Below are 60,681 nucleotides of genomic sequence, written 5' to 3' on the forward strand. Positions count from 1 at the left end.
GCCTGGTCTTTGGAGTGAGTTCCAGAGAAGCCTTGTCTCGAAAAACAAAAAACAAAACAAAAAAACCCCAAAAATAAAAAGGCAGGCCCAGAGTCCATGTCTCTGGGGCCAGCACTAGGGAGGCTGGGACAGTATTGCCAGTTCCAGGCCAGCTTTTGCTACACAGTAAGACCCTGCTTCAAAAGCAAATAAACAAAACCCCACTAAACTGTCCTCAAGTTAGAAGGCAGTGAGGGCATATGGGGGGAGGGAGAAGCTCTAGAGCAGGGCTCTCAGCAGTGAGGAAGAGGAACGCCAATGCATCTGGAAAGAGTTCATCGTGGTGTGAGACAGCAAATGGGTGCGGTCAGTGCCAGCAGCCCAGCACTCTGAAGCCCCACTTCCCAGCCCTGTACTGTGACCTTCTTCCTGTCATTATACTATATTAAAACATTTATTTATTAGGAGACAGGGTCTCTCTGTGTAGACCAGACTTGGCCTCTAACTTAGAGATCCACCTGCTTCTACCTCCTGCGTTCTGGGATTAAAGGTGTGCCCCACCACACCTGACTTTGGGTCTTTATGTGGGTGTGTGTATGTGCACATGGAAGCCACAGGAAGCCATCAGCTGTCCTGCTATATTACCGCTACCTTAGTCCCTCGAGATAGGACCTGTACTGAACTTGCACTACATAGCAGCTTGCAAGCGCCTATGAGGATCTTGTGTCTGTCCTCTCCCCTCAGTGGTGGGGTTAGACACAGCTCATGACTCAAGTTTGTATTCTTCCCCTCAGTGGTGGGGTTAGACACAGCTCATGACTCAAGTTTGTATTCTTCGGGGATCTGAATCCAAGTCCTCCTGTCTCCATCGTAAGCACTCCCTCACTGAGCCCCTCCCAGCTCCACATCTACACTGACTGGAATTTCCTTAAAAGCCCAGGACCACTCTGCTGGAATACTGGTTAGCCACTTGCTAGTCTACAATTGACAGAGGCCCTGTGTTCCTGCATCTGGAGATCTGAGGCAGGCAAAGGCTGAGGTTTATATTCAGGCTCTAGGAAGCAGGCTGGGTTTCTCCCTTCCAGAATTTCCCTCAGAACAGATGATCCTGAGCCAGCTTCCCTGTCAGTCTAGTTCAACAGCAGCCATTCCTCACCTGTGCTCCACAAAAGCATCCACTAGCTCCTGGCGCAAACAGCACAGCTTGTGTCGATGGGTTCGGGGGAAACCAGCTCGAGAGCACTCCTCAGGTAGCTCCTCACCAGGCACAGGAAGGAAGTTGAGGTCCGGTGGGAAGGTGCGCAGTAGGTCAAGGATGTAGTGGCGCCCATCATTGCCAATGATGCCCTTACACTCGACCGAGGAGCAGAGCTCCACCTCCTCGTCTCGGTCATTGAGCACTCGGTGACGAAGGATCTTGAGGGGCCGGCTGGTGCGCTCCAACAGCTCCAGATAGCGTGGGTGTGACACCACTGTCTTGCCAAAGTCAATGGAGCCATAGATGACACTCTGCTCCTGGTCCCGTTCCAGGATGCCAGGGATGATGGACTGAGCTGTGACCCGGTAGCCACGGTAATCCACTACCACTGTACCCAGTGTGTACAGTCCCTCTACATCCACGGCATTGTATGTGCGAACACCATTCAGGTCATTGGTGGGTGCCACGTAGGCTGCCACATCCCCACCAAAGTCTTTGTAGTGGTCCCGGACATCAAAGCCCAGGCTGAAGAAGATGTTGTTCCAGATGAACATCTGCATCTTGGTCTCCTCACTGGGGTTGATGGCCATCACATTGCCATCAATAACTGCCATGGCACCCCTTGTGGCTGCCGCTGTGAAATCACTGTGCACCTGGGAAGGCCAAGGTTGGGAGGGTGAGAGCACCAAGGTACATCCTATCCTGGCCCAGGTCACCTAGATGGTAAAGGCAGCCAGGCCCTGGACACCAGGGAACCCTAGCCTCAGTTTCTTCATATTTAGAAATGGGAACAGCACCATTTCTTAAAATCATTTTGAGACCTCAACAATTCTACTGAAAAACAACAACAAAAAAAAACCCAATCAGGAACAAAAGGGAGTATGCAAGGCCAAATGACATGGTTCAGCAGGTAAGGGTCCTTGCCACCAAGTCTGCCTGCATCACTTCAATCCCTGGACCTACCTACAGTAAAAGGAGAGACCTGTCTCCCACTGATTGCCCTGCCCGATACCCACTACACACGTGCACACACATTCTATCAGTGTGCTACTGCACCTGTGGCTCAGTAAGAACACCATGTGATCATGGCAGGACATGAAGATGGCCAAGAAAGATAGGTTACTCCCCATTCTATGGTCTCAAGAATCTCAATGAAGCCATAGCAAAGACCTTAGGTGATTTTCTGGGAGGCAGGAGGCTGACATACCCTGCAAGTCCATCGCCAGTGTTGCCAACAAAGGTAAGCTAGTGACAGCCTCTAGTTTTCTTTACCCATAAGCCCAGCTACAGGGAGGCTTAAGGCTGTAGTCACCTTGAATATGGCTCGTTCTCGGAGCAACCGCTCAGGCAGGTTCTTGCGGGGCAGCTCCCTTGTTGTCTGCAGCTCTTCATTCCAGTCCCGGGTCTGTGGAGGGACCAAGGAGGCAGAGGCAGGCTCAGCCTATGTCTGCTGACCTGCCCTGGGTTATCCCCTTCTTCCACTTCCCTGTGGATAGGCCCCTAGAGAACAGAGGGAGCCTACTGGGAGGTGCATAGGAGCCTGGCAGGAAGGGCGGGTCTGGGTAGCACCTGTCCAGGAATGTGCTCCTCGTAGCCCAGCCTCGAGGTGTAGGCGTCCTCCGCACGCACACAGTCCATGGCATGCTCTGCCTGGGGGGCTGTCCAGCTGTATACCTGGAACGGGGTGGCGATCCTCTCGAATGGGTGGCGCTGGACCCTGTGGCAGGCAGGGGAATGGAAAGGTGGAACACCCCTCCAAGCTTAGAGCCCAGTTGTGAGCTTCTCTTCTCTGAGGCCTGCACTGTTCTGGCATCTCCTACCCATGGATGCCAACCAGAAGTCAAATAGAGCAAATGGGCACCTCTCCCAGGGCTGTTGCCCCCTTGGACCAGGGACCCTCAGGCACTGGGACACCATTTCTTCAGGCAGAGGTGCTGGTGTGGGGTCCAGCCTGTGCCTGGAGGCAGGGCAGGGCATGGTGGCAGAGGTGCTACCTTTTCTTCTGCAGCACAGCAAAGTTCTTTTTGAAGGTTGGGCTGATCTGGTTGAGCAGCTCTACTAGGGAATGGCTGAGGAAGCGGGGGCTGGCAGGCTTGGGGTTGAAGTGGTAGGCCGTGGACCTGCAAGGAGAGGGTCACTAAGCAGGTGCCGTAAGTATTTGTCATTAGACTCAGAACACGGGGACATGCCCTATGGCATGTGGAAGACTAGCAAAGACTTACTGATTCAGGTAGAAGCCCCTCGTCGATGCAGTGATGCTGACTTGCCGGTCCTCAGCAGTGATCACAAACAGGTACATGAGGTCCCCATGCATCTTGCGGTTCCCAGGAGGTGGGTTCCAGCCACTCATGGTGAGTACTTTCAGACACTGCAGGGGCTGCAAAAATGGCCAAACATGAGGAGACAGGACTTTTGGGATCCTCCCACCAGGGTCTTACTTCCTTGATACTTCTAAAGTCTTACCTTCCAGTCACGGTTCTGGGGCTGCAGGGGACAGAGAGGCCGCTCCCGGCTCCCTGGCAGGATATACTCAGGTGGTGTGCAGTCGATGGGGTCCATCTCCAAGCCTTTCTTCCGCTTCCCACTGTCTGAGGAACCCAAGGCTTGGTGGTCAGCCAGGAACCAACAATTTCTGTTACTTAATGTGTCTCTGGCTTGTCTTAACTTCAGCAAACCCCCAGCCCCCAGCCCTTCAGGCCTTTGTCCCTCTGCACAAGTCCAAGTGCCAATTTTTCCCGCACCTCCTAAGTCACCATCAGTGAAGACACTCAGGAAGGACAAGGAGTTACAGTCAACTCCATTGAAGGCATCAGATGGGTCCAAGCTCTTGAGGAGGTCTCTGACATGACGCACGTGGATTCGGGCCTCACGCACCGTGTAAGGCTCTGCCAGAGGAGGAAAAAGCATTACTATAGCCCTATTGGAATAACCTGGCTTGCAATGAGATTTCCAGTGTTGTCATGGGGGTGAGAGGGTTGGTTGTTTGAGAGTAGAAGACAAGGTCTCTATAGTTCCTGCTACCTTAAGAGTTATAGAGCATAGACTGCCCTTCAATTCAGTGCTACGGCTGCCTCAGTCCCCAAGTTACTGACATCACAGGCAGAGATACATGTGCCTAGCTTTCTCTCCTTACAATGCTGGGGTAGTGGAAAGGTGTAGAATTAAGGTGAATCTACAGCTGCTGGGGTAGCTTAAAACTTCCATTTTTTTTTCCAGGATGGGGACAAAGTGACAAAGCTTAAGACTGGGTTATATGGCCCTGGCTAGCCTAGGTCAAACAGTGATCCTCAAGTCCCAGCCTCTAAGTGCCAATAGTAGACGTAGATCACCATGCCCGTTCAAGTTTTTACTTTTAATTTAAGTGTGGGAATATCTGTATGTTTCTGTGTTACTGTATACCATGTGGGGAGTGGAGTGCCCATGGAGGCCAGAAGAGTGCATCAGAACCTCTGAAACTAGACTTATGGTTGTTGTGAACTGCCTGATGTAGGTGCTGGGAACTGAATCCAGGTCCACTGGAAGAGGAAATGCCCTTAACTGCTGAGCCACACTCCCAAACCCTGAATTTTCCAATTAGGGTTCCCATTTTTAATTCTCCTGTCAGCCAGCTGTGGTGGAACCTCACGAGACTCCTAACCGCTGTGGTGGAGGAGCAAGAGCTCATCTAGGGGGCTGGTGAGATGGCTCAGTGGGTAAGAGCACCCGACTGCTCTTCCGAAGGTCCAGAGTTCAAATCCCAGCAACCACATGGTGGCTCACAACCATCCGCAACGAGATCTGGCACCCTCTTCTGGGGTGTCTGAAGACAGCTACAGTGTACTTACATATAATAAATAAATAAATCTTAAAAAAAAAAAAAAAAAAAAAAAAAAAGAGCTCATCTATATATTAAGCTGAAAACCAGTCTTATACTGTCACCAAAAAAATCCCAAAATTCCCAAAGATAGACACCTAAGCTGGGTTTCTGATTCATTCACACACACACACACTTGTTAGTGGGATCCTTGTTTGCAAAGAACATTCTACCACCTGCCTCTTGAAGCCTACTCAGGCCCCTGGAAAACCCATTCAAGCCTTAGGCTCTTTGTTCAGATACCTCCAGCCCTGTGGAGCCTCAACCTCGAGCTCCACAGGGATGGCCTAAAGATGGCATCATCCCAGAACCCCAGAGTCAACACTGCCCAGGTCTGTGTTTTGTGAATTTTAACCATTTCTACAAGGACAAGCTGGGGCTCCGACTGAGACTTGCCCAGACGTCACTCTTTATTTTCCCTTTTGGTTTTTTGAGGCAGGGTTTTATTCTGTAGCCCAGGTGAACCTCCAGTTCACAGCAATCCTCCCGCCTCAGCTGCCCAAATGCTGAGATGACAGGCATAAGCGCTGTGCTCTGTTTCTGTATCTGCTCTTAATGAGCTGCTCCAGGAGCTGCTTTCCTACAACTGTCTCCCTATCCCAGCGCAGAAGACCCGCAAACCCCTGACACTGACATCCTGGAAAAGTCCCTGCACTTGGAAGGCACAGGAAGGCGGGTCTCTGTAAGTTCAGTGCTACCCTGATCTAGAAAGAAAGTTCCAGGACAGCCAGGGCAACATAGAGACCTTGTCTCAAAACATAAAACAAAAAAAGCAAACAACAAAAAAGAGAGCTACACAACTTCTTCAGTTACGAAAGAGGCAACACTTATCTTTTCATAATTTGATAGGCTTATTTCAATCCTAGTTTGGAACTGGCTGGATTTTTAAAAATGGAGACACAAGTGTTTAAACTGTGGACCATAAAGTAGAAAGAAAGGGTGTGACAGCCTAAGTAGCCTAAGCAGCACCTTCATGTGCCCAGAGGGAGCACAGGGACAACAGGGACAGTGTCTGTTAGGCTATCTGGCCTAACTCTGGGGCCCTCCTCTGGCAGCCATCAGCTCAGTCTAGACCAACCTTCCACAACTCGGAGCCCCGAGCCCTCCTGCAGTCCCTCCACACTGCGTAGCTCTGAAAAGTGGTCCAGCATATTGCCATCCAAGTGTAGTGAGAAGCAGGTACGGTGACAAGTATCCTCACGGTCCATGAGCACCTGGTGGATCTCCTGCACCATCTCCTGGGGGGACACCTGCCAGGAAGAAAGGTCACTCTAGTAAGAAACTATATGGGTAGGTGCAAAAACATGCCTCCTTGCTACCAGGCCAAGTACCCGGGTTCTTAGAATAAATCCCCCAGTTTGCTACTTCTTAGGTTTTAAATTTTTCAATTCCAGCCCTATCCAGGAATACCATATTCATCTGCATCTGTGTTTATATACATACTTGTACTATATGAACTTACTAGACAGAACTTGGCCCAGGCCTAACTATGTATAGGAACCAAGAGAAATTCCTTAACTAGAGGATGGAAAAAGCAGGAGAAGCAACAATAAGGCCTCTAGAGCAAATGGCCCTGGTCCTGCCAGTGGCTGCTGGTGCTTGTCCTCTAGTCATAAGGCAATGACTTGAACTTAGCCTCATCTAGTGTGCTAGCCCAGACCCTGGGCAAAAACAGGACTTGGCTTCCTGCCCACAGGTCCAGCACATGCAAAGACAAGGCTTGACTTCTAAACCTCCTCCTCTCCAGCAGCAGACTCAAGCCTGGTCCCCAGCACACCTTCCTCCATCTTACCTGCAGGGAAAAGGGCTCGATGCCAGGGGCCAGGATCTTCACAGAAAAGCCTGTGTCCTGAATGACAATGACTTCCTGTCCAGTGGTCTCATCTCCAGGCTCACCCTCATCTAGCCCATTTTCCCTAGGTGGCTCAGATGTTCCTTCTTCCTTCTTCAAATTCTCCGAGCAGTCACCATTCAACAGCATGACCGAGGGGAGATCTGGGAAAGGTGAGAGTTGAGTCAGATGGGCCTAGCTGGGCAGGCAGGACTTCCTACCTCACACATCCAGTTGGGAGTAAAGAGACCAGTACCCCCACCACCCGGCATCCGTGTAAAGCACTGCCATCTCCTTTCCACATGCTGTGCCCTCCCTTTCTATGCCCTGTTCCTCACCACAGCAGTCAGGATTCCTCTCCAGGGCCACAACAGCACACACCCTTCTCCAGGGCCACAACGACATACACCAACCTTCTCCAGCAGCAAGGCCTCTGCCCATCTCTTTCTCTTCTATCCAATGACTCATTCTCTCCAGTGATCCTGAGCTATAGACCGACCTCAGCCCCTCCTACCTCATTTCTCAAATGGAGTTAAAACTCTCCATCTGTGAGCTCAGATGCCAGTGCTAGCCTGGTTTAAGCTTCTCAACCAAGTCGACCACCATCAACACATAACTTCCCCTTACATATCACCAAAGGCTCATTTTGTCAGAATAGAGTCTATTATCCTGGACAAATCAGTCCCTGTTCTCTCCCTGGTACTTTGTAGCTTACCCTAAATCCGCTACCAACTCCTAGGTGTTGGGGCTCTGCAGACATGGCCTTGGTAGTTTTCCAACATCAAAAGCATAATTTCTGAACCCTTCTGATAAAGCACTGATGACTCAAGTGTGGCCAGCATTGAGAACACCTAAAACCAGTCTCTACTCTACTAGCTACCTTCCTCTCACCTCTGTACTCTTGATTATGCACTCCCTCTACACACACACACACACACACACACACACACACACACACCTGTTGAACTATTCTAGAGCTTCTGCTGGATCATTCTATCAGCCACGATATACTGATCCACTGGGCAAACTCTAATTCTTTTTTGTTTTGTTTTGTTTTGTTTTTCAAGACATGGGTCTCTGTGTAGCCCTGGCTATCCTGGAGTCAATATGTAGACCAGGCTGGCCTTGAACTCACAAAGATTTGCCTGCCTGCACCTGGCCCTTCCAACTCATTAAGTTCCAGGTACATAAACTTTCCCCAGAGCCTTCCCAAATGACCTGGGCTGGCAGAAGTACCAGCCCCATCACCACCTCCAGGAGCAGCCACTCTGTACTGTGAATAGCTGTTCACATTAGCAGCTTGCTGTTCTACATTCTGCCTTACTCTAGCTCAATGAAAAGATATCAAATCAATTAATGCTAGTTTACATTCGAGCCCAATACTTGTGTGCACCTAACTTAGCATGCTGTGGGAAGAGAGAAGCAGGTGACAACCCTACTCCCCCACCCTAACACCAGTGCTAAGGGGAAAGAGATGTCCCCCCACCTTTAGGAAGCCAAGGACCTCCTCTCAGAAACCCTCCAGCTAAACATAGGTCTGCCTGGATATCCACTTGGCAAACAGAGAGCTTGGCCCTAGCACCTGTCAGCCAGAATGGCCCCCTTGGCTTGTAGCCCCACCACCCCAGCTATGAACAGGACTGTTCCAGACAGAACAGCCCAGCTCTAGATGTCAGCCCAGCCCATCCAGACCCCAGGGTCCCTTTCCTACCCTGCCATCAGGAATGGTAACAGGGTACAAGAGCCCAAAGGCCAAAATCAAGGGCCTCAAGGATGTAGACTGACTCAAAATAGATGGGCAACACCGGGGTCATGGAGAGAAGCTTAGCCCTTTTCCTGTACCCCTAAACTTAATAGTGGGTAAACAGGACCTTTAGGATTTCAGATATAGTACCAATTCATTAATTCCCCCCAAAAAGGGTAATTGAGGTTTAGAAAGATTTAAAGTGAACCCCAGGTTCATCAGCTCATGCCACTAGCTACTATGGGCCTCCAATAATGCTATCTGTACCACATCATACCATCTCCAAACCAGGATTACCATCCAAGAACCACAGGACCCACAAAATATCCCTTTCAGTGACCCAGCAGCCCCAGGCGGGGAGGCCTCAGCCCTTAAGAAATGAACAATAGCATAGCAGTGGGGTTATGCCTTTAATCCCAGCACTCAGAAGGCAGAAGAGGCAGGTGGATCCAAGTTTGAGGCCAGCCCGGATTAAAAGCAAGTTCCTGGACAACCAGAACTACGTGGAGAAAAGAAATGAACAACCCACCCCAAATGAACCCTGGTCTGGCTCTAAAGACAGAGCAGACAAGGGGAAGGCCATGCTAAAAGCAACCTAGGGTGCACATGGAAGAACCTTCCCTCACTGGATCCCTGGAGATGAATCTCCAGGTTGGCAATCTCCTCGAATGGAGGCAGAAGCTAGAAAGGCCCTCACTCAATACAGAAACCCAGTTTTAATCACTGAAAGTACACGGTAGGTAGGCAGTTAAACCTGAACCTTAATAGACAGTCCATGTTCCGCACGTTAGCAGTAGAGGACAAGGGAGTTAGAGAGGGAAGGCAAAGTGAACCCCAGCCTTTTTTCCTAAGCTCAGGAACCTGGACTCTGGTACAGTCAGATTTAAGACAATACTCCCCAGGGGCTTCCTCTCCTCCACGACAGCCAATCCTGGCTTTCTTCTTTCCTCCAAGGGGACCTGAAATTCTCTCCAGCACAGGATTTGTGACAAGTGATTTATCTGGTTAGTCACTGGGACCACACAGCCCCACAGCCCACCTGGTACAGTGAGTAGCTGCGTTCTTCTTGGCTCTGAAGTCTCAGGACTGCCATGGCAGTAAGGCAGCCAGCTCCCCTGACCAGGCCCAGGCCCATTTCTGCCTCTGTCCCTTGTTCCAGTCTCTGCTTCTATCCTTGTGGTAATGCAGCTGGTCGGCTCAGGGCTGGAGCTCCAGCTGGCTTCAGGTTTCAGTGGGGCCAGGCCTGCCGGGGCAGCCCCGGGAAGGGCACATTCCCCCTGCCTCTCATTCTGTTCAAGGTCGGGCAGAAGGACAACTGAGGGCCAGGCAGCCCCACTAGCTTCAGGACCTTGGAAAGAACTACTACTAGTACTTAGGCCCACCTCCCCACATACCTCAGAAACAGAACCACTGCTAGCAAAGCCATTAGGGGAACATAGGAACCCGGCACTTGGGGTACCTGAGCCCCTGTGGACAGAAGGCATAGGGGGCAGGCTGGCAGGAGCAGAGCTCAACAAGGGGGTCCTCTCCTCAGCTCCATCTACACCAGTGGTAGGCAGGACTGCTTCAGCCAGCTGCTGACAACAACTGGCACATACCCGGGCCCAGGCCATCAGATAGCCACCCCTGGTCCACCAGCTACCGACAGAGCACCCTGCTTTCCTCTTAGGTCAAAGGACTGGCTGGGGCCTCTGGCTCCTGTTGTCTCTTGCAGGTGACCTGGCAGCTGGCCTCTTCCTGAGAGTCACTGGTTCTAGTGAGAGGGGGATGGGCTCCCAATCTCCCAGAGGACAACTGCACCCAAGCCTCAGGACTTCAAGCTGCACCAAGAAGCTGGCAGACTACCTCTTCTCTTCCCAGCAGCCTGTGCGCCACCAGGAGAAAACCAAATGTCTCCCCTGGGGAAAAACAGAGCTGCCAGCAAGAGGCTGAAGGCCATCACACTGGAGAAGCAGCATGCCCAGCCTCGCCAGGGCGCATTCGCAGGGCCTCTGACTTGTTGCCAGGGCCCAGTGAGGATTGCTCTGGCATCCATACTAACCAGCATGGGGGTGGAAAGGGGGGCAAAGCTCTCACTCCAGGGCCCTCCATTCCCAGGGATAGCTAAGCAGACCCTTGGCTTCTCTTCAGCCCTAACAGGTTCTGAGTCTCACACTATGACCTGAGGCAAGAAGGGTCAGATCCAGACAGAGCTCCATCCCTTTTAACCCCCTCTTCAAACACACCCTAATCCTGGGAGGGGAGCAGGCAGCCTGGTAACAATGCTAAAGGAGTCTCACTCAAGTTAACGTTAAGCCAGTGCTCACTTCAGGCCATCTCCCCAGAAGGACCATATTCAAATCAACTATCCCATCTCATTCAAGGAAACTAAAGCTCCACACAGCTTATAAGTGAGCTGTCCAAGGTCACAGAAGCAAAAGGCTGTGAAGCTAAGTCTAGGAAAAGGGATGTGTGTCAGAGTTCCAAACCCAACCTCTGGGCGCTACTTTTAGAGTAAGGTCTATTGTCATTCTCCCCAAGAGACCAGGCTACTGCAGTGACCTCCCTTGGAAGCCTAAGGACTCAGTCCAGGTGGTGCATGAGGCCATAGATGACCCAAGTCTCTCCTCCCTTGCACTCAGATCCTAGAGGTCTTTGAAGACCTAGGTTTTAGGGAAGTGAAATAAAAAGGCAGTCCTCTGCAGAATGGGACTAACTGCCTAAATGGCACTTAGTACAGTGCTAAGCTCCGCCTACAGTCTCTAGGAGAGATCTGAGTGGAAAGACAACACTCAGCCTTCCCTAGGCCTAGCCAGAGATGGTCACAGGCAGGAGTTACAAAGGGGTCTGAGCAACCACACTTAGCCTCTGTATGCCACTCGTCTGACAGCATCTTCAGAGACTGTGCCAGGGCCAGGCCACACCCTAGCTAAGGATCAGCAGGTAGGGGTAGAACAGGAAGTCCAACTCCAAAAGATACACTGCCCCATCCTTGAATCCAGGGCTTCAAGACAAGAGGACAGAGGCAGAGAGACAGCTTATAGAAGATCCTGCTTGCCTCCTTCCTGTTTCCCCAGACCAGAAATAGGTCTTCAAGGTCCAAGTATCGTTCACTGTCTTCTCAGACACCACGCAAAAGAGCTTTAAGATCCTGCTGGAGAGCTTATAAGCCCCTAAATTCTCCCCTCGTCTGCCAAGTCCCCTTCAGTTTCCACGCCCAACTCAGGGAACCCTCCCCTGTACAGAAGGAACCTGACACACCACTGTGAACTTGAAAAACCTGCCTGTTCTCTTAACCCCTAAAAGTTACTTTATTCTTAAAGTAACTGTCCCTGGCCTGCCTTGATCGCCTCCTCAAAGGTACTGGAGAGCTCTAGAAAGAGGGGCTACACTTTGATACCCATGCAAAAACCTTACCATGGGATAGCAGATGGGTGGGGGAGGGCAGGGGGAGCAGGACAAACATGACACAGGCTCCATTTATGTCTCTCTTCTTTTGAACAGATCCAAGATGGCCGGATAGTCTGTTATCTATACCATTTTTCTGGGACACAGAAGCCAAGATCCTACCAAGTAGAAAGTCCTGTGTCCCGAAGATGAAGAACTATGCTCTGACCCCAACCCAGCACCCCCAGGCACACCCCCCCCCAAGAGTCCCTTAGCATATAGTTAAGGGAGCTTCATTCACCAAAAATCCTCCACTACCATTCCAGTTCCTAAATCCCCTGAATCACATACATAATAACCCAGCACGACCACCTCAGCTTCCTCTAGGCTGGGCTGGGGTAGACTTGGCATGCTAGCCGTAAACTGGAAATCCAAATGCTTCCCTGGACAATGAAATCACTATGACCTTGGAAAAGCTGCTTCATATCTCTTCAGATCTCTTTGATGGAGGGGAAACAGCCAGCTCTAACCTTCTCTTACCCAGCCTGCCCATGGAATCAGAGCCACGACATTTTTCAGCACTTCTTGTGCTTGGGTACAACTCAGACCTTGTCTTGGGCAAGGTAAGTCCACTGTGATGGATAACAGTCTAGCAAGTGCTAGGCCCATTAGGGCCATCCTTACTCCCGTGTTAGCCTTAGTCTGCTCACCGGAGCTGGGAAGAATAAGGAGATGAGCTGAGGAAAAGAGAGATAAAGAGGGTCTGCACTCACTGGCATCCTGGGTAGAAAGGACCAGGCAGGCTCTGAGGAAAAGTGAGGAGGCCCTAGGAAGGGGTTTCTAGTTTCAAGGCTGGAGCCTGAGACTTGGTGAAAATAACAGAAAGGGCACGGGCTAAGTACAAGAGAAGTAGGCCCCACCCCTAGACAAGCCTCCGCCACTCCCAAAGCCACCGCCACACAGCCCCCACGGGGGAGAGCTGGGCGCTCCACTCCACACTAATGACCTTTGCCTTAAAAAAACAGCAGCTCTAGTCTGACCCACTTTTCGCAATAAGGCAGGTTAATGATCAAGTTCAGGCACAAACACCTCCCCCTGACAAACAGCTAGGCTTTGCCCACACACAGGCAGGACCCCAAACCCCTGATCAAGGGGAGGCCAGTAACTAAAAGAATTGAGACCACAGTCTGATGACTTGGGGTTAAGCCCTTGTCTCTAAGAATGTACCAGAGACAACCCACCCCAATAACACACACACACACCCCAACTTGCGCTCTTCCCATAGTCCAAGTTTGGGCAGCTCCAAACTGAGCCTCACTCACAGTGCTGCAGCTCTGCCGCACAGGAACGTCTAGGACAAGAGAACCAGAAGGTGGCTGGGCCGCAAGTGTCACTGCCCCCAGCCCCAAGAGCTCCCCAAGCAGGGGCGCGGAGGGGGTGGGGCCGCCGATTCCATCGGTCTGCGGCGGCGGCGCACCCTGAAACCAAACCGCGTGTGCGCGCACGTGTCCCCGCGATCTTGCGCGAGTGTGTCCGCCGTGGCTGCCCTTCCACGGTCCCCACGTGCGAAGTCCAGGCCGAGGCCGGGGGTGCCACTGAAGGTGACCTTCAGGGCAGGGGCGGCCCAGTGCACCGCCCACACTGACGCGGAGGGAAGACGGTTGTTCCCACCGAGTCCCGAGCCCTCCGGCCGGACTCCGCCCGGGCTCTAGCCCAGCTGTCCCTGCCCCCGGCCCACTCACTCACCAGCCGCGTTCGGCCGCCCCTTGCCGCCGGCCTGCGAGCCGTGCTCCCGGGCGTTGTCGGCCGGGGCGGCCGCCGGCAACTCGTCCGTCTTGATGACCATGGCGGGAGCGGGCGTCCGGCTCGCCTGTCCGCGCCGCACGCCGCGCCACTAACCCAAGTGCCCTGCGCGCCGCGGCCGCTGCGGGAAGGACGGAGTCACCGGCCCACGTGGTGCGCGCTTTAGCCTTTGACCCCGCCGCCGCTCCCCTACCCCGCCCTCGCGCCCGGCCTGCCCACGGCAGACGACGAGGGACAAAACACCGAGCACTCCGTAGTCAGTCCACAGATACAGTGACTCTTTCAAAGCCTTAAAGGCAACGCGTCCGGGCTCAAAGGGGAGAGGCCTCGGCCCCCTGGTGAGGCGGGGCTTCCGGGAGACGTTTCCTAGGTTCGCCGCCCGTTGGGCGGGCGCCGTGACCTTGGGTGGAGACTTGTCTAGGACTGCCTTCGCTCCCTGTTCCCCTCCCCCAATGACCCTCTGCTTCTTATTGAGCATCTGCCAAAAGACCGCGTTGTTCTAAGGCAGCTTTTTATCACGACCCTCTGTATCCTCCTCACGGAGTGGGCTCTTTCCTACTGAAGGGAAGGGTCTAGAGTGTATTTGGATTATTGAGGAAGATCGCTTCTCCGCCTTTTGGCTAAGATCAAGTGTGGATTATTGAGGAAGGTGTGCAGGTTGCAAATAAGCATAAAGTGTCAGAAACAGACTGAAAACTTGGACTCAGCACCACGGCTCCTCCCCTATCTGTGTAACACACACACACACACACACACACACACACACTTCCAGGCCACTATCTTGGTTTACAGTGAAGGACAATGAGGGCCAAAGTCACAGAACAAGTTCAGATTTAGATCAATAAATAGGTCCTTACTATAGTTGTTATCTATTTTTCAGTTCTTTTGGTTGGGTGGGGAATAAGGAGTGAGGTCCATGATTGCTGGGGGAGAGGGGGGGTACTTTTCTTGTGTGTGCCCTACTGAGTATTAAATTCAGGATCTCTGGCATGGTAAAGATGTCTACTGCTGAGAGACACCCCTAGTCTCGGGTGATATTGAAACCAGGTCTATCCAGACAGTTATGTCCAGGCAGAGAGGAGACAGGGTAAGCCTTCCATGCACAGGTGGAAAAGCCCTTTGTGAAGCACTAAACACAGTCTTTACACTTGCTAGGATTTAATGGACACTGGCAATCTGAGGCTGAGATGGGAGCGGTCTACATACACCCTTGTATACATTGCAAAGGAAAGTTAAATCTGCTTTCCTTTTAGAGATCTAGTGTGACCACAAGGGCCTGCAATCCCAGTTCTTGATAGGTAAAGGCTGGAGGACCTGAATTTGGAGACCTGCTTGGGCTACATAGTAACGCACTGTCAGAATAGAATACATAGGAAGTTCAGTTTGCCCTAGAGCACATGTGATGATGAGAGCTGTAGCCAAGAGAAGAAGGAACCCTCCATTGAAGTGAGAGGGAGGAGAGAAATGTATGTGTCAGAAAGATCCTCTTGACTGTTATGTGAGGACAAAGGAGAACTGAGCAGGACTAAGGAGAATTGATTTCAGGCTATTGCACAAGGAAGTTGGAAAAATGACCAAGACCTTATTGCTGGGTGCACATAGAAATCAGGCAGCAGGAACCTGGCTCAGTGTTTCCATCTGTCACTCCAGCACTCAGAAGGCAAGGAGAGAATATAAAGGGTTTAAGGTTAGCTTGGGCTACCTGGCTAGACTCAGTCTCAAGAAAACACACAACAAACAGACAAACAAACAAACAAACAGACAAACAAACAAAAGGCAGGCAAGCAAGGTGTGTGTGGACCTGACTGGAAGTCAGTCCCTAGAAACCCTATCTGTCTCTTGTAGTGAACTTGAGCAAATCACTATCATCTTGCTGAATCTCAGGTGTTTTGCTGTGTGTAGATACATGTTTGTGTGTTCTTGTCTGTGTATAGCTCAGGTGTCTACCTCTTTGCTTCTCCAACTTATCTTTTTAGAAACCTTTACTACATTTTTATTTAGTGTGTGGTGTGTATGGGTGTGTGTGTGTGTGTGTGTGTGTGTGTGTGTGTGCATGTCCTTCACCTCACCTTATTTCTTAAAGTAAGGTCTCTCTCACTCTCACTGAACTTGGAGCTTAGCTAAGCTGGCTGGCTAACAAATCTGAGGAACAAATCTGAGGAATTCTCCAGTTTCCATCTTGGGTGCTGGAATTGTAGGGGACTATCCTTATGCCTGGCTTTGTACTTTACTAACTGAGCCCTGTGCTTTTGTTTTTACTTTTAATTATATGTATGTATATATGGCATGTACGCACATGTGTATATGAGTGAGTGAGTGAGTGAGTGAGTGTGTGTGTGTATGTGTGTGTGTGCAGTTGCTGACCTGGAAAGCTCCAAGCAATGTCCTGTGCAAGGCTGCAGAAGGAAGACCCTCAGGCAAGACTGTCTGAGTGCTCAGGGCACACCATGAGTGCTTCTGAGTGGAGGCTATTCTTTGGTTGCTTGTTTGAGAAGGGATCTTATTCTATAGTTTAGGCTGGCTTGGAATTCACTACATAAATTACAGGGATGCACCACCACAGCCAACTTTACTTAAAAATTTGCACAGATAATAAATTCACATAGTTCCAAATCCGACAAGTAAAAAGGACATAGAGTGTCAGGAATCCTGCTCAGCAGGTAGCCTGACCCCGCTGCCTGCTCCTGGACCAAGCAGCTAGCAGAGCAGCAGAAGTATGTAATCCCAGAGGCAGGAGGAACAGAAATTCAGCTACATAGTGCATTAGAGACTACTTGAGAACTTTTCTAAGAATAGATAAATAAGATAAGCAACCACACAGTCAGGCATGGTGGTGCACACCTGAAACCCCAGCACTTGAGAAGTAAAGGCAAGAGAATCAAGAGGGGAAAATTTTGTCTTCTTCTTTCTTTTCTTTTCTCTTCTTTCGTCTGTCTTCTTCCTTCCTCTTTTTCTTCCTTCCTTTCTTCCTTCCTTCCTTCCTTCCTTCCTTCCTTCCTTCCTTCCTTCCTTTCTTTCTTTCTTTCTTTCTTTCTTTCTTTCTTTCTTTCTTTCTTTCTTTCTTTTTTAAAGATTTATTTTAGTATGTGAGTGCCCTGCCGCTCTGCTCTCTTCAGACACACCAGAAGAGGGCATCGGGTCCCATTACAGATGGTTGTGAGCCACCTTATGGTTGCTGGGAATTGAACTCAGGACCTCTGGAAGAGCAGTCAGTGCCCTTAACCACCACTGAGCCATCTCTCCAGCCTCTCCTACCCTCCTTCCCTCCCTCCCTTGTTCACACCCATCCAAACAGCCCAACTTACTGGGTTTTTTGTTTGTTTGGTTGGTTGGTTTGGTTTGGGTTTTTTGTTTGTTTGTTTGTTTTGTTTTGTTTTGTTTTTTTTGAGACAGGGTTTCTCTGTGTAGTCCTGGTTGTCCTGGAACTCACTCTGTAGACCAGGCTGGCCTCGAACTCAGAAATCCGCCTGCCTCTGCCTCTCAAGTGCTGGGATTAAAGGGATGAGGCACTACCACCCCAACCAAGTTACCAATTCTTTTTTTTTTTTTTTTTTTTGGTTTTTCGAGACAGGGTTTCTCTGTATAGCTCTGGCTGTCCTGGAACTCACTTTGTGGACCAGGCTGGCCTCGAACTCAGAAATCCGCCTGCCTCTGCCTCCCGAGTGCTGGGATTAAAGGCGTGCGCCACCACGCCCGGCTGTTACCAATTCTTATACCTTACTAGAGATATAGCATATAAAGTATTTATGCATAAATGTGTATGTATATTTTCTTTTTTCTATATTCTATTCTCTTTCTTAATTTTAAGAGTTTGTTTTATATTATTTTATTATTTTTATTTGTTTGGGATTTTCGAGACAGGGTCTCTCTGTGTAGCCTTGGCTGTCCTGGAACTCACTCTGTAGACCAGACTGACTTTGAACTCAGAGATAGACCCACCTGCCTGTGTCTCTGGAGTGCTAGGATTAAAGGTGTGCTCCACCACCACCTGGCTACTTAGAGTATTTATTTACCTATTGCTTTTTATGTGTTTGGGTGTTTTGCCTGGGCTGGACTTATAAACAGTTTTGAACCACCATAGAGGACAAGAAACCCAGTCCTCTGCAAGACAGCCAGTGCAATCAGGCCTGGTGGCATATGCCTTTGCTCCCAGGACTAGGCAGACAGAGACAGATGGATCTCTGAAGACATCCAAAGCTACATACCAAGACCTTGTCTCAAAACAGGGGCAGCTAGTACCCTTAACTGCTGAACCATCTTTTCCACACCCCAACTGTTTTTTTTTTTTTTTAAAGATTTATTTATTATACTTAAGTACACTGTAGCTGTCTTCAGACACTCCAGAAGAGGGCGCCAGATCTCGTTACGGATGGTTGTGAGCCACCATGTGGTTGCTGGGATTAGAACTCTGGACCTTCGGAAGAGCAGTCGGGTGCTCTTATCCACTGAACCACCTCACCAGCCCCCCAACTGTTTTTTATTAGATAAACATATGTCATTATCTTTACTCTGATTTTTTTTATAAGATTTATTTAAGCCGGGCGTGGTGGCGCACGCCTTTAATCCCAGCACTCGGGAGGCAGAGGCAGGCGGATTTCTGAGTTCGAGGCCAGCCTGGTCTACAAAGTGAGTTCCAGGACAGCCAAGGCTACACAGAGAAACCCTGCCTCGAAAAACCAAAAAAAAAAAAAAAAAAAAAAAGATTTATTTATTTATTATATGTAAGTACACTGTAGCTGTCTTCAGACACTTCAGAAGAGGGAGTCAGATCTCGTTAAGGATGGTTGTGAGCTACCATGTGGTTACTGGGATTTGAACTCCAGACCTTCGGAAGAGCAGTTGGGTGCTCTTACCCACTGAGCCATCTTAACCAGCCCTGATTTTTTTTAAAAAACATACATTTATTTATTATTGTGGGGCACTAGATGTGGATGTTAGAGAACAAATTATAGGCGTGTGTTCTCTCCTTCACCATATGGATCTGGAAGGTCAAATTCAGATCATCAGGCTTGGTGGCAAACACTTTACCCACTGAGCCAGCTTGCCAACCCCACCCTGATTTTTTTTTTCATCTAGCAATAATATGAAGATTGCTACATATCAGTTTGCAAAGAGATTTCTTGACCCATTTTATGCTGAGTAATAGCCCAGTGTGGAGTTTATATTACAGTTCTTTTAACCAACCTCTGGGGGGGTACTTGGTTCATTCCCAGGACAATCTAGAATTTTGAAGAACTGTAACTATACAATAAAACTGTGGTTGGAAGCCCACATTCATAACACCAAGAGTCAGAACTCACCATATAGAAAGTTTGAGGCCAGCCTAGACTATCTCAAACTAGTAACAATAATAATAGTGATAACTTTGGGACCAAAGGCATAAGCTGAAACTGGCTTGGCCAAACTGGCCTGACTCCTGAGAGAGCAAAACAGGGGATTTCGTGTCTCTAACTATTTATTTTGTAATTTATTTATTTTATGTGTGTGGGTATTTTACCTGCATGTATGTCCTGTCTGTATAGCACATGCTTACAGGAGCCAGCGGAGATTAGAATTGCTGTCTGATTCTCTGGAACTGAAGTTACAGATGGTTGTGAGCCATCATGTTGGTGCTGGAAATCCCATCTAGGTCCTCTTAAAAAAAGGACTTTGAACTGTTTCTCTAGTCCTAAACCAGGGGGGGATTCCATAGCATACTTGTACAGACACACCCCACCTTGGAGACAGGATCTTGTGGTACAGCACAGGCTAGCCTCTGAGTATCCCCAGCATCTTCCCCGAGTCTGATGCAAGTTAGGTGCTCAACATGTTGTTGGCAGAGTGGATGGTCCAGGTGTAGGGAATGCCAAGCAGTTCTTCTGAGGCTCTACAAGACTCCCAGAGGGGAGTTCTGCTGTTGGCTCAGAGTGCCACCTTTGATCTCCACCACTGTTTATAATACCTGGCTTTCCTTGCGGCTATTTCCTCTGTGTGTTGTAGCGTTATTGACCTTTGGCCAGAGCTTTGGATCATTTTCATAATGCCTGATTGAGGCCCACCAGCCTGAGTCCACACAGACTGCCAACAGAAATTCCCATCCAAACCCCAGTGTTCAGGTGTGCACACCTGAGATCCTAGCACTTGGGAGGTGGAGGTAGGAGACCAGGTCAAGATAGACCAGCCTTGGCTACAAGAGACGCTGTTTCAGAAATAGAAGGAAAGAGGAGGAGAAAGAGGAAGAAGAGGAGGGAGAGGAGGAGGAACAGGAGGAAAGAAGAGGAAGAAGAGGAGAAGGGGAAGGAGGAGGAGGAAACAGTGGCAGCAGCCCTTCCCCTAGCCTTCTCATGGCCAGCGTCTGTAGGGCCTACTGGTCAGCAGCCTAGGATCCAGCACATGTCCTTGCTTGTCCTTTTCAGTCCTAATGTACCACTCCATTCTTTAGCTCGCCTTAGGGATGCCTGGGCTCCTCTGTTTCCCTGTTTTGGGGGCCCACACAAAGATGCTGTAGAAATACAGATGGAAGCACTCGGGAGGCAGAGGCAGGTGGATTTCTGAGTTTGAGGCCAGCCTGGTCTACAAAGTGAGTTCCAGGACAGCCAGGGCTATACAGAGAAACCCTATCTCGAAAAACAGAACAAAACAAAAAAACCAACCAACCAAACAAACAAACAAAAAAAAGAAATACATATGGAGGTTTATCTAGGCTACAGCCTGGCCCACATAATTAGTCTTCTCAAAGCCTCCTAATTATTGTTATGATGGATGCATCTACTCAGCTGGTCCCACCCACTTCCCCCCTTCTTTCCCAGTGGAGTTCCCCAGGCAGCTAGAGAGGTGAGGTTAGACCCCAGAGTCCCCGGACTGCAGGATAAGCCCCCTAACTCTGGTTCTGAACTTGGGGATCAAGAAGAAAAGATGAAGAACTGCCAGAAAACTGGGATGTTGTTAGGGAAAAGTCCTGGGCCTCAGTTTTCCCATCTGTAAAATGAGGTTACATTTTATAGAATGATATCTGAATATTATCTGATGTTGACTTTTCATATCTCTACCTCACACCAAAGCTCTGAACTGGATTTAACCAAGCAGTCCTGGCACGTGGTAGTACCAGGTGTCAACCCAAAGCCAGCCCCTTCTCCCCCTTACCTCTTTCTGATTTTCTCAAACTCTACCTGATGCCCAGTCTTGGGCAGATGTTTATCATGAGTTGAATCTTCTCTTCCTTAGACCACACCCTTCCAAGAGATTAGGTACCAGGAATAAACAGAGGCCTGGGCTTCACAGTGACACCCAGCCTAAAGACAAAACCAAAACAAATAGAAAACAAACAAATCCACCACCAAATAAATGCTAATGAAAAATTAATAAAAATAAAAACTTTAAATTAAAATGGCCTGGGACTACAGCTCAATAGTAGAGCACCTATGCCAGGCTCTAGATTCAATCCCCAGTTCCACAAAAGATAAAGAAGAGGAAAAGGAGAAAGAAACACAAATCAATGTTGATTACATAAAAGCAAATGTGAGCTGGGGATGGTGGGTTATACCTTTAATCCCAGCACTGGGGAGCTAGGGGCTGCCAGTTCTCTGTGAGTTCAACCTGGACTACATAGTGAGTTCTAGGGCTATGTAGAGAGGGAGAGGCCTTACTGTGTAAGGGAATTCAGAGACCTGTGAATCTGTGGATACAGACTTTGTTATCAGCTATCTTCCTCATTCTACCTTTAAAAAAATATTTGTATTATTTATCTTTATTCATGTGTGTGACTGTGTGTGTGTTTGCTGTGCTTGCAGAGGCCAGAAAAAAGGTGTCAGAGCCTCTGGAGCTGGAGTTACCAGAGACATGGGTGCTGGAACTCAAATTCAGGACCGCTAGAAGAGCAGTACTTGACTTGAACTGCTGAGTCATCTCTCTAGCTCCCCAACCCCCTTTTAAAGGCAGGACCTTGTGTATAGTAGAGGGCTTCAAACTCACTGTGCACTGAAAGACGAGCTTCAACTCGTGATCATCTGCTTTACCTCCTGGATACTAAGCCTATTGGCATGTACCACCATGTCCAGTTTACACAGTGCAAGGGCTTTAACTTGGGGCTTTGTGCTTGCTAGGCAAGCAACCGACAAGCTGAGCCATATCCCCAATCTACATGCTCATTTTTCTGGATACCTTACCCCTTGTGGTGGCAAATGACACACTATACCTCCAAGTTCACAGACTAACATTTTAGCTGCCCAGGGGTTTGCCAACAGTCCTATGTGCTTCACTGCTACAGCGTTAGTGCCTAAGATGGAGTGTTGGATATACAGTTTCAACAAAAGTCCCATGATTGACTCTTTGTCTTGGTGTGACTCCTGTGGCCATCTTCAACCCAGTGAATGCAACCTACCTTACTTTTGCCACATGATGGGATCAGCCCCTTTCCCTTCCCATTCCCCAGATAGACTGAAATGGCTCCAATTATGGGGGGGGGCGGGCAGGGGGTTGTACATAGAAACAAGGTTCTTTTCATGCTCAGGATGCAGAGCGGATTCTAGCTGTCCACAGTGCAGATGTACATTGACAATGTGCTGAACTCCTGAAGCTGTGCTCACAGAATGACTCCCATTAGCAGTCGATGGGAAAGGGCTTGTCTCTGGGATACTGGGCTCCTTGCAGCTCCATCAGATGGGGGACAGTGTAGTCAAACAGGCCAAAACCAGGCCTGGGATCCTTCCAACCTATTCCTCTCTAGCCTGCTCAGAAACCTCTCATCCAAGATTCCATTCATTCAATATCTGTTCAGGTTGGGGGGATGCACAGAGAGACTGGCAGGCCTTGGCAGCAGATCAGGTCACTTCAGCAAGCACCTTATGCCCCAAAGAGCATATGGTGTGTCTGGGAGTGGGGCTGGGGAGTGGTTGGGTCTCAGACATTTGGTTCACTCTTTACCTACTGATTTCCAAGCTACTCTCTTTCACATCTGTACCTCCTTACCCTACATCTGCTGCAACAGAGGCAACGGTACTCTCATCGTGAGAATGGACTCCATGTTTTCCAAACATTTTATTAAGAATAAGGCATATGACAGTCACCCCTAAAGCACAGGGCTCTATTTCTGTAGGCGAGTGAATACACTCTGAAAAGCATTGGATTAAAAAGCGCAGCCAACAGAGAATTTGGAGCAGGATCTGACTGCCCTGTATGTCTCCCACTCAAGGCTGGCACGTCAGTGTGAGAGGGTGCTCAGGAGACCCTGGCTCCCAAATGAGAAGACGCTTCACACCCTCTGGCCTCCTTCCCTTCCACCTCCATCCAGGATGACTCTATCCTGCTGCTTGTATAGGGATGGGCTTCCCCCTCTTGGCCCCAGAACTGGTCCCCCAGAGAACAGGTTGCCTTGGCGAGGATATAGTGATGAGGGTGCGGAAACTTGAGTTGCATTGCTCACTTGTCCCTGGGTGGCTTCTAGAATGTAGGACTCCACTGCAGTTCTTCCTTCCGGGTCTGTCTACACTTGCACTGTGGGACTCTCCCCTAAGAACCCTGAGTGTCCACATGAACCATCTCAGTCTCTCCCTGGGGATGTGTACAACAAAGAGAAATTAAACAGCCCTTTCCCTTCTTAGCCACTGAGTCATTCCTGGGCTGTGGCTGGGACTTTTCCTTCCAGTAGGTGGATTCCTATAGCCAATATCTAGGAAGGGAAGAGGTGGAAGTGAAGGGCAGGGCCTGCCCCAGGGCGAGAGCCTGAGGGAGTCCTCGCCTGTTGACCAATGAAGGGAATCTTTCATTATTTCCACAAGAGGGAAAGGGTATTCTGATAACACCAGAATCCTGTATCTGCCCAGGCCTTTCTGTCACTCTCTCACTTGTAGAAGAGTTGCATTATCCAACTCCCACCCCAGGATCTCCACTGGTATCCAGATGCCCTTAGACCCTTTCAACTGGAAGCTCCTCAAACACCTCACAAACAGATATCATTATCTCCGCTGTCAGCAGAGGAACCGGATTTGGGAGGTACGGACAGGGTCATCTGAGGAAAGGGAGGCAGAGTACTACAGTCTGATCCTGGGGATGGGGTTGGATAGAGCCAGCTGAACACCCTGGGTGCCCAGAAGAGAAAAGGAAGAGGGCTATTGCTATAGTTGAAGGGAAACTAGTTGGGGATAACTATGGCTTTTAGTGGGTGGATGGATGAGAAAAGAGCTCTCTCCCTAGAAAAGTCAACCTAACAAAGTCACCCTGTTCACCCCAAAAGTATGGTTTGCAAGAGATGTAGGTCTGTGCAGGTGACCCAAGAAGAAAGCTTTCCTTTCCCACTGTCCTTCAGGGACCTTCAGGGTCCTCACACAGGCAGGTTCCAGGTGGACAGGGCAGGGAGTGACAGGTGGGACAGGTATTGCCGCTAGGCTGAAGGGGTAGAGGATGGAGCCCTGGTAGGGACCCCAGGGGATCTGCTTCTGCCATCCAGCTCTCAAAAGCTAGACAGCTCAGCCCAGGCTTAGCTACTGCTCAATGGCCTCAGCTGCCCTTCAGGGGAGGGGTCTGTGTGCAGGATCAGGTTAGAGTGTGCTCACTGCCTTTTGCTTCCTGCCAAATTCCTGCTTCCTCTTACAAAGTGGAGGACATGAGTCAGGAGTTCTTTTTCTTCCCGGTGGCCATGACTGAAGCAGTCTGTCAGCTACAGAGACATACTGCTCACCTCAAGGCCTTGTGTGACAGGGCCAGGACCTGCTAAGGGCCCAGTGTCTGAGTGAAGAGAGGTAACTTCTCTCAGCAGCCCCAGGAAAGACCTCACAGGCACTTAGGACTCAAAGCAGGTCAAACCAAGAGTGGTGGAGTGGGATTCTGGGGCTCTGATATGGGGCCCAATCATGAGCTGGACAGAAGCTTCCTGCCTTTGGTAGTGAGGGGAATTGGGAAGGAGTCACCATTCTGTTTACCACTCCCAACAGCACAGGAGCACCCCATTATCAGCAGGTTCTACAGGCTTAGGGGCCTTTCCAGGGATGGGTACCACCAAGGACTAACCATTCTTTGCTCCCCAGAAAAATCAAGTTTCTATGAATAGCTGCCACTTCCAAGAAGCCGGGCTCTCCTTCCTGCCTCTGGGTGCAGCCAGCTGTTTGGAAAGCTGGGCAGGATTAGCACCTATAACAGGACTGGGAAGTCTCTAAAGTGGCCTCCAGAACGGAAGGGTAAGAGGCCCTTCTGCCCTTGCCAAGACAAATCTGAGCCCCAGCTTGCCTATCTCCAATCTCCTGCACCCCTGCATGACAAACCTGGGAAGAACCAATCATGTCTTCTTCCACGACTGGCTTCAAGGGTCTAGCCTTGCTGTTTTCTTTAAGTCAAATGCCACCAGGAACACAGCAGCTCTGAGAGGGCGTGACTTCTAAAATAGATTCTAAAGTGTTCCGTGCTCACCTTCAAGGACTTATCAGTGGGGTGGGGAGTAGCTACTTCCGAGTAAGCGAGCCAGCTCCTAAGCTTACCTCTCCCGAGCAAAAGGCTGGGCAGGGCTGGGGGGTGGGGGTGGGGTAGTGGGAGGTGGAGAAAGCAGGGAAGGGGAGCTTGAGGGCCTAGCGGTGCCAAGTGCCACCGTGTTCCTTCCAGTAGGCAGACTCAGACTTCTCCTGCCCTACGAGGGATTGTCAGCTTTCCAAGGACAGACAGGACTCCACTCCACCCCGCCCCCCCTCAGGGGAGGTGGGGGGAAACACATACAGATTAGGGTCATTACTGCCAGTCCACCACAAAAAAGGTGCATTGCTTTGGCGTTCCCTCTGCAAAGGAGCTCCCTCTCCGGAGAAGACAATTCATCCCTGGAAACACACAAGCGGGGGCGGCTCTAGTGAGTGGCCGAGCTGGGGTGGATCGGCCGGCTGGACTCCGCCCCATCCCTGATCCCGCCTGGCCCGGCCTGCTTTCCCTGTTGCCACCGCCTGTCCAGCGCCTACTCAGGATCCCCTGGGGCGCTGGGCGTGGCGACTGGGCTCTCACTGGGCCCAGGGTGCGGGTCGCCTTGGTACCGGGACTCCTGGTGTGGCACGGGGTGCGGGGCATCTTGGTCCCGCATCTCCTGGCGTAGCAGAGGGCGAGGGCCACGGGCGCCGGGCCGCGGCGGCCTCCGTGGGTAGAGAAAGAGCGCGGGGTCCGGCATGGGATCGGCGTCTTCCCAGGTCGCCCAGTCCCGGCTCGGACCCTTGGCGGCCGCCTCCGGAGGGCGGCGGGCCCGTTGTGCACGCCGGCGGGCCCGGGGCTCCGCGGCCGCGGCGCCAGAGCGGGGGCCCTGCAGTCTCTGGCGCGCGGCGTGCAGCTGGCAGGAGAGGTAGGCGGCCGCCTCGGTGTGCTTCTGCAGCTCGGTGCCCAGCACTGTGGCGCGATGGCTGCGGCGCCGCAGCTCCTCCAGAAAGCGGCGCTCCTCCGAGCGCAGGCTGCAGCGCAGCGCAGACACCAGCGCCTCCCGCTGTGCCACCTCCCGCCGCAGCTCCGCATTGGCCGCCGCCCGTGCCTCCAGCTGCGACTCTAGCGCGCGGCACTTGTCCTCCAGCTCTCGGGACGCCTCTTCTGTGGAGAAGGGAAAAAATAAGGCGATGGTGCCCTCAAAGGCGTGAAACATATCCCAGCTGGCCCAGAGGCCATTCCTGCTCTTCCGCCTCAAACATTCAGCCGCAGGGACTTTACCCATGCTCTACCCCCTGCGTTTACTTCTTCGGTTTAAATGCAAAACCCTTCCTGACTGATCGTTCATTAGTAAGCAAAGTGTTGGACCTTGATTCTCCATGCCCTGTGTTGAGCCCATGTTTTCATGAAGCATACGGCGCAGCGTAGTACATAATCATAAACAAATGTCAGGTCTACAGTGTGACATGTGTCAGAAAGACAAATTAATATTCTGATTCTAAGGGGGAAGGTGATGCCATCAGGGAAGGCTTCAGGGCAAGAGGGGCTTGAGAGCTAGGATGAACAGACCCTCCTCTGGAGAAGGGTACTCCTGGAGGGGGAGCGGCTTGTGCAAAAGTCTTGTGATCAGAAGACATGGTAACAGCAGGGGCTGAGTAGCAGAAGGTGTGTTCAGGAGGTAGTGGGTAGCGGTGCCCTTTCCTCCACAAAGCACATATGCCATTTTGTGAGTTTTTTTGCTGACCGGCCTAACCCAGAACCTCTGGAATTGGTCCTAGAAATGGCACTGCTGAGGCATCCCTAGGTGATCATGCAGAGTCAGAGCTGAGGACCCCTCCCCTTCTGGACTTTACTTCCCATCTATACCCTGGGATTTCAGAGGCAAAGGGGAATATGTTCCTTATACAGCAGTGGCTTGAGCTCTGGTGACCCCAAAAACCTTTCCAGAGGAAAGCTAGTAGTTGTGAAGGGGCCTTATTAAGTCATGTACCTCCTTGTGAGTGAGTGCCCCCTTCCTTCAAGCACAGAGACACCAAGAAGTGTCCCATGAGTGCTATATGAAGAAGCAGGCAGAATCCATTCAAGTCTAAGAGTTCCCATGTACCCTAGCTTATCTTCAGCTTCACGAAGCAATCTATAGGATTTACAACATCTTAGCTTAGGGATTCTTTAATCCCAGCACTTGGGAGACAGAGGCAGGGGGATTTCTGAGTTCCAGGCCAGCCTGGTCTACAGAGTAAGTTCCAGGACAGCCAGGGCTACACAGAGAAACCCTGTCTCGAAAAAAACAAACAAACAAAAAAAAACCAAACCCCCCCCCCAAAAAAAAAGAAAAGAAAAAGAAAAGAAAAGAAATTCCCAGCCTTCCTTGTTTTTCCCTCCCTCCCTCCCTCCCTTCTTTCCCTCCTCCCTCCTGAAACAATGACTTCACAATAAAGCACTGGCTGGCCTGGAACTTGCTATATAAACCAGGCTAGCCTGGAGCTCACCTAGATCCTCCTGTCTCTTCCGGTGACCTGCTGGGACTAAAGGCGTGCACCATCATGTCCAGGTTTCTGTTAATTCTTATGAATTCTTCTGGCACCCGCATAGTGGTTTATGATTGTAATATCAGCACTTGGGAGGCTGAGGCTGGAGAATGGCCATGGACTTGAAGCTAACCTGCTCTACACAGTAATTGCTAGGCCATTTGGGACTCCAGAGTGAGGCAGTATCTCAACACAAAACAGATGGTCCCAGGGTGTCATTGGATAGCCGAGGCTGGCCTTGAATTTGATATAGTATGATGAAGAAACTGGCTGAAGCCCCAGGCACCCCTCTGCCTCTCTTGAGCAATTTTACCAGAGTCCTTTGAAGACTGCTAAAACATGGAGGTAGCCGGAAGAGCCAGCTCCAGGCCTCCCAGCTGACTTTCCTCTTTCCTACATTAAATCTGGACCTAATCTTGTCACTCAGTACTGCTATAGCACCTCCTCATTTTTGTTTTGAGACAGAGTCTCCTATGTAGCCCCGGATGTATTGGAACTTGTTACGTAAACCAGGCTGGCCTCCAATTTACAGATCTGTCTGCCTCTGCCTCCTGAGTGCTGGGATTAAAGATGTGTACCACATGCCCGGCCCAAGTGAGACTTAAAATCTTTTAAAATTTCATTATGTCATTCATGTGTTTGTACGTGTGTGCAGTGTGTGTATATGTTTATGTCTGTTGTGTCACTGTGGAAGCCAGAGGTCAGTGTTGGGCAGCTTCCTTTTTGCTCTTGGAGGCAAAGGCAGGAGATTGCGGAGTTCAAGGTCATCCTTGACAACACAGTGAGTAGTCAAATGTGGTCCAGCAAGAGGGCTCAGCAGGTAAAGGTGCTTGCTGTCAAGTCTGATGACCTGAGTTTGATCCCTGGGACCCAACTGGTAGAAGCAGAGAGATGACTGACTCCCAGAAACTCTCAGGCTTCCATGTGTCCCATTCCATACTAATATATAAGACATTTTAAGAGTGCTTGGAAAAACTCAACCTTTTGTGCCTCCCGCCACAGCCCAGAGCTATTTTTTCTTACCTTGCTGGTGAGACTGGACCTCTCTCATCTCCAGGTCGTGGGTCAGCTCTAGGGAAGAGAGAATTGAGGAGTTTGTGTGTGCACAAGTAGGTGTGCATGTCAGAAAAAAAAAATCACAACTCCATTAATGAAGAACAGATCCATAGGCATCAACTACACCACCACCTACAACTACCTACAACAACTACCTTACATCCCAGCTAGGGAAAGAGCCCTGCTAAAGGCAGAGCCTAGGCCTGGGTTTCTAGGCCCAGGGATCTTTCCAGCAAAGGCTTTGTTTCTAGGATGGGGAACAGAGACCACCTCTGTGGACAGAAGAGCCTGTCTTGTTTTGGGGATGAGAGAGTATTTGCCTGTTTTTTTTTTTTTTTTTGGTTTTTCGAGACAGGGTTTCCCTGTGTAGCCCTGGCTGTCCTGGAACTCACTTTGTAGACCAGGCTGGCCTCGAACTCAGAAATCCGCCTGCCTCTGCCTCCCGAGTGCTGGGATTAAAGGCGTGCGCCACCACGCCCGGCACTTATTTGCCTGTTTTAAGGATAAGCCGCCAGTTTGGATGGTTGTGGAGGACTCTTGTAAACACAGGGTCATGACTCATGCAAGCTTAGTTGACTGATGAATGCCACAATGCCAAGAAATGCTCAGGAGACAACAGAAATAGGCAGAAGCTATCTACTGAACACATGTGACACTAATTTCATGGCCAGGATTGTACCTGTATTAATGCCTAAAGATCTCTGTAGTTTCCCAAACCCCATTTGACCACCAGGCAAGAAGGGCTTAAGGAGGACAGTGCCATCTAGTGGTGGACAATGTATCAGCCTTTGGTTTGGTGTTGCAGGGGAGGGGCTCCTCAGGGGCACCAAGCTAAGGAATGCCATCACCAAGGTCTCTGGCATAGGAACAAGTTCTTCCTGGGCACCCAAGAAGACCTTATTTTCCTTATACTTATTCTTCGGTGCTCCCAATGCCTCGTCTCTCAGAGCAACTGTGTGATCGCAATTTTCAGCCCCAACCCCCAGAGCTCAGAAAAATGAGGGATCAGGGGTTTACAGCTCAGTGACAGACAGATGCTTAGAACTCCTGCTGAAACTGGGTTCCAGTTTGGACATGACTGGATATAGTGTGCAGGGAAAAGGACAGCGGGGAGCCAGGAATCGAGAGGGCCTACTAGGAGCACTTGCATGTACCTTCAGGAATAAAGGTGTTTTTTGTTTTTTAAATAATTATTTATTTTATGTGATGAATACACTGTAGCTGTCTTCAGACACACCAGAAGAGGGTATCAGATCCCATTACAGATGGTTGTGAGCCACCATGTGATTGCTGGGAATTGAACTCAGGACCTCTGGAAGAGCAGTCAGTGCTCTTAACTGCTGAGCCATCTCTCCAGCCCCCCAGGGATAAAGTTTCGAGCCCGAAGAAAGTGGCACATCTCTGGGAGTAGTGCCCAGCATACCTACAGTCAGGCCTGTGCCCTTGGCCTACCCTTCTTCTCTCCTCAAAATGCTCTTAGGGACCAGAGTTTGCTAGAACTGTATTCTCTGGGGAGGCCACTTGTTGCTGGGACACAAGAGAGTACCTTAGCTATGGCCGGAGCCTGAACCTTCTCCCTGGGGCCACTGGGAGCCCTCTGATGCTTCTACCCTTAGGACTCTGAGGGACCAACTTGCCCTTCCTCCAAGGCCTAAGGGACCTTGGAGGAAGGCCTAAGGGACCTTGGCTTTGCCACTAACTTCTCTAGGGCGGTTTTCTTTCAACCATTAACCACAGGGCTTAAGATTAGGAGACAGAACCCCAAGTGGGACCCACTCCCCCATCTTTTTTTTTTTCTTTTTTTGAGATGTGTTATGGTTTGAATATGCTTCGCCCAGGGAGTGGCCTTGTTGGAGTAGGTGTGGCCATGTTGAGGTAGGTGTGTCACTGTGGGTGTGGGCTTTAAGACCCTCATCCTAGCTGCTTGGAGGTCAGTATTCTGCTAGCAGCCTTCAGATGAAGATGAAGAACTCTAGCTCCTCCTGTATCATGCCTGCCTGGATGCTGCCATGTTCCCACCTTGATGATAATGGACTTAACCTCAGAACCTGTAAAGTAGCCCAAATTAAATGTTGTCCTTTGTAAGACTTGCCTTGGTCATGGTGTGTTTTCACAGCAGTAAAACCCTAACTAAGACAAGATGGGATTTTTTTGTTTGTTTGTTTGTTTGTTTTGAGGCAGGGTTTCTCTGTGCAGCCCTGGTTGTCCTGGAACTCACTCTGTAGACCAGGCTGGCCTCGAACTCAGAAATCCTCCTGTCTCTGCCTCCCGAGTGCTGGGATTAAAGGCGTGCACCACCAACGCCCGGCTAAGATGGGATCTTATTGCATAGCCCTGGCTGTTCTGGAACTCAATGTCCAGTCCAACCTTAAACTCACAGAGATCATCCAGCCTCTGCCTTCTGAATGCTGAGAGGAAGGGTGTGAGCCACCACACTGGTTTCTCCCACCTTTCTCCATCCATCTTCTAATGTGAGTCCTTGTAGATTTTATGAGTATTCTATGAAAGCAGTTCATGGTAGGACCCTGGCCAGCAAGGATACTTCTCTGAACCTTAGTTTTCTCTTTTGGAAAATGGGAGCAAAACAGCATCTCTCTTACATGGGACTAGTGCCAGGATCCAATGAGAAGAAAATAATAGAGGATTTAGCCAGGGCTAGACCAGCAATTAAAGCACAGGGCACTTATCATTGTCCAGGCTGTCCCCACAGCCCATGGAACTTACTCCTACCTCCAAATCTCACGTTCTTTATCTTTTTTTGTTTTGTTGTTTGAGATAGGGTTTCTCTGGGTAGCCCTGGCTGTCTTGGAACTTGCTTTGTAAACCAGGTTTAAAGACTGCCTGCCTCTACCTCCCAAGTGCTGGCATTACAGGGATGCACCATCACCACCTGGCTCCATCTTCTTTATCTTTGTCTTCCGGGCAGCCTGGCCTCCTGGGTCCTCCTTCAGTCTCTGTCCCCAATTCCCCTGCTTTCCCTGCCCCTCCCTACTGGAAGGAGGGCCTGATTTGTTCATCTCAGCCCCCAGAGTGGCAGTTCCAGACAAGACCAGAGTTATTTTTATCTCCTTAATCAATAACCAGGAGGCTTGAGCCTAGACTCACTTGACAGTTGGGGGGACTGTAAGGCCCTCTGATCCCGCCTGTTATGTTGTCACGGGAATGATCCTGTGTCCTGAACGGAAGGAACAGGTTCTTAGAATCAGGGAAAGTTGAGAAGAAAAGAGAGGATCTGCAGTAAGATTTTTAGTCTGTTTTCCTCTGATATTGTCACTGTGATGAAAAAGCGGCCTGTAGGGCCATCCTGTCACTGGGTAGACAGATGGCCAGGAGCCTATCTTAGAATACGGCTACTGGATCTGCATGTGCAAAGAGGCTGAGGCCAGACTGCTTATGTTCTGTGTTAACATGAGACGCCAATGGGGTCCCTCAAGCTTTCTAGGCCTCTGGGCAAACGACAGGTTGAGCACAATCAGAAAGTGGCACAGTGCTGGTTTTAATCCTGGCTGTGACACTAACATGTATTGTATGATTTTTTTCCCCCTGGGTCTTGGTTTATCACTTTCATAATCAAAAATTGGGTCTTTTTTTTTTTTTAAGATTTATTTATTGATTATATGTAAGTACACTGTAGCTGTCTTCAGACACTCCAGAAGAGGGAGTCAGATCTCGTTACGGATGGTTGTGAGCCACCATGTGGTTGCTGGGATTTGAACTCCGGACCTTCGGAAGAGCAGTCGGGTGCTCTTACCCACTGAGCCATCTCACCAGCCCAAAAATTGGGTCTTTTAATCAGAGCGCTTGAGAGGCAGAGGCAGGTGGATTTTTTAGTTCGAGGCCAGCCTGGTCTACAGAGTGAGTTCCAGGACTGCCAGGACAACACAGAGAAACCCTGTCTCGAAAAAAACAAAACAAAACAAAAAAACAAAAGAAAAAAATCAACAAACACCCATAAGGCCTGCATTTGTAGACACATGAGCACTTGGGTCACAGTCGTGCCTCTGAAAGGCCTGGGTACTAGAAGCTATAGGCCCAAGCCTGGAATTTCCAGTCACTCTTTGCCTGCCTCTTCTCTGCTCACAGATGTAATCAGCGGGACCTTTTCCCCCAAGGTATTTCCCACTACTCCCCAGGACCTCTCTGCCACACATATCCAGACTCCCTCTAACACAATTCACCTCTGCTGCTGCTGAGCTGCTGCTGAAGAAGCACCCATCTGCTCCAAATCTTATTCACTGATTCTCCACTGACCAAGGGAACAAGCCAAACTCATGATGTACTTGTCAGGGTCTCCAGGATCTGGCTCTAGCCAGACTTCTCATAGTCTCTTCTAAGCAGAGCTTTATGCTACCTCCTGGTTTTGCTATGCTGGCCCATATATGGAATGGTTTCTTCACTTCTTTCTCCCATCACCTGTCAGGATGTCTGCATTCTACTCAACCTCCAAGGAGACAACAAGTTCCCTCCTGGCATGGAGGTGCTCAATTTCCATCATCCTGCTCAAACTGGATTAGCATCCTGGATTTTCAACAGCCCTCTTATTTTCTGAAGTATGCTTAGTTTATTATTTTATTTTATTTTTGATTTTTTGAGAAAGGGGTTCTCTGAGTAATAGTACTGACTGTCCTAGTACTCCCTTTGTAGACCAAGGTGGTCTAGAACTCACAGAGATCTGCCTGCCTCTGACTCCTGAGTGCTGGGATTAAAGGTGTGCGCTAGATATATGTTTATTTTATGTTTGTGATGCCTGGCATGGAATTCAGGGCCTTGTGAATATGCTAGGCAAGTGCTCCAACACTGAGCTATACTCTGCCCTATCTCACTAATATCCACTGGTCCATGTTTTTCCCAGCCTGGGATTCATGAAGGACGACGGGTGCTTAATGAACTCAAAAAGGACAGGCGTCCCCTAGAATTGGTTCTTGGAAGTCTAAGTCACTACCTCAGCCTTAAAATGTTTAGCTGTGATGAGCAGGAGAGGGTGAGGGACAGGGCTACATAGCCCAGGCTAGCCTAGAAATCAGTATGGAGCTGAGACCTAATTCTACTTCCCTGGTACTGGGGTTACAGTCAAGTACTACCACACTCAGCTCATCCCTAGAATTCACTCCACCCCAAGTCATTTTTTTAGTATTATTTATTTATTAACTTATTTAATGTATGTGAGTACACTGTTGCTGTCTTCAGACACACCAGAAGAGGGCATTGGATCCCATTACAGATGGTTCTGAGCCACCATGTGGCTGCTGGGAATTGAACTCAAGACCACTGGAAGAGGGGCTGGAGAGATGGCTCAGTGGTAAAGAGCACTGACTGCTCTTCCAGAGGTCCTGAGTTCAAATCCCAGCAACCACATGGTGACTCACAACCATCTGTAACAAGACCTGATTCCCTCCTCTGGTGTCTGAAGACAGCTACAGTGTACTTACATATAATAAATAAAATAAATCTTAAAAAAAAAAAAAAAGACCACTGGAAGAGCAGTCAGTGCTCTTAACCACTGAGCTGTCTCTCCAGCTCTCTACCCCAAGTCTTAATTCTCATCCAGAAAGAGACAAGACAGAACTGGTGTTAGGCTCACAGAGACTTAAGAAGAGCATCCCTAGCCGGGCGTGGTGGCGCATGCCTTTAATCCCAGCACTCGGGAGGCAGAGGCAGGCGGATTTCTGAGTTCGAGGCCAGCCTGGTCTACAAAGTGAGCTCCAGGACAGCCAGAGCTATAAAGAGAAACCCTGTCTCGAAAAACCAAAAAAAAAAAAAAAAAAAGAAGAGCATCCCACTAGCAAAACTGGTGAGGGTGATGGTGACCCCTCCTTACTCCAGCCACCCCGGGGGCCAGTGTTCACCTCACCTGAGCAGCGTTTCTGCAGCCTCAGGATCTCCAGGTGCAGGTCTCGAAGCAGGGCCATCTGCTCCTTTTTCAGGAAGCTGATGTGGCGTTGCACGCTCTGGATCTGATGCTCCAGGGACACGGTATCCATGGCAACCCAGGCCTGGGCCCCACCTGGGTGGAAGACAATGTGAAAGCACATCTTCAGAGGCTATTTGTCTTGCCCCACCTTCAGATCTTGTGGTGTCCTTCACACTAGGTCCTCTGGTCTCTAGGGAGAGGATTCCGCCACTCTCAGGTTTCTCTACTAGCTTTCTCGGACACTGTGAGTGAGCATGCCGGTCAGGGAGGTTGTTACTCCCATTTAACAGACTGAGAAGCAGAGGTGCGCAGAGGTGGCAGTGCTGGCTACATTTTCCTAACTCTTCTGCTTCTCAGACAGACAGACAAATGGAGCAGAAGTTGGCAAAGACAGGTAGATCACTTGGGGTCTAGCCTTCACTATCTAGATATGTCACGCAGGGCCAGCCTTCTCCATAGGTAAAATAAGGGAGCTGACCCTGATATCTGTTCCAGTTATGACGCCCACATGCATCTAAGTCCCGAGGCTCCTTCAATTCACAGGGAGACAGGGTCCTGATAGGCAGGCCAGGTCAGCCTTGAACTCTCCACGATCTCGTCATCGCTGCCTTTGGAGCGCTTCAGTTACAGGTATGCATTGCTGTGCCTCGCTAGAGAGGGGAGGGGGAGCTGAAGGGAGAACTGCTTACTGACCTGCCTCTGTGGGCTGAAAGCGGGAGGTGGAGTCAGTCTATAGAGAGGAACAGGGGCTAAGATCAGAAGCCTCAAACTGTGGATCCCCAAGGAAACCTGGGGACAAAGAAGCTTGCACTCAGATCCTACTCATGACCAGGCTTGTAGGCCCTGCCTCCCCGCTCCCTCCTGACTTATCTTCCCAGCGACTGTTCAGTGGGGCCCAGCATCCCAGAAAAGCAAAGGTGGAAGCAAGAACTCTGGGGCCCAGGACTAAGAGTCCATTTCTTGTCTGCCAGCCATTCCCTAAGCTGTGTATTTATTTCTGGGTAATCAAGCTTATATTATGAAACCCAGGCTGGCTCCAATGATCCTCGTGCCTCAGCTTCCTGAGCAGCTGAGACTACAAGGGCGTGGCCCTCCCCAAAGTTTTATGGTTGTTGTTTGTTTGTTTGTTTGTTTGTTTATTTTGCTGAGCTGAAGACTTCACAGGGTGCCATGTACCTGCTAGACAAACACTATTCTATGAAATTATATCACAAGTCTCTCCTCCTAAAGGGAGAGACAAGGTCTCACTATATAGTTCCGGCTGTCTCAGAACTCAACAAGCAGGCCTCGAACTCATAGAGATTCTTCCTGTCTCTGTCTTCCAAGTGCTAGGATTAAAGCATACATCACTATGCTGGGCTTTCCTTAAACTTCTGAAGGACCTCACTCCACGCACTCTGGGGATTTCCATGGATGGTGAGAGGGTGGGGGCAGTTAAATAGACATCTCTTCTGTGTGGAGTTTTCATTTGTAAGGTCACTCCAAGCAGGTCCTTCTGAGAACCTCAATTCCCTAGGCTCCTGTCTGGGCCTCTTCCCTGGCACCCCTGGCCCCACTAACCCAACATACCAGTCTTTTTATTTCAGCACAGGGTGGCCCTTTGGCCTATGGAGAACACGCGATGCTTACTGATCAAGTGTGTGTTCAAGAAATGACACATGATCCCGCTTTTGCCAATCACTTTCCCAGTCAGCCCTATAGACATTCAAACTACTAACACTGAGGTGATCAGGCCGTCTCCTGAGCTCAGAGGCGGGGCACACCTAGCTCTCCAGCCAAGTCTTCCTTTGTTTGCTTGTTTCTGAGACAGGGAACCCGGGATTTGGTTTTGATTTTTGAGATGGCGTCTTGTTATATGACACTGGGAGGTCTCAACTTTATAAGCTGATGTGATCCTACAGCCTCTCTCTCCCAGGTAGCTGGGAATACGGATGTCCGGTTTCTTCAATTCAAAGAAAATGCCCATGTTTACACTGGAAACAGGCCTGAGTTTGAATCCTGGCTCTTTTAGTTAACTTCTGTGTTGGTTCTGAGAATGGAAGCTAACCTCTGGGAGATAATATTTTCCTAATGTCAAATGGAGGTTGAAAGGACTGCAGAGATGGCTCAGTGGTTTAAAGCATCTGCAGTTCTTCCAGGGCACCTGGATTCCTTCACTTCCCAGCACCTACACGGCAGCTCAAGAGTACACAGACATACATGCAGGCAAAATAAAATCAAAATGCCTTAGTGAGTAAATGTACTAGCAGTCCTAGAATACCTGTGAGAATTAAAGGAGACAAGAAATGTGAAGTACTAGCTAGGTATGGTGGTGCATGACCACTGTAATCCTAGACTCAGGGAGGCAGAGGTAGGAGGGTCAGAAGTTCAAGGTCATCTTGGGCTACACAATGAGCTCATGGCTAGTTTAGACTACACAAGACAACACCTAACAAACAGACAAGCCAAAAGGATAAAGTGCTTAGTATAAAAATAACTCAGTATTATATTCTTTTGTTTTTCTTTCTCTGTCTATCTCTGTGTGAGTAGGCTGTCTTAACTTGGTCGACTATTTTATCCATCCATCCATCCATCCATCCATCCATCCATCTGTCTACTGTTGCTAAGCATTAGTCTGGGAAGAGGACATGGGGATAGACATAAAAAAGTTCCTGCAGCTGAGCAGTGGTGGTGCACACCTTCGATCCCAGCACTCAGAAGCAGAGGCAGTTGAATCTTAGTGAGTTTGAGGCCAGCCTGGTCTACAGAGTGAGTTCTAGGACAGCCAGGGCTACACAGAGAAACCCTGTCTCAAAACACCAGAACCCAAAAAAGATGGTAGGAGAAACCTCAACAAGACAAAACAGTAAGAAATAAGGTGGAAGGATTTTGCAGATATAATCACAGTTCCTACTCAACTGACTTCGAACTAATTACAATTATGGATATGACGTATCAGATAAGCCATTCAAATGAACTCAGAAAGGAAAACCTAGTTAAAAAACCACCAGACTCCTGTTCCTTAGAAACAGTGAGTTAATAACTTTATTTACTCTTTAAGAAATATCTTTTTCGGGCTGGTGAGATGGCTCAGCGGTTAAGAGCATTGACTGCTCTTCCAAAAAGGTCCTGAGTTCAAATCCCAGCAGCCACAACATGGTGGTTCACAAGCATCTGTAATGAGATCTGATGCCCTCTTCTGGGGTGTCTGAAGACAGCTACCGTGTATATATAATAATAATCTTTAAAAAGAAAGAAGTATCTTTTGCATTCATTCATTTTGTGTGTTTGTACAGGGGAGGCTGGGATAACTTATGGAAGCTGGTTCTCTCCTACCTCTCTGGGTTCTGGAATGGAGGTCATGCTGTCAGGCTTGGCAGCCATTACCCTAACCTGCTGGGCCATCTTGCCACTCTATCCCTTTTCGTCCTCTTTTTTTTTTTTTTTTTTTTTTTTTAAAGATTTATTTATTTTATTCAGATACTCCAGAAGAGGGCGCCAGATCTCATTACGGATGGTTGTGAGCCACCATGTGGTTGCTGGGATTTGAACTCTGGACCTTCGGAAGAGCAGTCGGGTGCTCTTACCCACTGAGCCATCTCACCAGCCCCTCGTCCTCTTTTTTGAGACAGGGTTTCTCTGTATAGCCCTGGCTGTCCTGGAACTCACTCTGTAGACTAGGATGGCCCCAAACTCAGAAATCCACCTGCCTCTGCCTCCCAAGTGCTGGGATTAAAGGCGTGCGCCTCTACCACTGGTCCATTGTTTTGTTTTGTTTTGTTTTGTTTTGTTTTGTTTTTTTGAGACAAGTCTCTTTTTATGTAGCCCTGGCTATCCTGGAACTTGCTATGTAGACCAGGTTGGACCTGAACTCACAGAGATCTACCTGCCACCCAAGTACTGAGATTAAAGGCCTGAAATACAAGTTTGGTTTTGTTTTTTTTTTAATTAAGTGTTTTTATATTTTATAATTTCATGCTTGAGTACTGTATTACATCATTTCCACCCCAACTGAAACAAACAAAAATTTACTGAGCTCATTTAGTATTGCTCTTATGTATATGTGTTTCGAGCGGATCACTTGGGACTGGATAATTTATCATGGGGTTCATCCCAAGAGAAGATTGATTCTCCCTCTCTTGGCAGCCATTGATTGCCTGTTGCTCTTCATCTAAGGATAGGTCCTTGACAATCAAAAAAACCCTATCACTCTGGCTGCCAGTGGCAGCACATGCCTACAACCACAACATTTAGGAGTCTAAGGTAGGGAGTTCTTGAGTTGATTTCAAGCCTGAGCCACACGATAAAATTATCCTAGAGCTATCACATTATCTCCCTAGTCCAAGTCACCAGCTTCCCTCTGGTACAATGCAGTACCTGGCTTCTTGCTTCTGCCCTGCCCCATTCTTTTTCACCAAGGAGCGAAAGCCCCTTCAGCAGACTTAAGGCTGTCATATCTTCCTGTCCACAGACCTAGGGCTGCCATAACTTCCTGTCCACAGACCCAAGGCTGTCATAACTTCCTGTCAACAGACCTAAGGCTGCCATATCTTCCTGTCCACAGTCCTAAGGCTGCCATAACTTCCTGTCCACAGACCTAAGGCTGCCATAACTTCCTGTCCACAGACCTAAGGCTGTCATATCTTCCTGTCCACAGACTTAAGGCTGCCATAACTTCCTGTCCACAGACCTAAGGCTGCCATAACTTCCTGTCCACAGACCTAAGGCTGTCATATCTTCCTGTCCACAGACCTAAGGCTGCCATAACTTCCTGTCCTCAACTCAAAACTCTCAATGCTTCCCATTACACACCAACCCCAAACTTATTTAACTATGTGCATCCGCATGTGTCTTTGTGGAGTGTAGATTCCTGTGGAGTCCAGAAGAAGTTGCTAGTTGCCCTAAAGCTAATGCTGTGGCAGTTGACTCATATGCAGGGGCTGGGAACTAAACCTGTATACATACACCTTTTATAGCTGAGCCATCTCTTTGGCATCCTTTTTGTGGGTATGTATTGTTTTGTTTTGTCTCCAAGGCAGGGTTTCTCTGTGTAGCCCTGGCTATCCTGGAACTTGCTCTGTAGACGAGACTGGCTTCGAACTCGGAGATCTATTTGCCTCTACCTCTGGGTGCTGGGATTAAGGATGTGTGCCACCACCACCCAACTCTTGGCTTTACAAACTCCGTTCATTTACTGATTATACATGCTACAGCACGGGTGTGGAGGCCGGGGGACAAGTTGCAGAAGGCTGATTCTTGTTCCACCGTGAGGATCCCAGGGACTGATCTCAGGCTTTCGGGGTTTGAAGCAGTGCAGAGTGGGGCAAAAACCCAAGTCCTAATCAAACCCTGCACTATCTGCCTCTGGTCAGCTGCTCCTGTGTCTTGGTCTCCCACTGCTGGCATCTTTGCTGGCCTAAGCCTACTCGCCTGGGGTTCTTTGTATGAACTGTCTTCTCAGGCAGAATGCCTTTTACCAGTCTCACCTCCTGTCCCATTCCCTCCCTTCTCCAATGACTCAAAATAAAGAGACTTCTGTCATTTCCCACCCCTGTCCCTTGCACTACTCTTTCCTGAACTCCCCGGCACACGAGTGTACGGAACGTTTGTTTACTGTCTGTTTCCCTTGCCAGACTGTTAGCAACAGAAAACGAAGAACCCAGTTCCCCAGTGCCTAGCCCAGTATGTAGCAAATAGGAATCACTCGGTAAATAGCTGCAGAGTGCACAAGTGTGTTGGGGGAGTTCATAGACTGATGGCAGTGCAGATTAGGACAGACACAATTAAGTTTGACATCCCCTAGGGCCCTCAGGGAAGAAACAGATGTCAGGTAGACTACTTCACTCCTGCCTCCCCCAACCCAAGACAGGGTTTCTCTGTGTAGCCCTGGGTGTCTCCCCACCCCCCCCAACACCCCAAGACAAGGTTTCTCTGTATAGCCCTGGGTGTTGTCCTGGAACTCACTCTATAGACCAGGCTGGCCTTGAACTCAGAAATCCACCTGCCTCTAGGTAGACTTCTTCATACTCTGGGTGCTAACGCAGGAGAACCAGGTGAGTTATATGCTTCTGAAACTGTATGTCTGTAGTGGGAAGAATGGGCTTGTGTGCACCTCAAGGAGTGCACACATGGGTAAGAACCCGTGATTCTAGGGCTGCACACACGCTCTATCATAGAACAGGATCCCAGGTTTCTTAACTTCTCACATCTGTGTGGGTGCTGTGTGCAGACCTGCAGGATGGAGGTGTGGGGGCCTACCCTAGGCTACCACTACCACACAGACAACTATGAAGGGTGAAAGTCCTTTCCAGATAGCCCTGGAGCCTGGAAGCTGGCCAAAGGAGGCGGAGCCAGCCAGTTGTTCTTTCCTGGATGGCCTCGACCATTCACTTCCAACAAGGCAGGCTGCTCTTTCTTCTTAGGGCAGAAATCTGGGTCACAAACAATCCTGGCAAGTCTTCATTTTTAGGCATTACTGTGTGGATTGTTTGGGGGAGGGGAGGAGGTAGAGTGGGGAGAGGGGACTAGGAACAGTCGGAAGTCTGTAGTAGAGGAGCTGCAAGTCCGTTGGAAAGGGGACAGGAAAATAGCAGGTCTCCATGACATATGTGCGGTCCTAGAACCGCTGGGCATCAGAGGAAGCTTGTGTCCTAGATGTAGTCTAAGCAGGCAGCAGCAGCTAAAGGGTTGGTGGTGCCAGCTCGGTCTTCTCCCTGAACCCAGCTGAGCCTCACATCCTCTGCCTTTCTCTGTCTACAGTCCTGGCAACTGCAAGGTCTGTGTTGCTTCTACATCTCCACTCCTGGTGTCCCTAGCTCTTTCTCATGTTAATTTTACAGCTGGACAAAACAACAACAGCAGCAACAACAACAAGATGTCACCTAAGGGCTGGAAAGATGGCTCAGTGTGTAAAGGTGCTTGCTACCCACCTCGATGGCATGAGTGTAAGACCTGGAGTCAGCACGGTGGAAGGAGGGAAACCCACTTCCACGAGCTGACCTCTGACCTTCCCAGACATGTCATCGCATGTCATGTTTGCACTCCCACTTACCCCCTGCATGCAGAATATATACAACAAGATGTAATTTTTAAAAAGTCACTGAGGCCGGCGATTGCACACAACTTTAATCCCAGCACTCAGGAGGCAGAAGCAGGTAGATCTGAGTTCAAGGTCAGCCAGGTCTACAGATCGAGTTCTGGGGCAGCCTGGGCAACAGAAAAAAACACGTCTCAATAAAACAAAACAAAGCAAAGCCCAAACCAAACCAAACTAAAATCAAAACCAAAACAAACAAACACCCTAAAACAAAAACAAAACCCTCAAAAAACCAAAACACCAACCAACCAACCAAACAAGCAAAAAATCACCAAGAGTAAAATGGATGTGATACAAGGTGCAAACTTTATAGTTAATTCCAAACACTGTTGACATGTATCTCTTGGGTCTGAAAGGTAAAGATAGCTCTTCCCTTTGGGAAAGCTGGCAGAAAAGGCCTCAGCCATCAGCAAAGCAGCTGGCACAGGAACCTTCTGATGCTGGCACAATTCTGATTTAAATTTTTAAAAAAAATTACATGTATGTATGTGTGTCAAGCTCATGCACGCCACAGCATACAAAAGGAGATATCAGAGGACAACTGAGGGGATCCATTCATACTGTCTACTCCATGAGTCCTAGAGATGGAATTCAGACCATCAGGCTGGGCAGTAAGTGCCCTTACCTGCTAAGCCATCTTACTGGTCCCAACCATTCTGTCTCTCTGAGGCCCTGCCTCCTGCTCGTGGTGAGTAAGTCAGCTCCTGCTAGTCTCTGGGTCTCCGGTTCCCTTCCCATCTGCCCATAACTGTCATGGCGCATAGGGAACTTAATGTCTCTCCTCCTCAGTTCTTACAGTTATTTGGGTTCAATTTACCATAGGAAGCATAGAATCTTAGACTTGAGTCATTTCAGCCAATGGTTTTCAACTTTTGCTCTACAGAGCTCTAGAATTCAGCATCGAAAAGGGGGTGGGGGGGTCCAGAAGCCAGAGGGTAGGGATAGTGGCCCTGTTCCCTCTCTGTTTTTCTTCCCTCGAGACAGAGTTTATCTATGTAGACCAGGCTGACCTCTAACTCACAGAGATCTGCTTATCTCTGTTTCCTGAGCGCTGCCATTAAAAGCCTGTTTGTATGTGACAACACAGCTGGCTTCACTTTTAGTGATCTTTTATTTTGAAAAAAAAAAGTATTGCACATATTCTCATAGGTGTACTCTGTGTGTGGGGGCACAGGTCCCCTCATGCCACTGTGAGCATGGAGAGGCGAAAGGACAATTTTGGGGGGTTAGTTCTCTCATGCCATTTTGGGATCTGGGATTAAACTCAGACTGTCTACTGAGTTATATGCTGAGCTAGCTCTCTAGTTCCCTTGAGTGGTCCTTACTATGATAAACTTTTAAGTCACAAAAGATGCCTGCTAAATAAAAGTCTGAAACTATTTTTATTAACTACTTACGTATAGCTGTTACTGTTGTTAATATGGCCTCACTCTGTAGTCCAGGATGGACAAGAACCTGCTATGTAACCCAGGCTGGCCTCCAACTCATGGCAATCTTCCTGCCTCAGCATCCTTAACGCTGAGACTGCAGGCGTATGCCAACCATACCCCAGTGAATTTGCAACTTCCCTGAGGTGTTTACACTTCTTAGCCCCTCCACCTTTCAGCCTCTTCCTTGCTCCCCAGTTCTTTTCTGCCCCATCCTTCCTTCAAGCCAGCGTAGCATGTGGGAGAGGATCAGCCTGGCCCCTGGGAGCCTCCTGCTCTCGTATCCCACGGAGTTTCCATGTGCCCTGTCTTATGCCTTGACTGATGTCTTGTCCCAGTTTCAATTTCACTCTGACTGCTTCTTTTCCTCTTTGGAGCCAAAAAACATCTGTCCAGTCAACGAAAATCTCTGTACCATTCTTGATGTTCTTTAAGAATGCATATCTCGGGCTGGTGAGATGGCTCAGTGGGTAAGAGCACCCGACTGCTTTTCCAAAGGTCCGAAGTTCAAATCCCAGCAACCACATGGTGGCTCACAACCTTACCCATAATGAGATCTGATGCCCTCTTCTGGTGCTGTCTGAAGACAGCTACAGTGTACTTACATTAAATAAATAAATAAATAAATAAATAAATATATCTTAAAAAAAAAGAATGCATATCTCCTTGGCTCCTTGTTTCTAGGCATATGCTAATTTTTTTGTTGTTTCCTAAAGCCAAAGTAGATCTACGAGCTGGGAGAGGCAGAGTTATGGGTGAGTGGATAAACGAATCTATATGTTCTTGATTTTTCTTAGTCATTATTCCTCTTCATCATCTGACTCAGAAGCCCATGGCAAGAGGAGCACAGATCTCAGAAGCCTTCCTAGGTCCAGGCCTGAAGACCCGGGCACAAATGCTAGCACACACTAACTCTCAGTACAGTTCTCAGCTCTGTACACACTAACTCATCTGTACACTGACGGTCCTACTAGTACATCCACTCCAGAGATGAAGAAACAGGACCCCAGAGAGGTAAAGCCCTTTGCTCGACATGCACAACTGTGCTGACGCCTAGGAGACACTTTGAGGCACTCACTCTGTAACACATAGCTCCTCAGAAGGCAGTCACACTTTACATCTGCGGGCTAAACCTTTTTTTTTGTTGTTGTGTTTTGGATTCTACCTCTTGCTCTCCAGATAAACTCTCTCCCTGTACAGCCATGCCCTAGCTTCCTACACTCCACCCAGTTTCTGTCTCCTGAGATTTGACTTCTCCTTTGCATTTTAGAGCCTTCTTGCGGGCAGTTTGGACTCTGGGAATCCCTTGCAAGAAACAAACCACACAGCCAAGAGTGAAGCCGAGAGAATGAATTGAGTCTTACTGGGAATCACCAGGGCAAGTGAGTACACGTATTAAAAAATAATTACTCTGCCACCCCCTCTAAGTCCTTGGCTCTCCTGAGGACGAGTCTGGAACCAAGATCTGGCCTTTGACAAGTGTCTGGGACTCTGTCTGCAAGGTGGGGGCTGGTGGCAGAGACATTCTCTAAGGACCTGTGATCCTCCGCACTACAGAGTCCCTCCTCCCAGACACCCCTCAACTCTGGCTCCCCGCTCCACTGAAGATCCCACAACCCCAACCTCAGCATTGTTGAGGATTCAGGTACATGGGAGTGGGGTGTCGGGAAAAACTTGACCCACCTTTCAATCTTGATGCTCTGTAGTTTATGCCTCGAATTTGACACCCAGAACTAGGGGGTCTGCAGGGTGGGGGGCAGGGTTGAGGGTTATGGATACCACAGAGTATAGGGAAGAGAGGAACCAGCCAGGACACGAAGAGCAGGCAGAACGGTGCGAGTGGTGGTCTGGACTGCTTTGGATGCCCCGCCAATGCCGGGAAGGGCTCGGGTCTGGCGGCGGAGGACAACTTCTGCCAGCAGCCCGCGTCCTGCCCGCCTCCCGCGCGCTGCGGTGCCAGACCCCGCGCAGCCCTCCAGGCGGAGCCGGAGCTCAGGGGCTCTCTTCATCACCCTGGTCACCCAGCCAGCGCCCACCCTCTACACCCACCGCCGGCCTGCTCACCTGCGGACCCGAGAGAGCCGCCGGGCCGGGCCCGGGCCTCGCTGGGTCTCGAGAAGAGCTCTCCTCCCGCGCTAGCTGCGCTCGCGCTCATGGATCCGCAGAGCGCGGCCCGGCTGCGGCGCCATCAGCTGCTGCGAGGCTGTGGGGTGCGGACTCCGGGGCTCTGGGGGGCTCCGGGGCGCAGAGGTTGGGGGCCCAGGGCAGGCTTCGGGCGTAAACACCCAGCAACGTGACCGGAACTGGCGAACGAGCTGGAGGGGGCGGGGGGCGGGCGAGATAAGGGGGAAGGGAGGGACCTGGGGCGCTCGGGGAGGGGCCGTGGGCGGGGCGGGGGGAGGGGAGGCTGGGGCGGGGGAGGGGAGCCCTGGAACCTCGGGGAGTCCCAGGATCTGGGCCTTCGCACCCCGCGAGCAGCAGAATCCTCGGATCCGGCCCTGGCTGGGAGCTGAGGAGGGAGCCCGAGACACCACAGGCGACTAGGCGAGCAGGGACGCGGCGACCGATCAGCACCGCGGACAGCGCCCAGGCCCGCAGGCCAGGATCCGCTCCACCTCTCTAAGTGAGGCAGCGCCCCGCAGCCTGCCAGGGAAGGGCTGGGGTACCCAGGAGCTGGGGTAGTCGAGAGCTGCTGGATAGTCTGAAAATGTGTTCCTGGTAGAGGCAGCAGCAAAGCTGTGCCAGATGTCTCACTAGTTTTGTGACCTTGGGTGAATCACCTCACCTCTTATATGATGGTACCCAGAATCAAGAAAAGATCTTTTATAAATTCCAAAGTCCGTAAAAAGTATAAGGCACTATTAGTGTTGAGCCGGGTTTCTTCCTCCTCCTCCCCCCCTCCTCCTTTCTTCTGTAAACAGATTTCTAGAGTTACTCTGCTCATCTTAGAGTGCTGGCACCATCAGCATCTTTCTCTTCTCTGGAGCAATGGTGGTGTATGGAGTGCACCATTGGGTTGTTGTGAGAATTAAATGAGTTAATACCTGTACAGCGCTCATTATAGTGTGGGGGCTCACTAGACACCTGTACACATGATGGTTGATGGCAGGGGATCAGGAGGCTCAGAGTTCCCAAAGGCAACACATTTCCAATCCTACCTTATTATGCTGAAAGGGGGAGGTGGGTCTTTAAGGGCTCAGACCTAAAGTTTGGTCTGGAATACCTCACTCTATTACAAGCCAAATATTTACTTTCTTGTTGAGCCAAATTTCTAGAAGGCCTTAATTTTGTTTTTAAACAAGGCATTACTATGTGTGTAGCTCTTGCTGGCCTGGAACTCTATTGCTTCGTAGACCAGGCTGGCCTTGAATTCACAGAGACCCTCATGCCTGTTTCCTGAGTTCTGAGTATAAGGGTGTGCATTACCATCTCAAGATTATTTTCTCTTCTTCCTTCCTCTTCCTCTTCTTCTTTTAAATAAGGTGCCACTTAGTCCTAACTGGCCTTGAACTCATTTTGTAGCCTGGGCTGACCTTAAGCTCCAGATCCTCCAGTTTTAGCCTCCTGAGTGCTGGCACTACATGCATACACCACCACACTCAGCTCTCTTGTAAATCTCTTAGGCTTAACTGGACTTGGGTGTCAATGAATAAAAACTTTAGCTTCTCTTGGCAGAATCTAAGCTTTAAAGAATTGAAAGTCTTAGCTGTTTTGACTGGCACTTTGTATTTAATAGGTGCTTGTGTTTTGTTCGAAGCTCACATGATCTGTAGTTTGTAGCTCTGCTCTAGGCTGGTTTTCATCATGCGTAAGTAATTTCTGGTTGGGAAGGCCAGTGAGTCCTGTTCTCAATTCCTTCCTGCCCTTACAGGACAGCATTCCTAAGCTGTGAGGCTCTCCTGTGGGGATATGGGTTATGATAAACTAACTAATGCACTCAATTGTATGAGGTATCAGAACTTTAAAAAATGTTTTCCTTCTCCAAAAGACATGGTATGAAAGAATCTGAAACTCTGATATTAGCTATACTACCTCTAGCAGCTGAATACTTCTAGAAAATTCTAGAAAACTCTTAGCTTCTCTGAGCTCCCCCTTCTTCTCTTCCTTTTCCTCCTGTTCTTTTTGCTTGTTTGTTTTGTTTTGTTTTTGAGACAGAGTCTGACCCAGAAGCTAAAATTGTTCTTGAACTTGTGGTAATCTGGACTCAACTCTGAACTGCTGGAATTATAGGCATGAGCCACTGTCCCCCACACCCTTAGAATCATACTTCTTCAATAAGCTGGGAAGGACAACATCTATCAACAGGATTCTCAAGCTGGGCAGTGGTGGTGCACGCCTTTAATTCCAGCACTTGGGAGCCAGAGGCAGGTGAATTTCTGAGTTCGAGGCTAGCCTGGTCTACAGAGTGAGTTCCAGGATAGCCAGGACTACACAGAGAAACCCTGTCTCAAAAACAAAAAACAAAACAAAACAAAACAAAACAAAACCCCCCAAAAATCTCAAAAAGTATCTCAAGGGATGGCTGGAGAAATGTCTCAGTGGTTAGGAGCACAGGCTGCTTTTCCAGAGGACCCTGATTTAGCACCCACATGGCAGTTTACAATCATCTGTAACTCCAGCCCCAGGGGATCTGATGCCTTCCTCTGGTATCCCCAGGCACCAGGCATGCACATAGTGCATAGACATTTGTACAGGTAAAACACCTATATGCATAAAATAAAAATAAAAATAAAAATATAAGGGGCTGGAAAAATGGCTCAATGGTAAAGAGCACTGGCTGCTCATCCAGAGGTCCCAGGTTCAGTTCCCAGCACTTACACGGCAGCTCACAGCCATCTGTAACTCCAGTTTTAGGGAAACTGACACCCTCTTTTGGATATCATGGGCACCAGGCATGCAAGTGATACATAGACAGACAGACAGACAGACAGACAGACAGACACACACACACACACACACACTCTTGGGCAAAACACCCATACACATAAAATGAAATAAAAAACAGAAATTTCAAAATGTTGTGAAGTTCAAATGTAGTGTGTGTGTGTGTGTGTGTGTGTGTGTGTGTGTGTGTGTGACATATGTGGAGAGGATTGCTATGACCAACTCCCAGATGTTCTCCTTGTCCTGGATAAAGATGAGTCCTGGGACTCTGGCTTTTAGCAGCTAAAGCAAACAGCCATAGGGACTTGTTTGAGTGGTAACCCTATTCCATCCAGGCTGCAACCATGAGACAAAATGTGTTGCTTACAGAGTCCTTGCATCCAACCAGGTTCAACCAGGACCCGCTGGATATGAGAGTCCTCTACATCCTCTACAGCTGCCCTATAGAAACTCACAACACATTTGCCTGCAAAGTCCTAAATAACATGTAAGAGCACCCAAGCAATGAGCAGCCTATCAAAGAAACTGAAGTCAGGAGCAGGAGACCAACATGAAAGAGCCGGGACCTGGGCTCTAAGGCTGGATTTCTTAGAGCCTTTTCCTTGGAGGAGCTGTAGAACCCATCAGCTGCTGTAATAGGAGCAAAGCTGTGTGCACAGCAGGGTGAGGTTGGAGGAGGCCTAGAGACATTGAGGAGGTCATTCTGTGATGACCGTCCCCACAGCAACAGTGACAACAGTGACAATAATGAACATTTACAGAGCAATATGTGTGTGCCAGAGAATCTGTTAAATACTTAAAAATTTCCTGCTTCTGAAGTTAAGTTCATAGCAAAGTGAAAGAAAAGGCACACAGAAGTGTATAAGCCACCTTAGAATAGAAAGTATTCTGCGCGAGGCACTTTATCTATGCAGGTTCCTCTAAACTTCGGAGGATTCCTATGGCAAAGGCAATTCCCATCTGCAGATGGAGAAAAGGAATCTGAAAGGAGATTACCCAAAACATCACACTGGGGAAACAGCAGAGCCTGGGTTACAGCCCTAGTCCACCAAGTGCTAAGAAAGTTTATCCTGCAGCAGCAGCAGCAGCAGCAGCATTGGGCCTCCCAGAGATACGAACCAAGCTGTGGTTGAAAGCACCATAGTGGTGATGGGCAAAGTGTGCAAGGACTTGAATGCCTTCAGCTCTAACTTTCCTGAGTCTCTGATCAATCCTGGCCCACCACTAGCTCGTCAAGAGGAGATGACAGTAGTGGTGGTGATAACGATGGTGATGATGGTGGTGATGATGGCGACTGTGACGATGACAATGATAATGATGGAAATGATAATGATGGAGATATGTGTTCTAGATCAGAGTTGAGTCTCAGACTTATCCCTTTGACTTCAGCCCTGTCCGTGTCCTCCATTCAGGGCAGGTGGATCAAGAGCTTCCACCGTACCTTTTCCCATTCTTACACATGCATGTCATTTTACTATGTTTTTTATTCACCTCCCACCCCACAACCTGGTGTTCACTTGACTGAGCTCTATTGAAAGAATCCCATGGTGTCTACCTGCCTATGCCTGGAATCACTCAATTTTAGGTCCGTTTCTTTGCTCTTGGACAACTGGTTCCCAAATTCTCGGTGCTCTAGTATAAATATGGTCTTCTTTCTTTCTTTTCCCAATTTTCACTAGCTTCATTACACATAATGTATATCTCCCCTTAGGTATACCACTTCTTACTTCCATTTTTTTTTAAAATGTCTTTTGAGATGGAGGTTTCTCTATGCAGCACTGGCTTGCCTGCCCACTTCTGCCTCCTCAGTGCTGTGATGAAAAGGTATGGCCTCTAATTCTACCCTGACAGATTAAAAGGCACAGCAACAAAAATAAAGCTACTAGAGTATTACTTTTGTGTATTGTCAAGTTTCGCCTTTCTTTTCTTTTTGGGGGGTGCTGGGGACCAGCCCTAGGGCCTTGGGCATGCAAGGCAAACACTCTACCATTGAGCTGCACATGTGACCGCTCTTCTAGGGTTTTCATGAACGTGATGATTTACATAATTTTCATAGTACGACATTTTCAAGTTTTACTATGACTTTTGTTTATGCCTCTATACTATTGTGGAAGCATTACCTTCAGAAGGGAGGCTTATAATATGGAAGAAGCTAAAGAAATTTAAGAGTTCCAGGAAGTTCCTGAAACTTACAAGATTCACAAAACCTCTCCTTAAGGTTGTTGAAGCAGTCACAATTGCCTCGGCAAGAAAACTCTCCCGCTAGCCAAGCTGTTTGCAAGTGGTGCAGGGAGTTTCAGGTGAGTTTTCATAAGTTGTGACCCATGCACCTGTAAGTAACTCCTCCCTTATGGTCACCTGAAGAACCCTGGGACATTCATTGGTTCACTAAGCTAGACTTAGGTGGGATTACTTCTTTGGTCTGTTGGTGTCCTCTCTAAGGTGAGGAGAATTTTTTTTTTTTTTAAATATCTTCGCTGGAGAAGTCATGCAATCCTGCAACCTCTTCATGACAACTGTTACACACTTATGCATGAGGGGGCATAAATGTGTGAGGAGTGGGAGAGAGTGTGCTTGTTTGAGGAGCACATGTGGAGACCAGAAGTTGTCAGAATGCTTCCCTTAGTCTTCTCTCCACCTTGTAGTTTTTTTGTTTTGTTTTGTTTTTTTCCAAGACAGGGTTTCTCTTTATAGCCCTGGTTGTCCTGGAACTCACTTTGTAGACCAGGCTGGCCTCGAACTCAGAAATCCGCCTGCCTCTGCCTCCCGAGTGCTGGGATTAAAGGCGTGCGCCACCACGCCCGACTCCACCTTGTAGTTTTTTTTTTAAAGAGATTTACCTATTTATTTATTTAATGCATATGAGTGCTCTATCTGCATATATACTTGTATGTGAGAAAAGGGCATCAGATCCCATTACAGATGGTTGTGAGTCACCATGTGGTTGCTGGGAATTGAACTCAGGATGTCTGGAAGAGCAGCTAGCAATGCTAATCACTGAGCCATCTCTTCTTCAGGACTCCACCTTGTCTTTTTGAGGAAGTCTTCTCATTGAACCTGGAGCTCATTTTTTGCTGTTTTTGTTTGTTTGTTTGTTTGTCTGTACATCTTTAACAAAGAAGATAGGGTTTGCTGTAATTTCACCAGCCAGGTAACACATGTGATTGTGTACATATTGTAGATAATTATTTTGCGTGCCTGTTTCTTTGTATTCCTGTGTGCACATGTGCATTGGGTGGAGGAAGCTGGGTGTTTTCCATTCTATCCCTTTCTGCCTGACTCCCCTGAGGGAGGGCTCCTACACAATCTGCAGCTGAGTTGGCAGCCAGCAAGTCACAGCCTCCATCCCGACTCTGCACCCTATCCCAAGCCTCGGGTTACAGGTGCGTGCAGCCACACCCAGCTTTGTAAGTGGATTCTGAAAAATTGAACTCAGGTCCTCATGCTCCCAGGCTAAGACATCCTAGAGCAGGATGTGCTCATAATTAAAACTATAATTCCCCTCCCCCATCTTTAATGTTTGTCCCTCCTGCCTTCTTTTTAACTCTGGGTTTCTGGCATTCCAGGCTAGCCTCCAACTCACCATGTCGCTGAGGATAATTTTGAGTTTCTGATCACCCTGCCCCCCACTTCCCAGATGCTGGGATTACATGCATGAGCCACGAGGCCTTGTTTTATGCAGTGCTAGATTTGTCTAATATGCTTAGTGCATGTTAGACAAGAACTCTACCAAACTGAACTACACCTCTAGCCCTTTTTGTTTGACACAGGTTCTCTCACCATAGCCCAGGATGACCTAGAACTCACAAAAGTAGCTCAGGCTAACCTCAAACTCAAGACAATTCTACCTCAGCCTTGCAAGTGCTGAGATTACAGGATAACCACATACACACTCGACATACTTTCACCCACTGATCTTAGACTTTCTTTTTGGTTTCTTTAGTCTACATGTTAATTTCACTGGACAAGATTAAAGAAAAGATGCTTAGAAGAAATTGTCAGCCCCTACGCTAGACACTCTGCTTCCAAACCACTGTGTTTGTTTCTCTTTCTTTCTTTCCCTTGTATGGTGTTCCTGCAGCGCTGACACGTGGGTATGTGTATCTTCCTGCCACTGCTTACCTGAGATGCTGTGGGAATCCTGGGTGGGGATCCTTAGGAATTATGGACTCTTGATATTAAGAAAATAAAAACCTCTTAACTATTGTCCAGACTGGCTTTGAAGTTCTGGGCTTAAGCTATTCTGTCTCAGTCTTGTAAGTACCCAGGAGTGCAGATGCATGCCATCGAACCCACATTTGTAATCTTGGTTTTTTTAATGTATAGTGGAGGTGGAACCTATAGACAGAATGGCGAAGGTCAGTAGCAAGCAGGTCAATCCCTGGAAACATTTTTATTTGTTTGTTTGAAGTAGGGTCTTACTATAAAGACCAGGCTGGTCTGGAACTCACAGTGATCCCCCTGTTCTCTGCCTTCTGAGTGCTGAGATTAAAATCAAGAGCCATCATGCCCATCTTTCCCTGGAAATTTCTTTCTCCTCCTCCTCCTCCTCCTCCTCCTTCTCCTCCTCTCCCCTCCCCCTCCTCCCCCCTCCTCCCCTCTCTTTCCTCTCTCCCTTCCTCCTTTTCCCTTGCTCCCCCCCCTCTTCTACATATTCCAGACTGGTTTCACCTTAGACCTTGCAATGTAGCTGAGGGTGATCGTGGGTTTCTGAGCCTCCTGCCTCCACCCACTGGGTGCTGGGATTGTAGGTATGCCCTGCCGCTGGAGAGCTGGCTTTGCAGATGCTAGGCAAAGACTCCTCAGCTCCATCCTCTCTGCTCCTCTTTGGACATTCTCTCTCTCTCTCTCTAAAGCATCTAGTGCACAAGATGTTAGCTCCAGGATCTCATAGGGGAACCAGACTTTGTGCTTCCCTTTGTATAGTTTCTCCCCTGTAAAGTCAAAGGGTTTCCCAGTGTGATGGTGCACTCTTGCAATCCCAGCACTTGGAGACTGAGGCAGGAGGACTGCCAAAAGTTTGAGGGCAGCCTATATAATAAGATACCATTTTAGAAACACAAAAAAAAGGAAAACAGATTTTGTCCTAATATGGGAGGACTCCCGGAACGTGCAATCTCTATAAGCATTCCCCCCTCCTTCTTTTCCTCCTCCTCTTCCTCCTCTTTGATGGGGGGCTGGGGTGGGGTTGTTCCTTCCTTCCTTTACAGATCTTAGGTATACCAAGCTGGCCTTCATCCTGCTATGTAGATAAGGATGACCTTGAACTACTGACCTTTCTGCCTCTACCTCCTGAGCCCTGCAGTTACAGGGGAAAAAACCCCTACAATGCCTGGCTCTACAGACATTTCTAACAGAGCTCCTTTAAGCCGGGTTTGGGTTGCCTGGAGCTTCTGAGCAGGTCAGCCAGGCTAGTCTCTGAACTTCTCCAGCAACGAATTGAATCTGGGGTGGATGGAAGGGTGACTGCTTGGGTGGGGCTGGGCTAGGGTGGACAGTGTCTAGGCTGATGGCATCGTACTGTTTTAATTACCTCTGTATTATAATATTTTAATCGTTCACAGGGCACATTCACTTTTATTTTAGTCATTTGAGAGAATTTGGGTTGTTTTTGTTGTTGTTGTTTGTTTTGTTTTGTTTTGTTTTGAAATGCTTAATTTTATGGTAAGTAGAACAAACTGTTTAAAGGGGCAAAGCACAACGGGTCTAAGGGACTCTGAGAACCTGACTCCCGGCTCCATGCTCCAAAGAAATCCAGATATTTGGCAGGGTGAGGCCATGCATGGGCCGGGAAAGAGGCTAGGGAGACAGGGCGGTCCGGCGCGCTGCAGCAGAGAAGCGCGGTGACCCGGCGGATCGGCTGAGGGTGGGGCACACGGCCGCCCGAAAGATGAGCGCCACTGGGTCCCGCGGTGTCCCCACGGCTGCCAGCGCGCTGGGCACTGGTCCTGCTGCAGCTGGAGCTGCCTCCGCAGCGCAGGGAGCGGCCGGACCAGGCATGGCGGGCCGCCGGGCGCCGGGGGAGAACCGCTGGCAGCTGGTGCGTTGGTGAGTGGGCTCCGCGAGGCCCGGGAGTGGGGACGCCGGCCCAAAGTTTCTTCCCGATAGGAGAGGCATAGGGACAGGTTAACAGAGGAGCTGAGCTGCCAGCTCAAAGCCACTCAGCGTCTCCGTGCAGCATCCCAGGTGCTTTTAGAGTCGGGCCCCGGAACCGATGTTCCCCAGTATCCCGTGTCTGGATGCTTAGGGATAGCAGCGGGGACCTGGCTCAGGCTTGCGGGGTCGCCGCAGTAGGACTTAAAGATCCAAAGAAAAGTCAGACCCTGCTGGTTACTCCGAGCTTTGGAGGGGCCGCAGTCCCTTCCACAGGCACACGGGTGGGGTTCTCTCGTTCCCTCGCCTTTCACCCCACCTCAGCTTTCCCATTTGAATCATGGGGGTACATGCTTACCTGCAGTCCTGCTGCCTGAGGTAGAGTCTAGAACTGGAGCCCCAAGAAGACACCAGCCATGGCCCCACCCTTCTCTTCAAAGAGATGACCCAGCTCACTTCCAAAAGGTTCAGTGGGATGAGTCCTTGAACCCGGGCTCAGAGGAATAGGCCTAGGATGTATGGGAATGGGAAGGGATTCAAGTGTAGATCAGATTGGACACTCACCCCTTCCTCCACCTCGGTTCTCAACTAGGAAATCAGTCAGTCAAGTGTCAGGTTACCAGAATGCAGGCTGAGAGGGTTTTTCTATGTGTTGTAGCCCCTTCACTGTCACCGGAACCTGGTGGCCCTTGGAACCACGTCCCTTGTATGTATCCTTATGTCTGAATGCTCAGGGCTGCCAAGGGCCTGGTCTCTGGTGGGACTCCAAGTGTTAGGATTCTGACAGCAGCATTCAGAGCATTTCCCACGACTCTGTAGTAATCAGAACTCAGGTATTGCGGTTGACTCAATTATTCACGAAGACTCAGGGGAAGTTAGTAGCACACCTCAAGGTCACACAGAAAACACACATTGGGGCCTGGAGAGATGGCTCAGCAGTTAAGAGCACTGACTGCTCTTCTAGAGGTCCTGAGTTCAAATTCCAGCAACCACATGGTGGCTCACAACCATCTGTAACGGGATACAATGCCCTCTTCCAAATGTCCGAAGACAGCTACAGGCACTCATATACATAAAATAAATAAATCTTTTAAGAAAGAAAGAAAGAAAGAAAGAAAGAAAGAAAGAAAGAAAGAAAGAAAGAAAGAAAGAAAGAAAGAGAGAGAGAGAGTGCCAGGCAATGGTATCACACACCTTTAATCCCAGCACTTGGGAGGCAGAGATAGGCTGATTTCTGAGTTCGAGGCCAGCCTGGTCTACAGAGTGAGTTCCAGGGCTACACAGAGAACACACACACACACACACACACACACACACACAGGAAAGAGAGAGAGAGAAGAAAGAAAGAAAGGAAGAAAACACACAAACACATGTTGAAGTGAGGATTGGAACTTGGGTCTTACTCAAGTGTTTTATTCTTTTTGTTTGTTTAGCTTTTGGACTGTCCCTCCACCTCAGCCTGGCCAGCCATTCAAATTCACTGAGAAGGACTGAGATGGCTCAAAACCATCTGTAATCCCAGCTCAACAGGATCTGGCACCCTCTTTTGACTTTCTTGGGTATCTGCACACTCATCTCTCTTACACACACACACAGAGCAAACACTTGTGAGGTTGCTCCTGATATAGCATAGAGTTCTGTTTTGCAGTAATGCTTAAAAATTATTACATTTATTTATTGTGTGTGTCTGTGTGCATGTGTGTGCCGAGGCTCAGTATGGAGGTCTGAGGACAAATTTCAGCAGTCTATTCTTTCTACCACACAGGTCTTGGGGATTGAACTCAGGTCTTTAGGCTTCGTGGTAAGTGCCTCTGCCCACTGAACAATCTTATCTGCCCCAAATAATTGTTCTTGTCACCCTTGATGTTTTTTTTTTTTCATTTGTTCATTGTGTGTGTGTGTGTGTGTGTGTGTGTGTGTGTGTGTGTGTCTGTGTACAGTTGAGCATGTGAGAATGAGGCTTCTGAGTGCAAGGACAACCTCTGATGCTGTTTCTCAGGCACTGCTCACCCCATGTACTGGCTAGTTTTGTGTCAACTTGACACATCTGGAGTTATCACAGAGAAAGGAGCTTCAGTTGAGAAAATGCCTCCGTGAGATACAACTGTAAGGCATTTTCTCAATTAGTGATCAAGGGGGAAAGGCCCCTTGTGGGTGGGGCCATCTCTGGGCTGGTAGTCTTGGTTCTATAAGAGAGCAGGCTGAGCAAGCCAGTAAAGAACATCCCTCCATGGCTTCTGCATCAGCTCCTGCTTTCTGACCTGCTTGCATTCCAGTCCTGACTTCCTTTGGTGATGAACAGCAGTATGGAAGTGTAAGCCGAATAAACCCTTTCCTCCACAACTTGCTTCTTGGTCATGATGTTTGTGCAGAAATAGAAACCCTAACTAAGACACCCTACTTTTCAAAAGTGTTTTTTAGGTTTATTTATTTTTATTTTATGTGTGTGGGTGACTTGCCTACATGCCTGTCTAAGTACCATATGCAAACCGGAGGCTCACGGAGACCAGAAGAGGGCGTTGGATCTCCCAGAATGGAGGATCCCAGGCCCTTAACTTGTTTTTTGACACAGGGTAGCTCACTGAATATGCTAAACTGGCAGGCCAGCAAGCCTTAAGGACCTGCCTGCCTCTACCTCCTCAGAACTGGGATTATGCTCTTGTTTTTTTTTTTTTTTTTTTTTTTTTTTTTTATGTGGGCTCTAGGGATCAAAGTGAGGTCTGGCAAACACTTTTCTGAGTCAGCTTCTTATATGGGGACAGGGTCTGTTGAAGCTCAGGCATACCTACAACTCACTAGGCAGCTAAGGCTGTTCTTGAACTCCCCCGATCCTCTTCATTCTGTGTAGGTTGTCCTTGAACCCCAGGGGCTCAAAAGACCCTTGTGATGGTTTGTATATTCTTGGGCCAGGGAGTGGCACCATTTGGAGGTGTGACCTTGTTGGAATAGGTGTGACCTGGTTGGAGTAGGTGTGTCACTGTGGATGTGGGCTTAAGATCCTCACCCTGGTTGCCTGGAAGTCAGTCTTCCACTAGCAGCCTTTGGATAAAGCTCTGCCTTTATCCAAACTCCCAGCTCTGCCTGCGTCATGCCTGCCTGGATACTGCCATGCGCCCACCTTGATGATAATGGACTGAACCTCTGAACCTGTAAGCCAGCCCCAAGAAATGTTTTTGTTTTTGTTTTTTAATAAGACTTGCCTTGGTCATGGTGTCTGTTCACAGCAGTAAAACCCTAACTAAGACAGCCCGCCTGTCTCAGCTTCCTCAGTAACTGAGACTGCAAGGTGTGCCACTGTGCCTTGCTTTCTTTTCTTTCTTGCCTGTATCCTTTGTAGTACAAAGCACGAATCGACAGACAGACAGACATGCACACATCAATATTGAGTGTCTTTTTCAATCACTTCCCTTTAGTTTTTGACAGTATCTCTCATAAACACTATAGCTCACCTATTGGCTAGACTGGTCATCCAGCCATCCCCAGAGATCCTCCTGTCTCGGCCTCCCGGGCTCTGCTCTTTACATGGGTGCTCGGGATCGGAACTCAGGTCCTTACGTTTGTGTGCAAGCCCTTTACCTATGCAACCAATCTCCCCAGCCTTAAAGGCTTTAGATTATTTTATTCATTTACTTAATGTATATGAGTGCTGTATTTGCATGCACACCTGCATGCCAGAAGAGGGCATCAGAACTCATATTCTGTGAATTGCCTTGTGGTTGCTGGGAATTGAATTTAGAACCTCTCTCTAGCCCCGATTTAGATTTTGATGATACCCAACTTATTAATTTTCTTCAGCTTTTACCATCATTAATAAAAAAAACCCATGAAGGTGTATGTGTGTGTGTGTGTCTTGAAAAAGGATCTCACTATGTAGCCCAAGATGCCCTGAAACTCACTCTGTAGACCTGGCTGACCTTGAACTCACAGACATCCACCTTTCTTTGCCTCCAGAGTCTTGGGATTAAAGGCGTGCGTGAACCACCATGGCTTTTTTGAGACAAGGTTCCTTTAAATTTTTAAAAATTTTATTTGTATGAATGTTTTGCCTACATGTTTGCACCGTGTGTGTACCTAGTCAGAGGTGGGGGGCAAATTCCCTAGGAGCAGAGTTACATTTGGTTGTGAGTCACCGTGGCGATGCTGGGAATTGAATCTGGGTTCTGCAAGAGCAACAGAGCTCTAAACTGCTGAACCATCTCTCTTGCCCAGAGACAAAGTTTCTTGAACTCCAGATTTTCCTGCTTTTATGTCCCCTGCTCTGGGTCTATGGGTTTATTCCACCATGCTTGCCTCAAGCTCAACCCTTAAGGGTTTTATAATGCTCTAGCCCTTACATTTAAGGCTGCAGTCTTCTTAAATTACAATTTGTGCTGTATGGGATGAGCATGGTGGCACACGCCTTTAATCCCAGCACTCAGAAGGAGGCAGAGGCTGGTGGATCTAAGAGTGTGAGGCCAACTTGGTTTACAGAATGAGTTCCAGGACAGCCAGGGTTACACAGAGAAACCCTGACTCAAAGTACCAGAAAAAAAAGAAAGAAAGAAAGAAAGAAAGAAAGAAAGAAAGAAAGAAAGAAAGAAAGTGAGAAGAAAAGAAAAGAAAAGGAAGGAAGGAAGGAAGGAAGAAAAAGATTGTGTATGGCATATGAGGGGTATAGCTTCAGCTCTTGTATGTGGATATTCCGAATATGATGCAGAAATACATGAACAAACACATATTTTGCTTAGAAACCATTTGGCCTGGTATGGTGGCCCATGCATTTAATTCTAGTACTTGGGAGGCAGAGGCAGGCAGATGCCCAGGAGTTTGAAGCCAGCCTGGTCTACATAGCAGATTCCAGGCTATCTGGGACTACATAGTGAGAGCCTGTCTAAAAGAAACAAACAGGTGAATCGATCAACCATGTAGATGACAGAGAGTATTTTTCAGGTGGGCATAGGGAGGAAGGAGGAGACACAGGGAAGTACAGGGAACTTTGTGTCAGCATTGCTATTGAGATTGCTGTGGGATGAGATTTTAGCAAGAGGAGAGAGGAGAGCTGGACTTGAGACAGAGGAGCCAGGGGGCAGCGGTAAGGCTTGATGACCAGCCAGAATTCATATTTGAGCAATGAGAGTCACTGAGTGTTCTTGAGTACTGACGTGTTTGTGTGCAGTGCTGGCAATCATGCAAGCAGAAGCCAGGCATGTTCGGTAGAGCCCTCAGCAATCAGTGTGGTTATGGGTAACAAGGAACTTTCTTTTTTCTCTTCTCTTCCTTTCCTTCCTTCCTTCCTTCCTTCCTTCCTTCCTTCCTTCCTTCCTTCCTTCCTTCCTTTCTTCCTTCTGTCCTTCCTTCCTCCCTCTCTCTCTCTCTCTTTCTTTCTTTTTTAAGAAGCAAGATTTGCCGGGCGTGGTGGCGCACACCTTTAATCCCAGCACTCGGGAGGCAGAGGCAGGCGGATTTCTGAGTTCGAGGCCAGCCTGGTCTACAAAGTGAGTTCCAGGACAGCCAGGGCTATACAGAGAAACCCTGTCTCAAAAAAAAAAAAAAAAAGCAAGATTTATTTATTATTATATATAAGTACACTGTAGCTGACTTCATATGCACCAGAAGAGGGCGTCAGATCTCATTATGGGTGGTTGTGAGCTACCATGTGGTTGCTGGGATTTGAACTCAGGACTTTCCGAAGATCAGTCGGTGCTCTTACCTGCTGAGCCATCTCGCCAGCCCCCTTTCTTTCTTTTTCAAGACAAGATTTTTTTTCTGTAGTTCTGTCTGTCCTGGAACTCACCCTGGAGACCAAGCTGGTCTTGAACTCAGAGATCTACCTGACTCTGCCTCCCTAGTGCTGAGATTAAAGGAGTCCCTTACCATGCCCAGATCAGCAAGGAACATTTTAACTTCCACTAGAAGCTGTGCTATTTAACTGGACATTGACCTTAAGGACAATGCTCATGTGGAGGTCAGAGGACAGCTCTAGGAGTCTGTCCTCACCTTGAGTCTTGTTGGGGGCAAGTCCCACTTGTCTCTGTTGCTACACTGTGCTGAGTCGTCCGGGCTGGCTGGCCCAGGAGCAGCCAGCTGGTTGTTTTATTCTTGCCTTCCTTCTCACCACAGGAGAACCGGACTTTAACATGGGTCCCAGTGATTGAACTCTGGATGTTAGGTTGTGTGGTAGAGCGTTTGCCTGTTGATCCATCTCTTAGACCCAAGTTCTAAGTATATCATTTATAAGAGAAAACAAAACAAAACAAAGCCCTGAATACAAAGTGGCTAAGACAAACCAACCAACCAACCAACCAACCAACCAACCAACTAACACCCAGACCAACCAACCAACCAACCAACCAACCAACCAACCAACCAACCAACTAACACCCAGACCAATCAATCAACCAACCAACCAACCAACCAACCAACACCCAGACCAAAAATACTTTGATTTATTTTCCTGAGCTTCCCTGGGAGTGATGGCTTCAGACATGGTTCACTCCAGAGACTGACCTGAATATAGTTTTGACTTTACAAGGTACATGTCACAGTTGCTGGAATCTTGGGTCACCACTACTTTTGTTGGGAGCTTCTTGGCTGAC

The 60,681-nt window shown here is 48.9% G+C and overlaps 2 protein-coding genes across 4 annotated transcripts in view; both read right to left on the reverse strand.

Moving 5' to 3' along the window:
* The window catches only part of Cluh (CLUH binding protein of NUMT mRNA), a 17,953-nt gene extending 7,692 nt beyond the window's left edge, over positions 1 to 10,261 (reverse strand). Inside the window, exons 1-10 of the mRNA XM_085829824.1 lie at positions 9,645 to 10,261; positions 6,823 to 7,025; positions 6,109 to 6,280; positions 3,919 to 4,062; positions 3,641 to 3,765; positions 3,400 to 3,554; positions 3,172 to 3,297; positions 2,747 to 2,894; positions 2,490 to 2,582; positions 1,136 to 1,830 (exon numbers count right to left, since the gene is read on the reverse strand). Of these exons, the coding sequence (XP_085685950.1) occupies positions 1,136 to 1,830; positions 2,490 to 2,582; positions 2,747 to 2,894; positions 3,172 to 3,297; positions 3,400 to 3,554; positions 3,641 to 3,765; positions 3,919 to 4,062; positions 6,109 to 6,280; positions 6,823 to 7,025; positions 9,645 to 10,218 (2,435 nt within the window). The 5' untranslated portion in view covers positions 10,219 to 10,261. The remainder of the gene's footprint in view (positions 1 to 1,135; positions 1,831 to 2,489; positions 2,583 to 2,746; positions 2,895 to 3,171; positions 3,298 to 3,399; positions 3,555 to 3,640; positions 3,766 to 3,918; positions 4,063 to 6,108; positions 6,281 to 6,822; positions 7,026 to 9,644) is intronic.
* A 14,568-nt stretch (positions 10,262 to 24,829) lies between these two features.
* Positions 24,830 to 45,442, reverse strand: Ccdc92b (coiled-coil domain containing 92B). Of its 3 annotated transcripts, XM_029483157.2 has the most exons (5): positions 45,194 to 45,442; positions 35,321 to 35,416; positions 34,568 to 34,720; positions 28,684 to 28,731; positions 24,830 to 26,296 (listed from the first exon to the last, which is right to left on the reverse strand). In XM_029483157.2, the coding sequence occupies exons 3-5, from the start codon at positions 34,695 to 34,697 to the stop codon at positions 25,683 to 25,685; spliced, it is 792 nt and encodes a 263-aa protein (XP_029339017.1). In that variant the 5' UTR covers positions 34,698 to 34,720; positions 35,321 to 35,416; positions 45,194 to 45,442; the 3' UTR covers positions 24,830 to 25,682. The 3 variants fall into 3 exon arrangements, with proteins under 3 accessions (XP_029339017.1, XP_085685951.1, XP_021034158.1); XM_085829825.1 differs by lacking the exon at positions 35,321 to 35,416 and having other exon boundaries at positions 24,830 to 26,293; XM_021178499.3 differs by lacking the exon at positions 35,321 to 35,416.
* Positions 45,443 to 60,681: the final 15,239 nt, after the last annotated feature.

This window comes from Mus caroli, unplaced genomic scaffold (assembly GCF_978045245.1).
Source record: "Mus caroli unplaced genomic scaffold, Mus_caroli_1 scaffold_13, whole genome shotgun sequence".
NCBI lineage: Eukaryota > Metazoa > Chordata > Mammalia > Rodentia > Muridae > Mus > Mus caroli.

Bases quoted from the DNA above. Each gene is read 5' to 3' on its own strand.
- Ccdc92b (XM_021178499.3), bottom strand. From the start codon at position 45,284: ATGAGCGCGAGCGCAGCTAGCGCGGGAGGAGAGCTCTTCTCGAGACCC. The intron at 34,721-45,193 runs GTGAGCAGGCCG...TCTTCCACCCAG, and splicing joins CGGCTCTCTCGGGTCCGCAG to GTGGGGCCCAGGCCTGGGTT. The intron at 28,732-34,567 runs GTGAGGTGAACA...TCTCTTCCCTAG, and splicing joins GCTGCAGAAACGCTGCTCAG to AGCTGACCCACGACCTGGAG.